This window comes from Zingiber officinale, chromosome 2B (genome assembly GCF_018446385.1).
Source record: "Zingiber officinale cultivar Zhangliang chromosome 2B, Zo_v1.1, whole genome shotgun sequence".
Classification (NCBI taxonomy): Eukaryota; Viridiplantae; Streptophyta; class Magnoliopsida; order Zingiberales; family Zingiberaceae; genus Zingiber; species Zingiber officinale.
Window position 1 is genome coordinate 13,737,165 of NC_055989.1, and position 72,089 is coordinate 13,809,253.

General features: G+C 36.4%; 2 protein-coding genes across 2 annotated transcripts; one reads left to right on the forward strand and one right to left on the reverse strand.

Moving 5' to 3' along the window:
• Positions 1–28,556: 28,556 nt before the first annotated feature.
• Positions 28,557–39,665, forward strand: LOC122045347 (ABC transporter C family member 10-like). The gene is made up of 13 exons (XM_042605535.1): positions 28,557–29,144; positions 29,235–29,938; positions 30,030–32,080; positions 32,605–32,925; positions 33,009–33,095; positions 33,375–33,971; positions 34,064–34,228; positions 34,316–34,610; positions 36,655–36,869; positions 36,958–37,263; positions 38,642–38,705; positions 38,846–39,085; positions 39,171–39,665. The coding sequence occupies exons 2-13, from the start codon at positions 29,923–29,925 to the stop codon at positions 39,278–39,280; spliced, it is 4,467 nt and encodes a 1,488-aa protein (XP_042461469.1). The 5' UTR covers positions 28,557–29,144; positions 29,235–29,922; the 3' UTR covers positions 39,281–39,665.
• A 369-nt stretch (positions 39,666–40,034) lies between these two features.
• LOC122045348 (F-box/kelch-repeat protein At3g61590-like) lies at positions 40,035–42,001 on the reverse strand. Its single transcript, XM_042605536.1, has one exon. The coding sequence runs from the start codon at positions 41,398–41,400 to the stop codon at positions 40,225–40,227; it is 1,176 nt and encodes a 391-aa protein (XP_042461470.1). The 5' UTR covers positions 41,401–42,001; the 3' UTR covers positions 40,035–40,224.
• Between the last annotated feature and the right edge of the window lie 30,088 nt (positions 42,002–72,089).

Genomic DNA, 72,089 nt, shown 5'->3' on the forward strand with positions numbered 1-72,089 from the left:
ACCACACACCATGTTATCTACAATATAAATTAAATGGACAACTGCATTGACATATATAGAAATATAAAATGCAGACATTTGACCAGAGTGATTCTCATTTCAAAATATTTCAAAACAAATATTCATATAAAAGTGAGGCTTATAGTATACATCCCAACAGTTCTCACACTGGAAACGCCGAATGGAGGTATTCCTAAAAATTGACTTTGAAATTCTTTTAATAATTAAGTATGATTTTGTAGTTCCAAAAGACCAACAAGGCATAGAGAAAGAAGAGTACCTCTGGACGAAAAAGGAGCAAAGTGATTTCGTAGCCAACAGCAGAGCGAAATATCACCTTTTAAGTGTATTGACACCTTAAGAAGTAAATCGCATCGGAAGCTACACATTGGCAAAAGACCTTTGGGAGAAATTCCTAGAACTCCATGAAGGAACATCTGAAGCAAAACTCACATGATGGGACATTCTTTGGAACAAACTAACGAACATCCGTCTAGAAAAAGGTGAGAAGGTAGCCGAACTGCACATGAAGATCAAAGAGCTGATCACCGGACTGGGCAACCTCGATGAAATGGTAACCAACCAAGACATGGTATGCTACACACTAAATGTCTTTCCTAGAACCCCTGAATGGACTTCAATCGTAGACACCTACTACATCTCGAAGGACCTGGAGGTAAGTACCCTAGAGGAATTATTTTTTCAACTTTAGAATTACATGAAACTTGATATGCAGGTACAACAGTAGAGTCAAGCCAGAATATGGTACTAAGAGCCACCAAGAAGGATGAACCCGAGTCAAACTCAGATCTAGAAGGAGACCAAGAAGCGTACATGGTAAGAAAGTTTTAAAAAAAATTAAGTCTAATAAATTTAAAGAATTGCATAACAGAACAAATCAAAGATATAGAAGGAAGGTTCGATGCTACTAGTGTCAAAAAGAATGACACATAAAGGAGGATTACCCAGAGCTCAAAAAGGAAAAAGACAAAGGCCCCAAGTAAAACAAGCACAAGAATCTCAAGGTCACTTGGGATGAAAGCTCGTCATCTGAGTTAGAAATAGAAGCATACACTGGACTAGCATTGATGGTTAGTCACAAAGAACAAAGCTCCTCAGAAGCCAGCATCGATGAAAGGAGAGCGACATCAGACGAATGCAACAAAGCAGGGGGAGAATCAAGCTTCAGATCTGACATGGTAAGTGAGGTATACCTCTTATCTCCTGATCAACTTTACTTTAGCATTAAATCTATGACTAAATTAATGTGCAAATTAAAAACCAGAAAGGAAAATTTGAAAAAAAAAAAAAACTTAGAAATAAAAAGAATCTCAGCAAAATCTTGCTTAATAGAGGAGCTTGATAAATTAAAAACTGAAAATGCTAATTTAAAGGAACAAATATAAAAATTTAAAAAAAAATCTGCATGCTCATATTCTAGATATTATCAAGGACTCAATTAGTATTTTAGATTCTATAAGGGTCAAATTAGAAAGTTATCACCAAAATATATTCCTAAAAGATACTTAATCAAGCTAGTAGGAAGAAACCTATATTGGATTCTCAAATCTTGCTTAGAATAAATTAATTTTTTTTAAAGTTACAATTTATAGAAAGAAAATTAAATGTTTAATTTCTTTAAAAGACTTTGTCTAGAAGTGGTTGTTGTTCAATATCCAATAAGGCCTAGTGCCTCACCACAAAGTGGAAGTTAATTATTGAAATGAATATTTAATAGACTAACTGTTAAATAGTTAACTGTTATAAAAAAAATTTCCAATCTAAAATTATTTGTTAATTACTCAAAAAAAGTAGTTTTTAAAATTTATTTTCTTCTTAAGTTAACTCCTTTGTGCAAAAATTCTATATTTGCTTTATATATGTCTATTCAACCCCTATTAAAAATTTTATAATTTTTTAATACTTAAAAATATTTTTCAAATTATTTTTTTTTAAAATTCGTTTATACCTTATTACTGTTGGAACCCCAAGGTTGTTTTGGTGTGATCAACAAGTTAAGTTAGGTCTTGTGTTGTTTTAACCTTGTGTCTAAGTGTGCAGGAGCTTAGGAGCACAGGTACTCGAGTGGAAGATGCAGCTAGCGAGAAGGACGGCACACGGTGCGTCTGAGGGACGAGGTATTGCGGAAGAGTACCCCGGTGGACGAGAAGGAAGCATGCGGTGGTTCCGAAAGACGAAAGCCGGAGCGAAAGATTGCTCGGGGAGCAAGAGACGCAGCTAGCGAGAAGGTCGGCACGGGGTGCGACCGAGGGATGAAGACTGCGGATGAGTACGCTGGTGGATGAGAAGAAAACACGCAGCGATTCTGAGGGACGAGAAGCCAGAGCGGAAGGCTGCTCGAGAAGACCGGAAGTTGGGTTCGGGTGAGCTCTATTCCGGATGGCAGAGATCACCCAAGCGAGCGGATCCGGAGTACAAGACCCGGACCGAGCTGAACCGAACCAGAGCAGTGGTCCCGGATGAAAAAGTCAACACAAGTTGACTTTACTGGTCCGGGGCGCCCGGAACAGTTCGGGGCGCCCGGAACAGTCTGGGGCGCCCGGAACAGTCCGGGGCGCCCGGACCAGCCTAGGGCGCCCGGAACCCTTCCAGGCACCCGGACCAGCCTTTTGACCAGGATCGAGTTTTAACTCGATCTGATCATTGGGGGATAAAATTTATCCCCCCCAAGGCGCCCGGAACCCTTCAGGGCGCCCCGACCAAAGCTATAAATATAGCCTTGGTCCAGAAGCTTTCTAACGAACTCATTACTTGTAATTCCAACGCTTGTGTGTTGTAGAGTTGTAGTTAAACTTCTGTTTCTACGCTTCAACGTTGTAAGAGGCTTCTCCGCCTAAAGGAGTATTCTAGTGCACTTAAGCTTCCTTGGATTAATAACCACATCGGTTGTAACCAAGTAAATACTTGTGCCTCGTCTTTTTAATGTTTTATTTATCTGCTTTGTTTATTTTACAAGTGTTAGCTTAAAGAGTTCGAGGGAGGGTTGTTCGTTTGTTTTGATTTTACAGGATATCCAACAACCCCCCTTCCAGCCGGCCGCAACGATCCTACAAGTGGTATCATAGCCAAGACGCCTCAGAAGGACTAACCGCCGTCTGAAGCAACAAAACAATGGTCGGAGCTAGCGAATATCCACCAGCATTCAAGGGGGAGTTTTCTTTATGGAAGAAACAAATGGAGGTATATCTTAATTCTGATTTTGGTATTTCTTTAATATTAAAATTTGGCTATGAAGCACCAAAGACAACGAATGGAGAAGAACTCGATCTATGCCTCTGGAACAAGAAGCAATGTGACGAGTCAATGGCAAACGGTCGGGCAGAGTTTCACATTCTAACCATAATACCAAATGAAGATCTCAACAGAGTCGGCAAATACAAAAGTGCAAAAGAACTTTGGGAAAAGTTCTTGAAGCTCTACGAAGAACCTTTGGAAGCCGACGACTCAATAGACACCGAGCCATCGACAGAACAGCCCGAGACTGAAGAAATTGTCGAGATAGCAATCATAGCGAAAGACTCACCTACAGATGAAGAAAGTTCATCCGAGATGAGCATCGATCAAGGGGAAGAGTTTCCAGAAGAAAGTAATTCAACAGGGAGAGAACCAACGACCGACGAGGTAAGTAAGGTATGGCCTCAACCCTCTGAACAACCGGTTCAATCAATCGAAAAATTACCTGAAGATTTTTATGAATTAAAAATAGAATCATCAAAAGAGTTTTTCGGATTAGAAAATCAACTGTCGAACACTTCTTTCAAATTAAAAATATTATCGAAAGAGTTTCTCGAATTGCAAAAAGTTTTAACGAAAAATTCTTGTGAATTACAAAATATTTTATCGACAGATTTTTGCAAATTAGAATTTATGACAAAATACTTCTGTAAATTATAAAATATTCTTCTGAAAGAATTTTGCAAAGTAAAGACATTGCCGAAAGAATTTTTATAAATTATTTTGTCGAAAAATTCTATTAAATTAGAATTTATACTATCAAAATATTTTTACGAGTTAGGAATTCAAAAAACAATAGAAAATGACATGTTACAATTTGTACAAATTTTTACATGTTCGAATTTCCTTGCTTTAAATTTAAGAAATTATGATAAATTAAAATGAAAATGTAAAATCTTCTGATAAAAGAATTAGAATAAATAAATAAATAAATGCATAGAGTTGTTTTAATGTTATCAAATTTTCTTGCATAAAGTTTTGGGCTTAGAAAAAAAAATTTTATGGTGAAAACAAAGAAACTTCTCAGAAATTTCTTAATGGCTTAGAAATTTTTCTTGACTTAAAAATATTTTCCAGAAAATCATTGAGATAGATTTTTATACGTTTCTAAGTGTCAACCTTTAGACTTTTCTTGCAACCCCAATTTTTTATGTGATCAAAAGGGGGAGAAGAAAAAGTATAAGTCTAGGGGGAGGTACAAAATTGAAAATTAGAAATTTTTTAAATTTATTGTTTCTATCTTGTTGCACATTATTGAAAAATTAAAAATTGTTTAATTTTCATATCTATTTTTGACCCTAGCTTAACTTGGGTTGATCACATCAAAAAGGGGGAGATTGTTGGAACCCCAAAGTTATTTTGGTGTGATCAACAAGTTAAGTTAGGTCCTGTGTTGTTTTAACCTTGTGTCTAAGTGTGCAGGAGCTTAGGAGCACAGGTACTTGAGCAAAAGACGCATCTAGCGAGAAGGACGGCATGCGGTGCGTCTGAGGGACGAGGTGCTGCGGAAGAGTACCCCGGTGGACGAGAAGGAAGCGTGAGGTGGTTCCGAGGGATGAAAGCCGGAGCGGAAGATTATTCGGGGAGCGAGAGACGCAGCTAGAGAGAAGGTCGGCACGGGGTGTGACCGAGGGACGAAGACTGCGGATGAGTACGCTGGTGGATGAGAAGGAAACACGCAGCGATTCCGAGGGACGAGAAGCCGGAGCGGAAGGCTGCTCGAGAAGACCAGAAGTTGGGTTCGGGTGAGCTCTATTCCGGATGGCAGAGATCACTCAAGCGAGCGGATCCGGAGTAGAAGACCCGTACCGAGCTGAACCGAACCAGAGTAGTGGTCCCGGATGAAAAAGTCAACATGGGTTGACTTTACTGGTTCGGGGCGCCCGGACCAGCCCGGGGCACCCGAAACCCTTCCGAGCGCTCGGACCAGCATTTTGACCAAGATCGAGTTTTGACTCGATCTGATCATTGGGGGATAAAGTTTATTCCCCCCCCCCCAAGGCGCCTGGAACCCTTCAGGGCGCCCCGACCAAGGCTATAAATATAGTCTTGATCCAGAAGCTTTCCAACGAACTCATTACTTGTAATTCCAACGCTTGTATGTTGTAGAGTTGTAGTTAAGCTTCTGTTTTTGCGCTTCAACATTGTAAGAGGCTTCTCCGCCTGAAGGAGTATTCTAATGCGCTTAACCTTTCTTGGATTAACAACCACATCGGTTGTAAGCAAGTAAATACTTGTGCCTCGTCTTTTTAATGTTTTATTTATCTGCTTTGTTTATTTTACAAGTGTTAGCTTAAAGAGTTCGAGGAAGGGTTGTTCGTTTGTTTTGATTTTACAGGATATCCAACAACCCCCCTTCCAGCCGGTCGCAACGGTCCTACAATTACAGTCCAGATTTTGTCATAATTTAAACTTATATGATTTCTTGGATAATCATTATTATAGTATTTTCCCTTAGATTTTGTTTTGGACTGATTTCCAAGTCATTTTAAAGTACCCTATTTTTTAGTATGATCAAAGGGGAAGAAGTAAGATTAAGTCTAGGAGGAGGGTAAATTTATTTAATTTTTTTTTACATAGTTTGTACTTGCAAAAATTATTACCTTACTATTATTTATGCTTGATGTATCCTAACTTAACTTGGGTTGCTCATATCAAAAAGGAGGAGATTGTAAGTACCCCGTGGTAGTTTTGATGTGATCAACCAAGTTAGGTTAGGTCCTGTTATGTTTTGATGCCTTATATCTAAGTGTGCAGGAACTTAGGAGAATAGGAAGTCAAGCGAAAGATGCAGCTAGCGAGAAGGACAGCATGAGAGAGAGTCGGCAAGCTCGGTGCATTCGAGGGACGAGGTACTGCGGAAGAGTACGCTGGCAGACGAGAAGGGAGCGCACGGTGTTTTTGAGGGATGAGAAGCCAGAGCAAAAGCTTACTCGAGGAGAAGGTCGAAAGATGGGTCTGGGTGAGTCCAATTCCGGATGGATGAAATCACCCAGGCAATCGGCGCGGCGAAAGAGCAAACGGGGAGCTCGAAGCTGCTGGAGGCGCCTTCAATTTGGTTGGAGGCACCTCCATACCTTTTTATGGGAAGGCGCCTTCAACCCTGTTGAAGGCGCCTTCAACCACCCATGGAAGGCACGTTCAACCCTTTGAAGGCGCCTTAGACTAGGCAAAATTAACCGTTAGCGAATATAAAACATTACCTTCGCTTGCCTCGCTAGAGGCGCCTTCCACCTTGTTAGAGGCTCCTTCTATCCTTGGATAAGATTTTTCAGGGGCATGCTTCAACTGTTGTAAGAGTCTTCTCCGTCTGAATAAGTGAGCTTTACTTGCCTTTGATTAACAACCACTTAGGTTGTAACCAAGTAAACAATCTTCCTCTTCCTTTCTTTAATTAAGTTTCTTTTATGCAAGTGTTTCTTAATTTAGCTTGAAAAGACGATAAATGTTTTATTTTATTTTAGGTTATTCACCCCACCCCCCCCCCTCCCCTCTAGCCGGCCAACAAGGGACCAACAATGAGCTTTTCCGTAGGAAGGCCTAAATATACCTACAAAAATAAACTTCTGTCGGAAATCACCGACGGACCTTTTCTCCCTCGGTAATACTATTTTTTCTTGTAGTGCATGTTGGTTGCTACTCGAAAAACCTAACGGTTCCACTATATAAAAATTTTGTACAAAGGTCTGAACCTTTTCCTAGCTATCATGTGTTCTTTTAAATTAAACTTGGATCGCCTGCGGAACTTAACACGTTTGATCCTAAGTTTAATTTATTTGTTCTTTTAGGTTTAGACTTGGATCTCCTGCGGAACTTAACACGTTCGATCCAAATCACCTAGGTCACGAAGACAATTAAGTATCTATTTCCAAAATCGGCTTCCAGTACTGCATGGCGAGGCACATGACCTTCTTGGATATGGGAGCAACCACCACTGACTAGACAAAACTTTTTAAGGAAATTAAATATTTAACCTTCCCATAGTAACCCTAGGTTAACCACTAAGAACAATCAAATCACAAGGAAAAGAAAAAACAAAAGAACACAACTTCGAAAACTAATTCGAAAAACTAGAATCGCATGCCTCTTGTATTTGGTATTTTTACAAAGAAACAAAACTAACATGATGCGGAAAACAATTATTAGTTATACCTTTCTTTGTGAATAATGACCTCTTGATCTTCTACCGTATTCCTCTTCTAATCTCGGACGTTGTATGGGCAACGATCTTCCGAGACGAGAACCACCTAGCACCTTCTTCTCCTTCCTTCAAGTTTCAGCCAAGCACAAAAACTTCCAAAAGATGAAGAACTTTTTCCACCAACCAAGCTCCAAGGGATGCAAGCTTTCTCTCCTTCTTCTCCAAGCTAAGATCCGGCCACCACTTGATCTCCAAGAAAGATGAGAGGTTCGGCCACACCAAGGAGAGGAGAGACTTTGAAGAAGCCGACCACACCAAGGAAGAAAAGAGGGAGAAAATAGAATAGAGGTTGTGTCCATGAAGGCACCCAAACCCCCTCTTTTATATTCCTTAGCCTTGGCAAATAAGGAAAATTTAATAAAACCCTCCTTAATTCTTTTGCCATTGAAAAAGAAAATTTTAATTAATTAAAATTAAAATTATTTTCTTAGTGTATATGGCCGACCACATCAAACAAGCAAACAAGGAAATTTTTCGCTAGAAAAATTAAAGCTTCCTAATTTGCTTCCGAAAAAATTTAAAAAAAAAATTCTCTTTAATAATCCCTTCATGGTTGATGTTAAAAAGGAAATTTCTATAATTTTAAAATTTATCTTTTCAACATGTGGATGATTTATGAATAAGGAAAGTTTTTACCAAAATTAAAATCAACATTTTAATCTACAAATAAGGAAAGAGATTTAACTCTTCTCTTAATCTTTTGTAGAATCTTATAAAAGAAAATATTTTAATTTTTAAACTCTCTTTTAAATCATGTATTCCACATAAGAAAAAATTTAAATTTAAAATTATTTTTCTATTTTTAATGGTCGGCCACACATAGGTTGAACCCATGCTTGGGTCGGCCACAATCAATCCCATCTAAACATGGTTTGGCCGGCCCTTGCTTGAGCTCCAAGCAAAGCTTGGCCGGCCCCCTTTAGATGGGTGTGAAGGTGGGTATAGGTGGGTATAGTACTCTATAATTAAGATGCTACAATAGGGACTGAGAGGAGGAATTGGTTTTGGTCTCCTGATAAAATTAAGCATCCCGTGTTCGCCCTGAACACACAACTTAATTTTATCAATAATAATTTATTCCACTAGAGAATTATTATTGAACTACCGCACCAATCCCAAATTATAAATTTGGGCTCCTTCTTATTATGAGTGTGTTAGTCTCCCTGTGTTTAAGATGTCGAATGTCCACTAATTAAGTGAGTTACTGACAACTCATTTAATTAATATCTTAGTCCAAGAGTAGTACCACTCAACCTTATCGTCATGTCGGACTAAGTCCACCTGCAGGGTTTAACATGACAATCCTTATGAGCTCCTCTTGGGGATATTATCAACCTAGATCACTAGGACACGGTTTCCTTCTATAATCAACAACACACACTACAAGTGATATGATTTTCCAACTTATCGGGCTTATTGATTTATCGAACTAAATCTCACCCATTGATAAATTAAAGAAATAAATATCAAATATATGTGCTTGTTATTATATTAGGATTAAGAGCACACACTTCTATAATAACTGAGGTCTTTGTTCTTTTATAAAGTCAGTATAAAAGAAACGACCTCTAATGGTCCTACTCAATATACTCTAAGTGTACTAGTATAATTATATAGTTAAGATAAACTAATACCTAATTACACTACGACCTTCCAATGGTTTGTTCCTTTCCATCTTGGTCGTGAGCTACTATTTATAATTTATAAGGTACTGATAACATTATCTTCTGTATGTGACACCACATACTATGTTATCTACAATATAAATTAATTGAACAACTACAAACAAATATAGATAATTTGACCAAATGTGATTCTTTATTCAAAATAAATGTCTACAAAAGCTTACGCTTTCAGTATACACTCTAACAATCTCCCACTTATACTAATGGCTAAGCTGCCATATCTGCTGCCATACATCTGATTCTCATCCCCTGCACATGCCGATCGAAAGCTTTTGCTGGAAGGGCCTTAGTGAAAGGATCTACCAGGTTATCTGCTAATGCAATCTTGGCGATGACAACTTCTCCTCGCTTCACGATATCTCGTATCAGGTGGTACTTGCGCTCTATATGTTTACTTGCCTTATGGGCTCGTGGTTCCTTCGAGTTTGCAACTGCACCGCTATTATCACAATAAATTGTGATGATTTTGGACAAACCAGGAATCACATCTAAGTCCATTAGAAAGTTCCTGAGCCATACTGCTTCTTTAGCTGCCTCAGAGGCTGCCACATACTCAGCTTCCATGTTGAGTCTGAAACGTATTTCTGCTTAACACTCCTCCATGCAATGGCTCCACCTCCTAAAGTAAACACATATCCTGATGTAGACTTACTGTTGTCCCTATCCGATTGGAAATCTGAATCCGTGTAACCCGTAGGGAGCAAATCGTCTGCTTAGTAAACTAGCATATAATCTCTAGTCCTTCTCAGGTACTTTAATATATACTTTACTGCAGTCCAATATCCTTGTCCAGGGTTACTCTGATATCTGCTAACCATGTCCACGGCAAAATAGATATCAGGTCTCGTATACAGCATTGCATACATAAGGCTTCCTACAATCGAAGCATAAAGAACTGTTTTCATGTTCTCTATCTCCTTTGATGTCTTCGGAGACATCTCTTTAGATAGAGTTACTCCATGCCTAAAAGGTAAGAAACCTTTCTTGGAATTCTGCATGCTAAAACGAGCAAGGATTGTATCTATATATGAAGCTTGAGACAGATACAATATTCTTTTCTTGCGATCCCTTATAACTTTGATCCCAAGAATGTGTGCACAATCACCTAAGTCCTTCATATCAAATTGTTTGGACAACCATACCCTTACGTCCGATAATACCTTGACATTGTTGCCAATTAACAAAATATCATCTACGTATAGTACAAGAAATACCACCACGTTTCCACTACACTTCTTGTATACACAAGACTCATCCGGACACTGAATAAATCCATATGACTGGATTACTTCATTAAACCGGATGTTCCAAGACCTTGAAGCTTGCTTCAGTCCATAAATGGACCGATTGAGCTTGCACACCAGATGCTCTTTGCCTTTTTCAATGAACCCTTCTGGTTGCTTCATATAGATGTTTTCTTCAAGACTTCCATTAAGGAAAGCTGTCTTGACATCCATTTGCCAAATCTCATAATCCATATGAGCGGCAATGGATAAGAGTATCCAGATAGACTTAAGCATGACTACCGGTGAAAAGGTCTTCTCATAATCGATTCCCTCTTTCTGAGTGTACCCTTTCGCAACAAGTCTTGCTTTGAAGGTTTCTACCTTCCAGTCTGTCCCTCTTTTCCTTTTATAAATCCACTTGCATCCAACGGCTTTTACACCATCAAGTTGTTCTATAAGCTCCCAGACCTTATTAGAGTACATAGACTCTATTTCAGAATTCATTGCCTTTTGCCAAGATACTGCATCTATATCTTGGAGTGCTTCATCATATGTTCGGGGATCAGGTTCATGTTTACCCGGGATCAAGTCCGAAGACTCTCCCAAAAACATGAATCTCTCATGTTCCCTCACAACTCTCCCACTACGACGAGGCACCGTCTGTGGTTGTGTATCATGTGTGACACGTGTTGCAGTCTCTTGTGGTACTTCATCTTATACTGTTGGTACTAAAGTAGACGTGTCCTCTCTAAGTTCTTCTAAAACAATTTTGCTACTGGGCTTGTGATCCATTATATAGTCTTCTTCTAAAAACTGGGCATTGGTGCTAACAATGACCTTCTGGTCTTTAGGACTATAAAATAAACCACCTTTCGTTCCTCTGGGATAACCCATAAACACGTGAACTTATGTACGAGATTCTAACTTATCAGCATCTGGTTTCAGCACATGTGCTGGACTACCCCAAATCTGAATATGTCTTAGACTGGACTTTCGCCCATTCCACAATTCTGTGGGAGTAGAAGATACTGATTTAGAAGGTACTAAGTTCAGAATGTGCGCTGTCATTTCCAGAGCATATCCCCAAAACGAATTTGGTAATTCTGAATAACTCATCATCGATCTAACCATTTTCATAAGAGTCCTATTCCTTCGTTCTGCCACACCATTCTGTTGGGGTGTACCAGGTGCGGACAATTGGGATTGAATCCCGGCCTCTGATAAGTAATTCCTAAACTCTCCTAAGAGGTATTCGCCACCACGATCAGACCGTAGTGTCTTGATACTTTTACCTAGTCGTTTCTCCACATCAACCTTGTACTCTTTGAACTTATCAAAGCACTCAGACTTGCGGCGCATTAGGTAAATGTATCCGTATCTTGAATAATCGTCTATGAAAGAGACAAAATATTCAAAACCACCTCTTGCCTGGATAGACATAGGACCACACAAATCAGAATGAACCAATTCTAACGCTTCTTTGGCTCTATACCCCTTGGCCTTAAAAGGCCTCTTGGTCATTTTACCTTCCAAGCAAGATTCACAAGTTGAAAAATTTTCCATCTCTAATGAACCCAAGAGTCCATCAGCTATAAGCTTTTGAATCCTACTTAAGTTAATATGACCAAGCCTTAGATGCCAAAGATACGCTTGGTTCATTTCCGAAGGTTGTTTTCTCTTATTAGTGTTAGAAGATGTGTTATAAATTTCCATATTTTGATTTGTGGGAGAAATTGGATTTAAAGTATATAAATTGTCAACTAATGCACCAGAACAGATAATCACTTTATTTCTCTTTATAACTACATTGTTATTAAAGGAAACAGAATATCCATCCAAATACATATTAGAAACTGAAATTAAATTCTTTCTAAAACTGGGTACATAAAGATAATTGCTTAAAACCAATTTTCTATTCCTATCAAAAGATAAGTAGACATCTCCCACTGCAATAGCCGCCACCTTAGTAGCATTACCCATGTAGACAGTTATCTCTCCTTCAGATAGTCGTCGGGTTTCCTGGAACCCCTGCAAAGAATTGCAGACATGATCAGTGGCTCCCGTATCTACACACCAGGTGCTAGTAGATAACACCGCTAAACATGTTTCAACAACTAGAGCATGAGATATACCTTTGTTGTTTTGATTCCTACGAGGGCAGTCCACCTTCCAATGCCCTGACTGCTTACAGATGAAGCACTTGCCCTTCGACTTCTTCACTCCAGCTTTAGGTCCTGCACTCTGAGATTTATTCACCTTCTTTGCTGAACTAACTTGTTTCTTCTTCTTCTTTCCTTTCGGTTTAGAAGTAGAACCATTTTCAGCATAGTGAATCTGAGAATTGTGACGAAACAAACCTTCTGCTGCCTGAAGTTCTGTCAGTAGTTCCGCCAATGAATATACCCTTTTATTCATATTATAATTCAGGCGGAATTGCTCAAAACTTCTAGGTAGCATTTGGAGGATCATATCGATCTGAGTTTCCCCATCAATTTCTCCTCCAAGGATTTGTATTTCATTTAGATAAGCCATCATCTTTAGGATATGATCCCTCATAGGAGTACCCTCTTGCATGGTGGCCGTCATTATCTTTCTCATGGCTTCTTGCCTAGAGGCCCGATCCTGGTGACCAAAGAGTTCCTTGAGATTGTTCATAATATCATAAGCTGTTGGTAAATCTTGATGCTGATGTTCTAATACATTTAACATTGAAGCCAAAATATAACACCGCGCCATCTCATCTTCTTTTACCCATTTCTTATGATACTCTCCTCTTGGGTAGATTCACCATTAGGTGCATCAGGGCAAGGCTCAGTCAGTACAAACTTATAGCTTTCAGCAGTAAGAACAATGTCCAGGTTCCTTTTCCAATCTATGTAGTTAGGACCAGTAAGTCTATTCTCTTTTAGTATGATGGCCAGTGGGTTGAAAGTCATCCTAAGAATCACAAATAACTTTTGGTCAGAACTCTAAATTTAGAATAATATTGATTCCTCAAACAATACTATTTTAAATTAACCAACACCTCAAAACACCGTGAATTTTGTATGTCACGATAGTGTGGACGTATACAAATTCAACATTTATAAAAGGAGGGTGTAACCCATTAATTTTATTATCTTGTCAACCTTACTTTTTGACAAATAAAATTAATAGTTGGTTTCCTTTGGTCACACGAATAATAGCAGTGACTCCGATGGGGAGGATACTATTAGACATGCCTAAGTGTATACCATTACTTGACACTAAGTCGATTAATAAGATTGTGCACCTTCCGATGGGGAAGATCACACACTCTTTATTAATTTCCTATAGTCATCCAAAATGGAAGTTTGATCTAGTGATCCACAAACAAACTCATCCGATATGGAGGAAGGCACTCAGAGCCAACTCGCAAGTTTGTTTGCATCACTTACAAACCAGTAATGGAGACCGTAGAATTTATTTAAAATCCCTCTCCCACTTAGTTATTTAAAATGAGGAATTTTGACTATGCTAGCATACTTAACATGCATACTAACAAGCACACACAGCACAGCATAAAAGCAATAAATAGAAAAACTAATTTTCAACTATTATGACTTTTATCTATTGTTGTCCTCCGTGTGTTGTCATCCCTAGCTGCTGCCATTTTTGGCCACCGCCACCGGATCTAGTTGTCGCATCCATCTTGCTCCTTGTTCCGCTGCGCCTCTGGTCCTCAAAAGGTTCCACGCCTTGCAAGATTCGATTCGTGACATAAATAGAATTTTACATTTTTCGATCCTATATTCCTCGAAGGAATGTACATGTATCTAGATCAAAAATAAAATCCTAATAAAACTAAATACAGCTCCTGCTGTATTTTATAATACAATTATGCACACACAATAAAATGCCCTTGACATGTCCAAGGGTCCAATCACACACATAATAACTATAAGTCATAATAGTTGGATCCTGCATCCACAAAGTTAGCACATCCTACTATTATCCAGCCTAAATTATGTATGACATGTGTATAATTAAACTAATACCAAATACACAAAGGCAAAACCCTATCTCTGATACCAATTGTTGGTTGCTACTCGGAAAATCTAACGGTTCCACTGTACAAAAATTTTGTACAAAGGTCTGAACCTTTTCCAAACTACCATGTGTTCTTTTAAATTAAACTTGGATCGCCTGCGGAACTTAACACGTTTGATCCTAAGTTTAATTTATTTGTTCTTTTAAGTTTAGACTTGGATCTCCTGCGGAACTTAACACGTTCGATCCAAATTACCTAGGTCACGAAGACAATTAAATATCTATTTCCAAAATTGGCTTCCACTACTGCATGGCGAGGCACATGACCTTCTTGGATATGGGAGCAACCACCACCGACTAGACAAAACCTTTTAAGGAAATTAAATATTTAACCTTCCCATAGTAACCCTAGGTTAACCACTAAGAACAATCAAATCACAAGGAAAAGAAAAAAACAAAAGAACACAACTTTGAAAACTAATTCGAAAAACTAGAATCGCATGCCTCTTGTATTTGGTATTTTTACAAAGAAACAAAACTAACATGATGCGGAAAACAATTATTAGTTATACCTTTCTTTGTGAATAATGACCTCTTGATCTTCTACCGTATTCCTCTTCTAATCTCGAACGTTGTGTGGGCAACGATCTTCCAAGACGAGAACCACCTAGCACCTTTTTCTCTTTCCTTCAAGTTTCGGCCAAGCACAAAACTTCCAAAGGATGAAGAACTTTTTCCACCAACTAAGCTCCAAGGGATGCAAGCTTTCTCTCCTTCTTCTCCAAGCTAAGATCCGGCCACCACTTGATCTCCAAGAAAGATGAGAGGTTCGGCCACACCAAGGAGAGGAGAGACTTTGAAGAAGCCGGCCACACCAAGGAAGAAAAGAGGGAGAAAATAGAATAGAGGTTGTGTCCATGAAGGCACCCAAACCCCCTCTTTTATATTCCTTAGCCTTGGCAAATAAGGAAAATTTAATAAAACCTTCCTTAATTCTTTTGTCATTGAAAAATAAAATTTTAATTAATTAAAATTAAAAGTCTTTTCTTAGTGTATATGGCCGGCCACATCAAACAAGCAAACAAGGAAATTTTTCGCTAGAAAAATTAAAGGTTCCTAATTTACTTCCGGAAAAATTTAAAAAAAATTCTCTTTAATAATCCCTTCATGGTTGATGTTAAAAAGGAAATTTCTATAATTTTAAAATTTATCTTTTCAACATGTGGATGATTTATGAATAAGGAAAGTTTTTTACCAAAATTAAAATCAACCTTTTAATCTACAAATAAGGAAAGAGATTTAACTCTTCTCTTAATCTTTTGTAGAATCTTATAAAAGAAAATATTTTAATTTTTAAACTTTCTTTTAAATCATGTATTCCACATAAGAAAAAATTTAAAATTAAAATTATTTTTCTATTTTTAATGGCCGGCCACACATAGGTTGAACCCATGCTTAGGCCGGCCACAATCAATCCCATCTAAACATGGTTTGGTCGGCCCTTGCTTGAGCTCCAAGCAAAGCTTGGCCGACCCCCTTTAGATGGGTGTGAAGGTGGGTATAGGTGGGTATAGTACTCTATAATTAAGAGGCTACGATAGGGACCGAGAGGAGGAATTGGTTTGGTCTCCTGATAAAATTAAGCATCCCGTGTTCGCCCCAAACACACAACTTAATTTTATCAATAATAATTCATTCCACTAGAGAACTATTATTGAACTACCGCACCAATCCCAAATTACATTTTTGGGCTTCTTCTTATTATGAGTGTGTTAGTCTCCCTGTGTTTAAGATGTCGAATATCCACTAATTAAGTGAGTTACTGACAACTCATTTAATTAATATCTTAGTCCAAGAGTAGTACCACTCAACCTTATCGTCATGTCGGACTAAGTCCACCTGCAGGGTTTAACATGACAATCCTTATGAGCTTCTCTTGGGGACATTATCAACCTAGATCACTAGGACACAATTTCCTTCTATAATCAACAACACACACTACAAGTGATATCATTTCCCAACTTATCGGGCTTATTGATTTATCGAACTAAATCTCACCCATTGATAAATTAAAGAAATAAATATCAAATATATGTGCTTGTTATTATATTAGGATTAAGAGCACACACTTCCATAATAACTGAGGTCTTTGTTCCTTTATAAAGTCAGTATAAAAGAAACGACCTCTAATGGTTCTACTCAATACACTCTAAGTGTACTAGTATAATTATATAGTTAAGATAAACTAATACCTAATTACACTACGACCTTCCAATGGTTTGTTCATTTCCATCTTGGTCGTGAGCTACTGTTTATAATTTATAAGGTACTGATAACATTATCTTCTGTATGTGACACCACATACTATGTTATCTACAATATAAATTAATTGAACAACTACAAACAAATGTAGATAATTTGACCAAATGTTATTCTTTATTCAAAATAAATGTCTACAAAAGCTTAGGCTTTCAGTATACACTCTAACAGTGCATAACTCGGTCTCACAAAAATTTTCTATCGACAATTAAATAAAAATTATAGATGGATCTTAATAGACGGTTTAATATCACAAGGAGTTCAAACACCACGAATGTATAAGATGTCCTAAGTGAATTTTAAACCCTCATTATATGAGAGTCTATCTCCTACCTCTTATATGTCATTCACTTCTGATAAAAAAAAAAGTGTATTTCATATGGTTGATTTAATAAGTGATCATTACCAGAAATCTATGCATAATGAAGAGCAATTGAGAAGGATTCTCGAGTTTATGTCATAAGAGCAACAATGACTTAATTGTATTGAACAACACTTGAGTTTATTTTATTAAAGTATACACTAGATGGAGTTTGATTTAGGATTTTGGGAACAAGTGAATAAATTCATTTTCAAACCTTTTATTGGTTGATGGGAATGGAATTAAAATTTTACAATGAAATCCAGAAACTTAAATTTTGATTAAACCCACCTCCTCCCTTAGATTTTGATGGGAATGAGAATTAAAATTAAGTTTTAGACAAAAATATCCTTAATATATTTGTTCAATTTTTCTTTCATATTACTTTTTCTCTTCTTGTTCTCTCTCATCATACTTTCTCTCTCCTCATTCTATCATCACATTTTCTCTCTCATCATGCTTTCGCTCTTCTCAATTTCTCCCATCATACACTCTCTTTCCTTATTTTTTTTCATCACACTTTCTCTCTCTTCATTCTCTCCCGTGATACTTTCTCTCTTCTCATACTCTCTCGTCATGCTCTTTCTCTCCCATCACACTCTCTTTTATCATTTTTTTCTTATCACACTTTCTCTCTCATCATGCTTCCTCTCTCATCATATATTCTCTCTCTTTAATCTCGCCCATTACACACTCTCTCTCTTCATCCTCTCTCATGTTGCCACCATGTTTTCTCTCCTATCACACTCTCTTTTATCTTTCTCTTTATCACACTTTCTCTCTCATCATACTTTCTCTCTCCTTAATTTCTCCCGTCACACATTCACTCTCCTTATTTTCTCTCATCACACTTTCTCTCTTTATTCTCTCTCATCATATTTTCTCTCCTCATCCTCTCTCATCATGCTCTCTCCCATTACACTTTCTTTCCTCATTTTCTCTCATTACACTTTCTTTCTCTTCATATTTTCCTATCACATTTTCTCTCTCATCATACATTCTCTTTCATCATTCTCTCTCATCATATTTTTCTCTCACATCTATTTTTTTCTCTTATTTTACTGCAAGGGTAAAAAAAATTATGTTCATTCCGATAGAAAATATTAAACTAACCAGACATTATTTTTATGGCTTTTTACTGAACCCAGTAGGTAAGTTTGTGAAATTACTAAATCATGTAGGTTAGTTTGAAAATGATGAAATTACATATGCTGTATTGATTTTACCCCTGTTACTGTTCCTAGTCGAATCAATTTTATTTATCAGTCGAACCATTTTTTTATTAGTCGATTTCAATCAAAATCGGTTGATCAGTTGATTTCAATCAAAATCAGCTAATCAGTCGATTTCGGGACCTAGAAATCTTTGAATTATATGAAACTAGTTCTTATGTGTTTATCTAGTTATCCTGATTATATTCATACCTCAAACATCAATTTGACTCGATATTTTGAGAGCAATGATTTTTTAAACATGAAAATGGGTTCAAAAAACTATTTCGTGTTCAAAAAATCATTGCTCTCAATATATTGAGTTAAATTGATTTTTGAGGACATGAATATAATCAAGAGAACTAGACAAACACATAAGAATTGATTTCATGTCATTCCAAAGTCTCTAGGTCCATCAACCCGTCCATCAGTCGATTTTAGTCAAAATCGACTAATGGATGGATTTTTTGAAAATTGATTCGACTGGAAAAAAAACTCAGTTGAATCGATTTCTGATGGATTTTTCAAATAGTTTGGAAATCGATTCGAATGAATATTTTCCAATCAAATGGATTTTTGAAAAATCTATCTATCAGCCAATTTTTGACAAAATCGGTTGATGGACAAGCTGATGGACCTAAAGACTTCGGAATGACATAAAATCAATTCCTATATGTTTGTCTAGTTCTCCTGATTGTAAAATACCTTCAAACGTCAAGTTGACCCGATATATTGAGAGTAATAATTTTTTTATCATGAATATGTTCGAAAAACTAATTCGTATTTAAAAAATCACTACTTTCAATATATTAGGTTAAATTGATATTTGAGGGTATAAATATAATTATAAGAATTAGAAGAACTTATAAGACATGATTCCACTTCATTTCGAGCTTTCTATGTCCATCAATTAATTTTAGGTTCATGCAGTCAAAATCGGTTGATGGACATAGAGAACTTAGAATGAAGTGAAATCAGGTTTATTGTGTTCATCTAGTTCTCTTGATTATATTTATACCCTCAAATATTAATTTAACCCAATATATTGAGAGAAATGATTTTTTGAATACCAAATAGTTTTTAGAATATATTTTCAGGTTCAAAAAATTTATTACACTCAATATATCTAGTCAAATTGATATTTGAGGACATTGATATAATCAGAAAAACTAGACAAACACATACGAATTAATTTCATATTATTCCGAGGTCTCTAGGTTCATCAGTCTGTCCATTAGCCGTTTTCGGTCAAAATTATCCAAAATCGACTGATGAACTTAGAGACCTCGGAATAATATGATATTAGGTCTCTATGTGTTCGTCTAGTTCTCCTAATTATATAAATGCTCTCAAACATCAATTTGACATAATATGTTGAGCGCAGTGTTCATTTCAACATGAATCAATTTTTTTAAAAATATTACTATTCATTATGGATTTTTCGAATTCGATTCGACCGAGTTTTTTTTCCAGTCGAATCGATTTACGAAAAATCTATTTTGAGAAAAATTATTTGATGGACATACGATCTCTGATTGGCATGAAATCAGTTTCTATGTGTTCGTCTAGTTCTCATGATTATATCCATGCCCTAAAACATCAATTTGACCTAATATATTAAGAGCAATGATTTTTTGAATACGAATTAGTTTTCGGAACCTATTTTTATGTTCAAAAACTCATTGCTCTCAATATATCGGGTCAAATTGATGTTTGAGGGTATGAATATAATCAAGATGACTAGATAAACACATAGAAACTAATTTCATATAATTCCAAAATCTCTAGGTTCCGAAATTGGTTGATCAGCCAATTTTGATTGAAATCGGTTTATCAATCGATTTTGATTGAAATCGGCTGATGGAAAAAATAGTTCGATTGATAAAAAAAATCGATTCGGTTGGGAATAGTAACAAGGGTAAAATCGGTATAGCATACATAATTTTTTCATTTTTAAGAATGATTCTCATATTTATATTTATATTCATTCCATAATATTCTTATTCTGATTAAAAAAAAAAAATCAAATGCCACTTAATTCATACAACTACGGAAATGATTATTGATCAATTTTTTCCGTTCAAAATAAATTTAACCAGTAAACCTTTAAAATCGAGTCAAATGAATTTTAGCCAATAAATAAATTAAAATTAAATTAATTAGTTGATAGTTTTTAATTATTTTACTGGTTAAAAGTTAGATTTATGAATAAATTTTAATTTTTTTATTAATCAAAATTAGGTTTAACATATATCATGACATAAGTTGATAAGAAAATTGAATTAACTTACCGTGGAAGGGGTCGCCACTTGGAAACCAGTGATTAGTTATAAGTATTTAGCTCATTTGATTAATTTAGAAGGTGATTAATTCGATTCTATAAAACAAAATTTATCGGTTACAAGTTAAATAAGAAGACAGATAAAATTTCCCTGATGTAATATGTCCTAACTGAGATGTAAACTCTTATTGCATAAGGTATTCGTCTAACACATATTTATCTCTTCTAATTAAAATAACAATATAAAATATATGGGCACTAAGATTTGGACGGCTTAGTGTCGCCAACATGACTGCACGTGATCAACTTAAATGCACTTGACTTCGTAAACTTATTTAAATTCAATTTACTTGAACCTCACAACTATTTTTTTAAAAAAAATATATTTAAAGTATAAGCTTTACTTTTTAAAAATACTAACACACCAATTTTTTTAAACTCCCACTGCCCACTCAGCTTTTACTACCAAATTTATAATTAGGATCAAATAAATTATTAATTTGGAAATAAAAGTTCTCGTTGTTAATAATAAAATATAAATTTATCTTTGAAATGTTTTTTAAATAATTAAATGCTCGTAAAGTCTATTTAATTTCTCGTACAAGTTGCTAACCCACAAATAAATATAAAATCAATTACATTAACTATACAAAGGAGTTATAATAATTTTTTTATTTTTTAAATTTGAAATTTGAAATTCAATTCAGAATTAATAGTTTAAAATTTAATATCTCATTATATAATCCCTGCACATTTATTGTATTTGTATCTATGCGATTACTTTTTTTATTTTATAAAATTAAATTATGATGTTATTAGTTAATATAAAATTATATATTATTAATTTTAAAATATGAATTGGAGTTGAATTGCTGGACCCCACCTTAGGACATCCTATTATATAAAAAATATTTAAAAAGTATTTCACATTTTAAAAATATTCTTATCTTTTACACTTTTAATTGATATATAATTTTAATTTTAACGTTTTAATTAAAATTATTTCAATAATATTTAATTAATTCCAATTACGTTAGATCAATTAGTATTAACTTGAAGTAGTTTTGATTAATAAAATAATTTTGACTACGATTAATTAATAATATTAAAATATTACATTTTAATTACATTTTTCTCCGTTTGAATGAAAATTTAGGATGCATTAAAAATATTGGTCGAGCTTCCTAATTTATCAAAGATTAATCCATTTGAAAAAAAAAAAATCTAAATTATTAAATACAAAAGAAATTAATAGTATTATTGTGTGTATTTCCTCTAGTCGTATTTAATGGATCAGGGTCTAGTCCACTATAATGATAGATAAAATTTAATAAACTCATAGCTACTAAACAAATAGAGATAATTAAAGAAAAATGATATGTTCAATGAAAAACTCAAGGATAGACATATAAATTCAAGGGATCCACAAAAAATAAAATGGTGGACCATGAATTTATGTGTCTATCAACTTTTCCTTGAGATTTTTTCTTTGAGCATATCATTGCTCATAATTAAATTCATTTAGCATTCTCCTTAATCTAGGAATGAATCAGGGACTAGAGGATTCTATCTGACGGGAGCAAAAATCCTCTGATTCATATTTAACCGATCAGAACAGGTTGCCCAATCTATATTTTTTACAAAACAAAATTAGGGGTGTGCACAGCAAGCGGATCATCTGACAATAGAGATCCTCTGATCCGTAAATTATGGATCAAGGGATGATCCACTACATGAAAATCCTTGATTTAGATGGATCCCATCTTTAAATAGATGGGGTCCATTCAAATCAAGGATCTAAAAAATAGATCATTCTTTAATCCGTAATTTAACCAAAGGATCTGTCCTCATCATCTGGACCCGTGTGCCTTGATCAAAACAGTGATAAGTTTAATGGTCTGCAGGGAGGACGGGGTATCCCTACTCCCGTAGACGCACCTTGTTGGGCGCGCCTTCTATCCTTGGATAAGATTTTTCAAAGGGTATAAAAAGACCTCTGGACCTAGAAAATACACAACAACACTTGTAATCAATTCTCTTTCTGTTTAGGTTTGTAATTGAGTGTTTCAACTACTGTAAGAGGCTTCTCCACTTGAAGGAGACTTTTACTGAACTTTAATTGTCTTTGATTAACAACCACCTAGGTTGTAACCAAGTAAACAATCTGCCTCTTTCTCTTTTTAATTAAATTTCTTTTATGCAAGTGTTTCTTAATTTAGCTTAAAAAGATGAGAAATATTTTATTTTTATTTCAAGCTATTCACCCTCCCCCCTCTAGCCGCCCGACAAGGGACCAACAATGAGCTTTCCCGTTAGAAGGCCTAAATATACCTACGGAAATAAACTTCCATTGGAAATCACTAACGAACCTTTTCTCCCTCAGTAATACTATTTTTTCTTCTAGTGCATAACTCGGACTCATGAAAATTTTCTATCGACAATTAAATAAAAAGTGTAGATGGATCTTAATAGACGGTTTAACATCACAAGGAGTTCGAACACCATGAACGTATAAGATGTCCTAAGTGAATTTTAAACTCTCATTATATGAGAGTCTATCTCCTACCTTTTATATGTCATTCACTTCTAATAAAAAAAAAAGTGTATATCATATGGTTGATTTAATAAGTGATCATTACCATAAATCTATGCATAATGAAGAGCAATTGAGAAGGATTTTCGAGTTTATGTCACAAGAGCAACGACGACTTAATTGTATTGAACAACACTAGAGTATATTTTATTAAAGTATACACTAGATGGAGTTTGATTTAGAATTTTGGGAACGATGGAATAGATTCATTTTCAAACCTTTTATTTGGTTGATGAGAATGGAATTAAAATTTTACAATAAAATTCAAAAACTTAAGTTTTGATGAAACTCACCTCCTCCCTTAGATTTTGATGGGAATGAGAATTATAATTAAGTTTTAGACAAAAATATCTTTAATATATTTATTCAAATTTTCTTTCATATTACTTTTTCTCTTCTTGTTCTCTCTCATCATACTTTCTCTCTCCTCATTCCATCATCATATTATCTCTCTCATCATACTTTCACTCTCCTCAATCTCTCCCATCATACACTCTCTCTCCTCATTTTCTCTCATCATACTTTCTCTCTCTTCATTCTCTCCCGTCATACTTTCTCTCTCCTCATATTCTCTCGTGATGCTCTTTCTCTTCTATCACACTCTCTTTCATCATTTTTTCTTATTATATTTTCTCTCTCATCATACTTTCTCTCTCATCATATGTTTTCTCTTCTCAATCTCTCCCATCAGACATACTCTCTCTATTTTCTCTCTCTTCATCCTCTCTCATATTGCCACCATGTTTTCTCTCCTATCACACTTTCTTTCATCTTTCTCTTTCATCACACTTTCTCTCTCATTGTACTTTTTCTCTCCTTAATTTCTCTCATCACATATTCGCTCTCCTCATTTTCTCTCATCACACTTTCTCTTTTCATTCTCTACCATCATACTTTATCTCTCATCATATTTTCTCTCCTCATCCTTTCTTATCATGCTCTCTCCCATTACACCTTCTTTCCTTATTTTATCTCATCACACTTTCTCTCTCTTTATTTTTTCCTATCATATTTTCTCTCTCATCACACTTTATCTTTCATCATTTTCTCTCATTATATTTTTCTCTCATATCTAATTTGTTCTCTTATTTTCCTCTAAGAATAAAAAAGAAAATTTAGGTTCATTTGATAGAAAATATTAAACTAACTAAACATTATCTTTATGACTTTTTACTGAACCTAGTAGGTAAGTTTGTGAAATTACCAAATCACGTAGGTTAGTTTGAAAATGATGAAATCACATATGCTGAACCGATTTTACCCCGGCTACCGTTCCCAGTCAAATCAATTTTATTTATCAGCCGAACCATTTTTTTTATTAGCCGATTTCAATCAAAATCGATTGATCAGCCGATTTCAATTAAAATTGGTTGATCAACCAATTTCAATCAAAATCAGCTGATCAACCGATTTTAGGACCTAGAGATCTTTGAATTATATAAAACCGGTTCCTATGTGTTTATCTAGTTATCCTGATTATATTCATGCTCTCAAATATTAATTTGACCCAATATATTATGAGCAATGATTTTTTTAAACATGAAAATTGGTTCAAAAAACTAATTCGTGTTTAAAAAATCATTGCTCTAAATATATTGAGTCAAATTGAATTTTGAGGACATGGATATAATCAAGAGAACTAGACGAACACATAAGAATTGATTTCATGTCATTCCAAGGTCTCTAGATCCATCAACCCGTCCATCTGCTGGTTTAGTCAAAATCGACTGATGGATGGATTTTTTGAAAATCGATTCGATTGGAAAAAAAACTCAGTCAAATCGATTTTCGATGGATTTTTCAAATAGTTTGGAAATCAATTTGAATGAATATTTTCCAATCGAATTGATTTTCGAAAAATCTATCTATTAGTCAATTTTGGACAAAATCGGTTGATAGACGAACTGATGAACCTAAAGACTTCGGAATGATATAAAATTAACTCCTATGTGTTTATCTAGTTCTCTTGATTGTAAAATACCTTCAAACATCAATTTGATCCGATATATTGAGAGCAATAATTTTTTTTATCATGAATATATTCGAAAAACTAATTCATGTTTAAAAATCACTACTTTCAATATATTAGATTAAATTGATGTTTGAGGGTATGGATATAATCATAGAATTAGAAGAACTCATAAGACATGATTTCACTTCATTCCGAACTTTCTATGTCCATCAATTGATTTTAGGTTCATTTAGTCAAAATCGGTTGATGGACATAGAGAACTCAGAATAAAGTGAAATCAGATTCATTTTATTCATCTAGTTCTTTTGATTATATTCATGCCCTCAAATATCAATTTAACCCAATATATTGAGAGAAAGAAATAATTTTTTGAACACCAAATAGTTTTTAGAATATATTTTCAGGTTCAAAAAATTATTACTCTCAATATATCTAGTCAAATTGATGTTTGAGGGCATGACTATAATCAGGAAAACTAGACAAACACATAGAAATTGATTTCATATTATTCCGAGATCTCTATGTCCATCAGCCCGTCCATCAGCCGTTTTTGGCCCAAATTGAACTTAAAGACCTTGGAATAATATAAAATTAGGTCTGTATGTGTTCGTCTAGTTCTACTGATTATATAAATGCTCTCAAATATCAATTTGACATACTATGTTGAGCGCAGTGTTCATTTCAACATGAATCAATTTTTTTAAAAAATATTATTGTTCGTGATAGATTTTTCGAAATTGATTCGACCGAGTTTTTTTCCAATCGAATTGATTTACGAAAAATCTATTTTGGGAAAAATTGTTTGATGGACATACGATCTCTGATTGGCATGAAATTAGTTTCTATGTGTTCATCTAGTTCTCATGATTATATACATGCCCTCAAATATCAATTTGACCTAATATATTAAGAGCAATTGAACACGAATTAGTTTTCGGAACCTATTTTTATGTTCAAAAACTCATTGCTCTTAATATATCGGGTCAAATTGATGTTTGAGGGTATGAATATAATTAAGATAACTAGATAAATATATAAGAACTAGTTTCATATAATTCCGATATCTCTAGGTTCTGAAATCGATTTATCAGTAGATTTTGATTAAAATCGGCTGATGAAAAAAAATGATTCGAATGATAAAAAAAATCGATTCGATTGGTAACAATAACAAGGGTAAAATCGGTACAATATACATGATTTTATCATTTTCAAACTAACCTACGTGATTTGGTAATTCCATAAACTTACCTACTAGGTTCCGTAAAAAACTATTATTTGTAAGAGTGATTCTTATACTTATATCTACACTTATTTTATAATATTATGATTCTCATTATGATCCTTAGAAAAAAAAACCAAATGCCACCTAATTCATACAACTACGGAAAAGATTATTGATCAATTTTTTCCATTCAAAGTAAATTTAACCAGTAAACATTTAAAATTACAGAGTCAAATGAATTTCAGCCAATAAATAAATTAAAATTAAATTAATTAGTTGATAGTTTTTAATTATTTTATTATTTTATTGGTTAAAGTTAGATTTATCAATAAATTTTAATTTTTTTATTAATCAAAATTAGGTTTAACATGATAAGAAAATTGAATATTAACTTACCGTGGAAGAGGTCGCCACTTGGAAACCAGTGATTAGTTATAAGTATTTAGCTCATTTGATTAATTTAGAAGGTGATTAATTCGATTCTATAAAACAAAATTTATCGGTCACAAGTTAAATAAGAAGACATAGATAAAATTTCCCTGATGTAATATATATGTCCTAACTGAGATGTAAACTCTTGTGGCATAGGGTATTCGTCTAACACATATTTATCTCTTCTAATTAAAATAACAATATAAAATATACGGGCACTAAGATTTGGACGGCCTACTGTCGCCAACATGACTGCACGTGATCAACTTAAATGCACTTGACTTCGTAAACTTATTTAAATTCAATTTACTTAAACCTCACAATTATTTTTTAAAAAAAATATATATTTAAAGTATAAGCTTTACTTTTTAAAAGTACTAAGAATAATAACACACCAGTTTTTTTAAATTCCCACTGCCCACTCAGCTTTTACTACCAAATTTATAATTAGGATCAAATAAATTATTAATTTGGAAATAAAAGTTCTCGTTGTTAATAATAAAATATAAATTTATCTTTGAAATGTTTTTTAAATAATTAAATGCTCGTAAAGTCTATTTAATTTCTCGTACAAGTTGATAACCCACAAATAAATATAAAATCAATTACATTAACTATACAAAGAAATTATAATAATTTTTTTATTTTTTAAATAAAACACAATTTGAAATTTGAAATTCAATTCAGAATTAATTGTTTAAAATTTAATATTTAGAATAAATTAAATTGATCTGAAATATCTCATTATATAATCCCTGCACATTTATTGTATTTGTATCTATGCGATTACTTTTTTTTTTTTTTTATAAAATTAAATTATGATGTTATTAGTTAATATAAAATTATATATTATTAATTTTAAAATATGAATTGGAGTTGAATTGCTGGACCCCACCTTAGGACATCCTATTATATAAAAATATTAAAAAAGTATTTCACATTTTAAAAATATTCTTACCTTCTACACTTTTAATTGATAATTTTAATTTTAACGTTTTAATTAAAATTATTTCAATAATATTTAATTAATTCCAATTACGTTAGATCAATTAGTATTAACTTGAAGTAGTTTTGATTAATAAAATAATTTTGACTACGATTAATTAATAATATTAAAATATTACATTTTAATTATATTTTTCTCCGATTGAATGAAAATTTAGGGCGCATTACAAATATTGGTCGAGCTTCCTAATTTATCTAAGATTAATCCATTTGAAAAAAAAAAATATCTGAATTATTAAATACAAAAGAAATTAATAGAATTGTTGTGCATGTGTGTGCGTATTGAGCAGGATCATAATCCATTATAATGATAGATAAAATTTAATAGACTCATAGCTACTAGACAGATGGAGATAATTAAATTCATTTAGCATTTTCCTTAATCTAGGAATGAATCATGATAAACGGGACTAGAGGATTCTATCTAACGGGAACAAAAATCCTCTGATTCATATTTAATCGATCAGAGCGAGTTGACCAATCTATATTTTTTACAAAAAAAAATTAAAGGTGCACAGCAAGTGGATCTTCTGGTAATAGGGATTTTCTGATCCGTAAATTATAGATCAGAGGATAGTCCACTACATAAAGATTTTTGATTTAAATAAATCTCATCTTTAAATAGATATGGTCTATTCAAATTAAAAATTAATAAAATTAGATTATCTTTATCTGTAATGTATGGCCTAGAGAATATGTCCTCATCATCTGGTCCCGTGTGCCTCGATCAAAACACTGATAAGTTTAATGGTCTACAGGGAGCACCGGGTATCCCTGCTTCTGTAGCCGCACGGCCAGGATCTTCGATTCGTGCCTATGCGGGCAACTAGGACACGATGTCTATGTCATCCGACGCTGCGACGTGGACAGCGTGTCACCGACGCTCGGGCTGGCACGGATACGGAGATGGACGGAGATCATCGTGTGTATATAGATAGACAACATAGGGTCACCGACGCTCGGGCTGGCACGGATACGGAGATGGACGGAGATCATCGTGTGTATATAGATAGACAACATAGGGTCACCGACGCTCGGGCTGGCACGGATACGGAGATGGACGGAGATCATCGTGTGTATATAGATAGACAACATAGGGAAACTTGGTCGGCCACATCTCCTTTCTCCCTCTCGCCTTTCTCTCCTCTCGTACAAAACTACAAATAATCGCGTGCGATCTTCCGATTTGCTCGCAAAAAGCATCGGATCTTCGATTGATGTCGCCAAAGTGAATCGCTTTTTGAAAACTTCCCTCCAAGCTTATCGACGAGACGGATTCCCTTCTTCGCATTCGACTTGCTGTTCCTCGTTGCTCATTTTCCTGTTCGAAGTCCGTGCCGATTCTCAAGGCATCAGGAAGACGACATGAGTAGGTAGTGCTTTTGCATTTTTCTTGCAATTTTTGATCAGACTTCAACCAATAAAGCAAATGTGAATCATCCGTGATTTGGAATTATTTGCAGTCTTCAACTGGTCGAATCTTAGTCCGATTTACTCTTCGTGCCGTTCTCTGTTGACCGTCTGTCGAAGAGACGTCAGAGGTGACGAAAACCGCTAGCAAGAGGCGTCACAGGATTTCACTCCTTTATAAAAAAAATCAAAGTTTTCGCCTTTACCCCAGCCCGTGCCCGCCCGTCGATTTCCTCGAGGGACCTAATCCATGAGGTGATCGCTGCCGCCCCCGCGAGCACACGATCATCAGCTTCTGTCCAAAAATTCTTTATGATCGCCACGTGTTTGTTTTGTTATCAGTCAAGAAAAAGCATTTACTTTGAAGTTTTTCCTCGACGTTTTTAATCATCAGCGCATGCGAATTTGTATTTGGCATCTCTTACTATTATTCCTTTGTACATTTCCTTCAGACTCAGTTGCTGCTGGGAAAGGTAGAGCTTCTTCCTACTTGGTAGTGTTTCTTAGTATCCATGACAAGGACTGGGTAGTCTTTCTTTATGCTGGGATGAGCATTATATTTACTCCCTTGGCTGGTAGCCGCTTGCTATAGTTGCAGCATTCATTTGCTGTCAGTGTTTCTAGATGCTTCTTTTGAGTTATTTAAATGATTCCGATTTCACAAGACCCTCATTTGTACTCCGTAGAAACTCCCTGTAAGTGAGGGAGTTGATTCAAGGAGCAACAAGAGCAGCACGTACTATGGATGCTCTCGCAGGTAAAGCACCAAAGGAACGTTCTTGATTCAATCTTTATTTGTTTAATTATACTCCACTAACTGAGGGTCGTGTTTTATGTATGCAAAATAGGATCGGCCTTAGATGCTTGGATGAATTTCTGTGGAGATTCCTCCTGTGTCGATCAAGGGACTTTTGGTTCTTGTGGTTTTAGCCAACTATTTTACTCTTCTACATGCACCAACCATATCCTTGTCAGCTCCATAAATGTGGTCCTAATTATTGCATTCTTGCTCAAATTTGTTTGCAAGCTGTCAAGCAGATCTGTCAGTGTTCATCTGTATTTTAGTTTGCCTTCATTATTACGAAACATCTCTGCTGTGTTCAGTTCTTTGTTGGGAATGGTCTATTTATTACTTGGATTGTGGATGCTGGCCTCTAATCTGAGGATAGGCACGGGCATCCATCCTCCACATCAGTGGTTTGTCTTGTTAGCTCGAGGCTTTTGTTTGGTACTCATTACTCTTACCCTCAGCATCAGGCACATACAAGTTGGCTTTACATTCATTAGGATCTGGTTAGTGGGTGCAGCCTGCTCTATTGGATTTGTGTGCTTTTCTTCTATTTTAGAGGTCCTGGTAGATAACGAGGTGTCTTTTTTAGGTTACGTTGATCTTTCATCCTTGGTAGCAACTGTTCTGCTTCTGTTTTGTGTGTTCAAGGGGTCCAATCAGCCAGACAGTTACACATCATTTAACGGAACTCTTTATGAGCCCTTGAAAAATGAAACAAACGCAAATGTAGAAAATTCAACTGCAGAAGTGACTCCCTTTGCATATGCTGGGTTCTTTAGTAAAATGTCATTCTGGTGGTTGAACCCCTTGATGAAGAAGGGTTACCAGAAACCTCTTGAAGAAAATGATATTCCTAAGCTTGGACAGGTCGATCAAGCTGGCTATTGTTATTCATTATTCTTGGAGAAGCTAAATAGTCAAAAAGATAGATATGGTACAGTTTCACCTTCAATTTTATGGACTATAGTTTCTTGCTATAGGAAGGAAATCATATTATCTGGGCTTTTTGCATTGCTTAAGATCTTGACACTATCTTCTGGTCCAGTGCTCCTAAATGCCTTCATAAAGGTGTCATTAGGAAATAAGGCTTTTAAGCATGAAGATTATGTTCTAGCCTTTGGATTGTTCTGTGCAAAATGCTTAGAGTCATTGTCTCAAAGACAGTGGTACTTTCGCACTAGAAGGTTAGGACTACAAGTGCGATCTTTACTATCAGCAGCTATTTACCAGAAGCAACTGAAGCTCTCAAATGCAGCAAAGTTAGTTCATTCTTCAGGGGAGATAATGAACTATGTTACCGTGGATGCCTACAGGATAGGTGAATTTCCATATTGGTTTCATCAAACATGGACTACAACATTCCAACTTTTCATTGCTTTAATGATTCTCTATAATTCTGTGGGTCTTGCAACAATTTCAGCAATGATTGTGATAGTCCTTACTGTTGCTTGTAATGCACCCTTGGCAAAACTGCAGCACAAGTTTCAGACAAAGCTAATGGAATCTCAGGATATCAGGCTCAAGGCTGTATCAGAGGCCTTGGTGAATGTGAAGGTGCTGAAGCTGTATGCTTGGGAAACCCATTTCAAGAAAATAATTGAAGGTTTGAGAGAAACTGAATTGAAGTGGCTGTCAGCATTTCAATTTCGCAGAGCATACAATAGCTTCCTGTTTTGGTCATCCCCTGTTCTAGTGTCAGCTGCTACTTTCTCTACATGCTATTTCCTTCACATTCCTCTCAATCCTAGCAATGTTTTCACCTTCGTAGCAACATTGCGTCTAGTCCAAGACCCAGTGAGACTAATACCAGAAGTCATTGGTACTGTAATTCAAGCAAATGTTGCCTTTGCACGGATAGTCAACTTTTTGCATGCACCTGAGATAAATATCAAACATATTAGAAAACATACTCACTTGAATGTCGACTGCCCAGTTGTGATTCAGGGTGGCAGCTTTTCTTGGGAAGAGAGCACATTGAAGCCAACACTGAGAAATTTAAACCTGGTTGTTAAAGCTAAAGAGAAAGTAGCAATCTGTGGTGAAGTTGGTTCGGGAAAATCAAGTCTCTTAGCTGCTATCTTGGGAGAGATTCCTAAGACAGAAGGAAAGGTATGCTATTCAACAGTTTCTCAACCAACTAATAAGAACAAATTTGGTAGTTTTGTTTACAGATAAAGGTTGCTCTTTGCTAGAAATATAACCCTTGTTTTGTCTCATCATTGATGTCTCCTTTCTCCATTCTAATTCTATCCAAGAAATGTTAGAAGAAATATCATGTTGTCTAAGCTGGGTATTGTTACTGTATATTGTGAATATGGATATGTCTGTTGTCTATAAAGTTGTGACTGCAGCTGGCTTAACATTTAACTTACCTTATCCTGATGGAAAGATTTTGGCATATTGTTCATCTTATCCTATTCTTGTACATACAATTGCGTACACCTTTAGTATATAGTTTGAGAACATCAGAACCTCAAAAACCTAATAGTTTTATTTCATGAGATCCTAGAAATTACCGGGCTTCATCATTGCTGTTTATCCTTCAAAATCCAATACTAATTTTGGTTCTTTTTGGGTGTTCATGTTCCATTACTCGTTCTACAATGTTCTCTTTTTTCATCTTGGGACAACAGATACAAGTTTCTGGAAAAGTTGCCTATGTTGCTCAAACTGCATGGATACAAACAGGGAGTATACAAGATAACATTCTGTTTGGCTTAAACATGGATAAGCAAAGATATCAGGAGACACTAGAAAAGTGTTCTTTGATGAAGGATATCAATATGTTACCATTAGGCGATCTTACTGAAATAGGAGAAAGAGGAGTAAATCTCAGTGGTGGCCAGAAACAACGCATTCAACTTGCTCGTGCACTTTATCAAGATGCTGACATATATCTGCTGGATGATCCTTTTAGTGCTGTTGATGCTCATACTGCTAGTAGCCTATTTAATGTAATATCTTATTTAGCTTTTTGTTAATTTCTTTTCCTTTTATTTCGCTTACTGATTTTAGAGGTTTTTTTTTTCTTTTGAAGGAATACGTTATGGTTGGTCTAGCAGAGAAGACAGTCATTTTAGTGACTCATCAAGTTGATTTCCTTCTGGTTTTTGATTCAATTATGGTTAGTCTCGAATCCCATCCATAAAGTTCTTCAATCATGTTAGATTTTGTATTTTACGACATCTTGAAACAATTTTTTTGAACATTTTGAACAACGTGGGTAGATATGAATATCCACAACATTATAGGCTTTTTAGTCCTGACACATTATTGTAACAATTTGTTTGGACTTTCAGTTTAAGTGATCGAAATTTTACGGTTTTAAGCAAGTTAAACCATTTGATATGTTTGCTAAATTGTGAAAAGAATGCCTCTTAGCTGACTATTATTCATGTCACAGTTAATGTCAGATGGTGAAGTTCTTAGTTCTGCATCTTACGATGAGCTACTGACTTCTTGCAAAGAATTTGAAGACCTTGTTATTGCACACAGAGACACAATTGGCCCTAGAAAGCTTGAGAGAGTTGTGTTCCAGACACAAAGCAAGACATCTGTGAGAGAGATTAACAGTTCACATAATGAAAAGAAAAATGAAATGGAAAAACCTTCTGAAGTACATCAACTAATAAAGAGAGAAGAGAAAGAAAGAGGTGACACTGGTCTGAAGCCTTACATACAGTATCTCAACCAGAACAAGGGATACCTGTATGTCTCACTAGCAGGTCTTTGCCACTTGATATTTATAGTTGGACAGGTTTCACAGAATTCATGGATGGCTGCTAGTGTTCAGAACTCTCAGATCAGCACGTTGCATTTGATTACTGTGTACTTGGCAATTGGGTTTGGTACTGTTGTCTTCTTGCTCGGCAGATCTGTGTTTGTGGTGACTCTTGGTCTCCAGTCTTCAAGGTCTTTGTTCTTGCTGTTATTAAACTCTCTTTTCCGTGCACCCATGTCTTTTTTTGATTCCACCCCGCTCGGAAGGATACTAAGCCGGGTAAGAGTGCTTAAATCTACCAGAGTTTCCAGTTAATAATAGATTTTTCAATATGAAAACCTTGTGCCTTATCCATTTTATCTCTCTCTCAGGTCTCCTCTGACTTAAGTATTGTTGACCTTGATGTTCCGTTTGCCTTTTTCTTTAGCATGAGTGCTACAATGAATTGTTTCAGCAATCTTGGGGTTCTTGCTGCTGTTACATGGCCAGTTCTTTTTATCTCCCTACCAATGATCTACCTTACAATTCGGTTGCAGGTAATTTTTAGAATATTGCACAAGTTCTTTGATTCAGTTTTCTATTAGACTAGATAACCGTGAATACATTGTATGTTGGATTTGTAGAGATACTACTTAGCTTCTGCAAAGGAGTTGATGCGCATAAATGGCACTACAAAATCTCTTGTGGCAAATCATCTCTCTGAGTCCTTAACTGGATCCACAACAATCAGGGCTTTTGGTGAGGAAGATCGGTTCTTTTCCAAAAGCTTGGAACTTATCGACAAAAATGCTAGTCCTTTCTTCCATAATTTTGCAGCAAGTGAGTGGTTAATTCAACGTTTAGAAACAATGAGTGCTGTTGTTGTTTCTTCATCAGCACTCATCATGGCTTTGCTTCCTCCAGGAACTTTTAGCCCTGGTAAGCAGTTAAAGGCAAAATAATTTCTTATGATGGCTTCTTTGACTGATTATATTATGTGTTTTGGAATCATGTAAAATTTACTTATCAATGAAATAAAACTACACATTGATTTTTAAGTGAAGCTTTTAGGTTTGAGTAAAGAATGAAGGGCACATCCACCAATAAGGCCCCTATTATTAAGGAACACCTAAATAAGTTCTCACAATTTGTCCTGAATTAGAGAACTTGCCTATTATCTTGATAGGCTTTAATCATAATCACCTGGCTCAAAATGCTAAGGCAAATTTGTAGTAGTAAACTCATATAGGTCTTATAAATCCTCCTAGTTAGCTAACAACTTCTAATGTCAGAGGACTAAATTGGGATGTTTCAATCTCCCACTCAAGGCTTGACACTTTTTTTTTTCTAAGCCCAATCTTTCCTTTCCTGTTAGTGACATGTGAGATCTAGTGACAACTACCCCCTCACATAAACAACAATCTTTCTAGTGGGATAATCTCGCCATGCCTAGGAGTAGGTTGTTTTGACATCATTTGTAACAACTTAATTTAAATGATCACCTTTCAATTTGATTACCCCCAAGACATTGACCAAAAATACTTGAGCCAAGTTAATATAGTATACTCATCTAAGCCTTATAGACTTTATAATTAGTTCACAACTTGTGATGTGAAAATGTGTTTTGTCACGCTTTGGGGCTTTGGTGAGATGATAAGTGGTGGGGCGGGCTCCCTAGGCAACAAGGTCTCGAAACTCACCCAGAGCACATTACACCTGAGGAGTTCGAATTACTTGTGACGCTGGGTCACCCGCTATGACCCAGCTGTACTTCTCGATTTACCCTAGTGGCCGGTGAAAAATTTCCGTAAGGCTAGACTAGTCACCTCCAGGATTAGTCAGATCGTAAGAGGTGGATACATGGATTCCCCAAAAAAAGAGTTTTGTCATAGTTTTCTCAAATTGAAAGCTCTGATCTTGATTAAGTTCAATATCTTTTTAGCTGTTGGAATTTGAGAGCAAATGGCAACTTCACATCATTAAAAAAAAAACAGCCTGGTGCACGAAGCTCCCGCTAATACAGGATCTCAAGAAGGGTCTATTGTACGCAACCTTACCCTGCTTTGCAAGTGTTTATTTTCGATATTCGAACCTGTGACCTCCATGTCACACAGTAACAACTTTACCATTGCTTCATAGATAACCTAAAATTATTAAGATAGATCATTTGAGGACCTCTATTAGTGTTGTTTTGACTTTTACACACAATTTTTGTTTTTGGTGTCTCTTCACTAGCACCCTACAGATAGTATATGAGAGTATTGAGCACCATTAGGTGAAATCATCCTTGGGTATGCTAACATCTGAAATGCACAACAAACACTATGATGGAAGTTATAGCTACTTAGTTTCGTATCATCATGACCAAGAGATCAAATGAGCCAACACCACGTGATTTGTACGGTTCTATTTTCTTCGAAAGATGACTTTGGAGGTTGAAATATTCAGTAATTAGTAAGAAGTATGCTAGCCCAACTATGAAGGGACTGTTATCACTGTATGAATGGCAAGGGTTGCACGATGTTTAAGTTTAGTGTCTAGCTTTTCCAATTTCTAGATATTCATGCATCTACATCAATAAATATTTAAGGTACTCAAGAAAGATGCATATTTTCGAATGCTTCATCATAGCTCTCGTCGTGAATTTGTTTTGAAATGCGGAGGTAGAAGTGTGTTTTGAGTATGTGGTTAAACTATCTATCCACACTGTTAGACAAACTTGAAGTTTTTCAAATATAACTATGTTGTTGCTACACTTTAGTTTGGAGTTCCCAATTTTTTTTTTTTTTTATCTTACATAATTAAGCAATATAGACGTAAAAGCATGTTTGGGAGTATAAAGTTGAAATACTTTGATCCACACTGCTAAAGTGCTAAGAAAAACTTTCAACAATAAATGTGGTAACATGCTTCAATTTGTCTAAAACTTGGACATGTCTCATTTAACTATATTGTTGTGTTTAATTCAGCATTTTCCTCACAGGATTTATTGGAATGGCTCTGTCTTATGGCCTCTCTTTGAATGTTTCACTGGTTTTCTCTATTCAAAATCAGTGCATTCTTGCAAATAATATCATCTCTGTAGAAAGGCTGGATCAATACATGCATATAACTAGTGAGGCCCCTGAAACTGTTGAAGATAATAAGCCACCAGCTGATTGGCCTGTTATTGGTAGAGTGGAAATTTACGATTTGAAGGTAAATATGCAAATTTCATATTTTTCTCAATTACTTTCCCGTTGGCATGAACTCGATAAGAGTATTTGCTACAAATTTTCTATAACAGATAAGGTACAGGAAGGAGGCACCACTTGTATTATGTGGAATTAGTTGTACATTTGAAGGGGGAAAGAAGATAGGGATTGTTGGAAGGACTGGAAGTGGGAAGACAACTCTCATAGGTGCATTGTTTCGTCTGGTTGAGCCTGAAGGAGGAAAAATCACCATTGACGATATTGATATTACCACAATTGGGTTGCATGATCTGAGGTCTTGCCTTGGAATCATCCCTCAGGATCCAACCCTTTTTCATGGTTCTGTCCGTTATAATTTGGATCCTTTAGGACAATACACAGATCAACATATCTGGGAGGTAAAGTTGTTGATATTGTCATCTAGATATTAGCTAAATTACATTTTAACTCCTTGAACTACACACTCGTGGCACTTTTAGATTTAAGCAATTATCAATTATATTATGTGGAATTTATTGTGAACTTAAACAAGTATCTACGATGAAGATCCTAAGTTAAAGTACATTTCAATATTCAAGGTTTGTACTAGTTGAACATTTCAACCATTATCCATATTATTAACTGTATCTCAGCATGAGAATTCCTGTTGATAGATTAGAAATAATATCATTACTTAAAATATGTTGAATAAGACCACCTTCATTAAACAAGCAACAAGCAAGAACCTTTTTCGAATTCTCTTATGGTTAGTTTAGTGAATTTAAAAGTTTCACTGAGAAAGGAGACTATTACATTTCATGGGCCGTGCAAAGATAATATCTTCTATGGAAGCCTCTGTCTTACTGTGTATATGTTTATACCATGAACCTTTTTCAAACACCATTTAGTTTGGTTGCAATTATAAATAAAATAATCTGTTAGAGAATTTTTTTGTTGGTTAGTAATTGTTCGTACCATACTAGGCCTAGCTTGTGAAATCTCACTATCTAACATTCATTATTGATATAAGAAAAGCTTTATAGCTAGTTTTGGTGAATTTCAGTGCTTGTAAGTTTCAGCATAATCTGTCTTGGTGTTGTTTAGTGATTGGTCATACAATTCTGGGAATAGCTTATGAAGTCTCACCATCAACCATTCCATATCGATATAATAAAGGTCTTGTTTATAAGTTACAGCTAGTTTTGGTGGATTTCAGTGCTTGTGACTCGTTTCATTGCAACATGAACCATCCATATTGAGAAAGACTTTGCAAAGGCAATATCCTCTATAGAACCCTTGATCTCGTTGCATATATGTTAATTTCAACACTATTTTACTTTGTTGCAATCATAAATCGAATCAGTATCATAGATCGAAAGATCTGGGAGATAAAGTTTTTGATATATATCGCTAATATATAATGACTAAATTACATTGTAACTCAAACCGCACATTCATGGCATGTTTATATTACATTAATTATCTACTATCATGTGCAAGTTACTGAGAACTGCTAATGATAGGTAACCGGAGATAACACTTAAGGACATCACATTTATCAAACAATCCACCAATCAACCAAGAACCCATGTTAAATAGTCTTTTAGTTATTTTGATGAACATCAGTACGTTTCATTGCAAAAGATACTATTGTATTGACAAAGACTATCATTGTTGTCGTCATCGTCGTCATCGTCATCATCAACCTATGTTAGTTATTGATAATGCATCTTAATCCTCGATATTGCTGTTCCACAAGCAAGTTTACTCATCCAGTCCATCTTTGCAATTTTAAAGGTCCTCGACAAATGCCAGCTACGAGAAGTTGTTCAAGAGAAAGAAGGCGGCTTGGATTCACTAGGCAAGATTGTGCGACATTGTTTTTGTTCGATGATTGTGCGACATCCAGTCCATCTTTACTATCATGATGTTTCTGTTTTTTGTATCATTGTGTGACATTGTTTTTGTTCGATGATTTTACTTGCACGAAACTTTTTGCAGTTGTTGAAGATGGATTGAACTGGAGCATGGGGCAAAGACAATTATTTTGCTTGGGACGTGCACTTTTGAGGAGAAGTCGGATTCTAGTGCTTGATGAAGCAACAGCGTCAATCGACAATGCAACCGATGCCATTCTCCAAAAGACCATAAGGACTGAGTTTGCAGATTGCACAGTTATAACAGTTGCTCATCGGATCCCGACTGTCATGGACTGCGACATGGTACTTGCTATTAGTGATGGTGAGTTATTTTTGCTGAAAATGTTCAAGTCCATTGACACATTTGAAAGTTCTCCACTAATCAACCTTCTATTTCTCCCTCTCAGGAAATTTGGTAGAGTTTGATGAGCCAATGAAGTTGATGAAGACCGAGGCATCTTTGTTCGGGAAGCTTGTCAAGGAGTATTGGACGCAAGCCTCGGATGCAAGTATCTAGCCGCCGGATTATACCACTGAATCTGTTCATACCACAACTTTGTTTGCCATGCTGGCTCAGTTCGACAGGGCATATCAAGGGAGATGAAGATGGAAATCAAACAATTGCTTTTGCTTGCGATCAGTTTACCAATCTACTTGGAGTTCCAAAACGTACGCTTCATAAAATCCATATTATTGCGTGTTCAATCTTATGTGGCAATTTAGTACCAATTCGGTTAATGCCCGTGGTGTATGCTCTTTGGTGTGCAAATACTCTTTGTCACAAGGGTAAAATTCCTAAGCTTTGTGATTTTCGAGTTACAAAAAGTGTTTCTTGTAATGTAAGATAAAATTATGTATAATAGATTTGATTCGAACTTATTATTAATGGTGTATTGAAGTGTCTTTTTTTCAATAATTGACCAAAGGATACACTTAAAGTAGTGAACTTTTAACAAGACACACTTAACTTTTAAATTTTTCAAAGGACACATTTGTTTTTTATTTTACTGCTCTTGCTAACCATTGTGGTGTTACATTTTAAAAAATATCATTGTGATATTGGATTTCAAAGAATATCACTATGATAATACATTTTAAAAATTAATACTATAATGTCAATTTTTATAATACGCATTGATTTTTAAAATACAATACCGTATAGTACTAATTTTAAGATTTATATAATATTAAAATGGTATTATTCTTTAAAAATCAACGCCATAATCATATATGTTTGTTTAAAATTTAACACCGCAGGACCATAGTGATTATCAAAAGAAATTTAATGCCTCTTTACGACAATTATCAATGCTCTTAGTTGGAAGAACATTAGAATGCTTTTTCTATATATAATAAATATGGCAAGTATAATTTCATCTTGGAAGATAATTTTTATTTTTCTTGTCAAAATAGTTTTTTTTTTTTTTTGGCTGAATTGTAAATGAAGCAGCGGAGTAGAGATCAAGAAGTGACGTCGAGCCTGGGTTCGAAGCAGAAACCGGTGAAGAACTGGAGCGTGAAGCGCTTGGTGAAAGGGCACCTTGTCGACCACTTCCACACCTTCAGCCTCATGTCGAACATGAGCAGAGCCGGCGACCCGAAGCACTGGACGAAGACGAGGTCGCCGGCGCCGCAGCTGGTGAAGAGCTCGTCGAATTCGCCGAACCCTTGGAAGAACCTGCGCGGCATTCGACCCACTTCTCGCCATTCTTTCTCCTCGAGCTCCCAAATCGCGACGCCCCTGATGATCCCCGACCGGTCGCGCCTCCCGATCCCGCCTACCATGACCAATTTCTCGGAGAGGTTCATCAATCGAGCGCAGGTGAGAGGGCACGGCGCGGGTATCGTCTCTTGCATTAGAGACGACGGAGGATGGGGCGGCGCGGCGAGGTCGAACATCACTAAGTGGGGGCGCTGCTCCGCGTCGGGGTGGATCAAGTAGTAGAGGACGCCGTCGCAGATGACGGCCTCGTCGCCGCCCCTCCACCCGACGAGGCTTCGGGCAAAGGAGGTGCCCCACGACTGCGTCTCTGATTCGTAGACGTGGATCGAGATGTTCCGTCGGTGGGAGTCTCCTGGCGCCTGCGTGCACTTGGCGACGGTCACCGTGTAGCCGCGCGTGCCCCGGTCGAATGACACGGCGAGCGCGTTGTAGTCGGGGGAACGCCCGCCCGGCAGTCGAGGAAGCCGCTTCCAGACGCGCGTGACGGGGTTGCCGACCAGCAAGCGGCTCCCGTCGTCGCGGTCCATGGCGCAGACCAAACCGCGGGAGGAGGAGATGTGCCAGTTGCTCTTCTCGAAGCAGGAGAAGCCGAAGCCGCACCACTGGCGGAGGCAGGGGTCGTAGACATGGCCCGATAAGGCGGCGGCGGCGTCGTCGTCGCAGAGGAACATGAAGTACCAGGGCTTCTGCAGCGGCATCGTCGCCCACGACGGCCGCGGGGAGTGCGCCACCTTGTACCACCGCTTGCAAACGAAGCCCGATTCGACGATGCTGGCGATGGGCAACAAGGATAGCACCTTCTCCAGGAGCTCGTCGGGGAGAATGGCGTCCAGCGACACCAATGTGCCCTCCTCCTCCTCCTCCTTGTCGCCACCGTCGTCGTCGACGTAGGCGACGGAACAACTCTCCTCCATCAAGAAGATAAGCTCGTAAACAAATAACCGAAAGAGAAAAAAAAAAAACCCCTAAAATTCAGATGCCGGGACGAATTGACAAAAGAAAAGGGAAGATTGCCGGGCCAATCAACCAACCAAAGAAGAAGGAAGAAACAAGTACAGAAAAAGCAGAAAAATCCCAAATTTCTGCTACAAATCTCCGACTTTCTCATTCAAAGATGAGACAAAGCTGCGAAAGGCATTCGCATCATCACACCGTCGGAATACCAACAACGAGCCTTCGGGTTCACCAAACCCTCGCAGAAAACCAATCCCACGTCATCGTAGAAACAGCCTAACAGAAGCCAACAAGAACAAAACCTAAAAGCCGCGAGGATCTTCCCGATAAAGGAGGCGGCGACCAAATGAACATTCTCCGATCGATCGAGGCCAAGCCTTGCGCGAGCGAGGAAACGTACGAAGAACAGCGGCTATGCTGGCTCCTAGAGGGCCACAGGCGAGGGGTGGACCGGATTAAGGAGAGGTGAGGTGATATATAGACGCAGAAATGATCGTGAAAGACCGGTCTACCTTCCTTAGCTCACTGCAACTTCCCTCGGATCTCATGTGCCAAATTATCAGTTTAATGCGGAAACGGTTATCACAAAAATAAATAATTTTTTTTTCTAAAATTCTTAGGATTTTTTTTTTAAAAAAAATCCTTTTATATTTTTCTAAATTTTGTATTTTTTTTTAAATAGTACTCAGCTCTGGCCCTTAATAACCTTTGAAAGCAACTCTAAAATCTGGAATTATAAACTCTGAATGTTTATTATATCAAAATATTTTTTTATCAGCTTATTAAAATCATTTTAAAATAATTATATAAACTATTAAATAATTACTATAATACTACAACAAAACAATAATATATTAAGTATTACAGGTATAGCACTAGTTTTAACTACTATAATAATGTTGAAAATAAAAAAAAATAGTATTATAGTAGCTATTAGTAGCCACTATACTAACTTTAGAATAAAGAGTATTTTAAAATAAAACATATGTGGATGTCCAATTTTTTTTTTTTTAAACAAAATCTTCCTTTTGATTATTTATATAATTTAGAAAGTCTTTTTATAATTAACTCTAGAGAAAATAATAAAGATTTTAACTCATACTAGTTACTGAGGTCTCTAAATATTTTCAACCTTAAATATTCTCATTGGAAAGAAATATTACGAAGGAGATTTAAGGGGGTGTTTGGTTAAATGATGAGAATTATTATGGGTATAGATTTGATAGTAGGGTGAAATGGGAATAGGAATGGAAATGAAATCCATCAAATTATATAGATTTGGTTGATTCCCATAAATTTAGTAATTATTTCCAAAATATCATTCCCAAATCCACAATCCAAATACTATATTTTACTATCATTCAATTCCCTCATTCCCAAATCCATCAACCAAATACCCCTTTAAAATAATTGGACATAGAAGTATGTCTCTATGATTTCTTTCTCTTTAATTTTTTAAATAAAAAACATATTTAAGGGTGAAATTTAAGATATTTTAGAGTGGAATATTTGATAGGTGATCCTGTTCGAGAGTAGAGGCAATGATTGCTGGGGACGTGGTATCATCATTGTTTGACTTGAGTGTCGGAAGGCTATCACCGAGGAACCCCTCCTCGGCTCGGTACTGATGTTGTTGTGATTGCAGACTTCATTGACGAGGAGTCCACCACCGGTCATTAGGAGCGTCACATCCTCAACATTCATTGTCTCGACTCTCGGACAGGATCAATAGATATATTTAATTTGTAAGATATTTGATTGTGGAATATTTGATTGTAGAATATTTGATTGTGAAATTTAAAATATTGAAAGAGTAAGATATTTGATTGTAGAATTTAAAATATTTAAGGAGCAAAATATTTGATTGATGAAATAGATATAATAATTATAAATATTTGAGAAAAATATTCAATTCGAAGGCCCTACCATCACATCTCGTGCCTATCTCGTGCCTTTCTCTAATTATGTTCAGTGAGTTCATAGATTAGATTTAGGTCATTGCATTATATCTCATGACTTAGCCACTTTATTGCTCTTCTTTTCTGGGCTATGTATTCTCATTGCATCAGGTTGGAAATTAGGTTAAGAACAAAATTGAAGGTTCATAAAGCAGCATGTGCACATGGCACGCAAAATCAAGACTACGTGCATCAGGTAGGAAATTGTTGCTTGTCCATGAACCTGAGCCACGAGACTACGGCTGTTGCTGCTGTTGTTAATATATATAATGGTAAAAAAAGTAGAACTGTCATCCTAGCGGTCTTTTGGTTCCCGATCTCATAAGATTTCAGAGGAAATAAATCATGGTTAATACTGGACAGGATAGATGACTGGGGGTCGAAGGAATTTTTGACGTAGTAGATCAGGATTTTATCCCTGAGTGCAACTGGCGACCTTTGACCCCACGACTTCAGTGGCAAACTGCAGGCACCTAATCAGTTGCTAATATATATAGTGATAGGATATCTGGTGGATCATTCCTTACGGAACGATTCACAATAAGTGGCTCGTTCCTTACGAAATGGTATGTAACAAGTGGCTCGAGGTACTTACAAATAATTTAGTCATCTTGATTCTTTTTTATTTTTAAAGTTTTTAGTCGATGTGTCTCAATTCTTTTTTTATATTATTTTTTTTATTTTTTAAAAATAAAAAATTATTTAAATTTTAAACTGAACTCTTTTCAACGTGTATATATATATATATACTTAAAATTTTTTATCTTGAATATTATAATTCAAAAAATAAACATGAACCTTATAAAGATAAAATCTTAAATTTTAAAATTTTAAAATTTTAAAATCTGAAACCCTAAATATATATAATACACTCTATCAACATTTAAAATTTTTAATTTTAAATACTATAATACAAAAAGAAAACATGAATAATAAAGAAAAAATTATATTGAATTCAAATTCATTATAACACACCTCTTAAATTTTAAAATTTTAAATATTTAACACATAATATACCTGAACATAAAAAAAAAACACATAGAAAAATTCAAGAGTCTGGATTCATTTCAAGTGCCTAAACGAGTTCACACATAGGAGCCTGATCAGTCCACATGCCCCGAATTCAGTTCAGACAAATCCGCAAAATAAAATCTCAACCTATAAAAAAAAACTATATATATAATTTAGATTCCGAAGTCTTCTGTCCAATTAGCTCTGGAATGTACGGTTTGACTGTGCATATAAGCCAAGGATAAATCTAAAAATACAATTGACTCCTCGTTTAACAGCCAACGTCTAAACTCATGGTTTGTTGTAGTTGCATATCTTCACAATTTCATCATTAAAAAAAACAATATATATATAATAATTTCTATAAAATATCATAGGTTAAACTCGAACGTCCCATAGGATGGATCTCATATCGAGAGATAAATTAAAAAATCGGAAATTTACCAAATCACGCACCTAGATATTTTAATTGACCAAAAGACATATGTTACTTTGGTATTTACCAAAGGACGCACTTTTTCAAGTGCACTTCTCTTTTTATCCTTCTGACCAATCAAACTTTTTTTTATCGTTTTTCTTTTCTCCCTCTTCTCTTTCCTATCTCCTCTTTCATCAACGACTTTTAAAATTTAGTTAATTTTTTGATAACATTTTAATTCATTTAGATAAGCTAAAATAAACTATGAATAGGAAATTTAAACTCCTTGCAACATCAGGAATCTACAGGAACTGAAATGGGTGCAATCTGAGGTCTCTAGGTCCATCAGTGGGTTTCGGTCAAAACTCATTGATGGACTTAGAGAGCTCCGATTGCACCCATTTCAGTTTCTATGGATTCCTGGTGTTGCAAGGAGTTCAAATTTTCTATCCATTATTTATTTTGACTTTTAGAATGTGTTAAAATACAAGAAGAAATAATCAGCAAAAAAAATTCATATCAGACCTAACGTGGAGCCTTTTTACTAATTCTTTCTTCTTATATTTTAACACCTTATAAAAGTTAAAATAAATAATAGATAGCAAATTTGAACTCCTTGCAACACCAGGAATCCATAGAAACTGAAATGGGTGCAATCGAAGCTCTCTAGGCCCATCAGTGGGTTTTGGTCCATAGAAACTGAAATGGGTGCAATCGAAGCTCTCTAGGTCCATCAGTGGGTTTTACCAAAACCCACTGATGGACCTAGAGAGCTCCGATTGTACCCATTTCAGTTTCTATGGATTCCTGGTGTTGCAAGGAGTTCAAATTTTCTATCCATTATTTATTTTGACTTTTAGAAGGTGTTAAAATATAAGAAGAAAGAATCAGCAAAAAGGCTCCACGTTAGGCGTGATATGAATCATATCAGGCCCACATTGGGCCTGATATGATTCCATATCATGCCCAATGTGGATCTCACTCTATTAGGAATGCTCAACTATTTTAGGAACTCTTCATTTCATAATGGATGTGTTTATGATTGCTTTAAGTAGAAAAATAGATAAGGGCATCAATGCATATCCTCCTACATAAATGTTTCAGCTAGTGATGAAATCAAGTGGAAAAAGGCAGTAGCAAAACGTTGAGAGTTCTCTGACAAATTAGAGAATGTATAATGTTTCATTACCTATAAGAAATACATATGCAAACACTTAGAACAAATAGTCATAGTATAGTTATTGAAAAAAGAGAAGATACGTATAATTCTAATAAATAGAATTGACACAATACCAGATAGACCTAATTATTCTGTTAACATGTAACTGCAAATAAGTCATGACTCACTTATTTCTTCTTTCTTTGTAAAAGAAAATTAATCTAGAAAATGAGATCACTTACGAGAAATAAGGGAAAAGGACAAAGAGACACCACTCCAAATTCTGAAGGCTGAAAGAAAAGTGTGTCAATTATTTAAATAGGAAAAAGATACCGAGCAAAAGGTAGAGGAATTGCAAAAATCGTTACTTTTCAATATCCAATCCAGCATATTTGAAGAAGTATTCAGCAGTTAAGGTTTTTCCGCATAATTTTTCAAACCCCCAACAAAGACATACATCATGAACTGAGATTTAAGTCAAAATAAAATGATACATTGGAAATGAAGAGTTCCTAAAATAATTGAGCATTCCTAATAAAGTGAGATCCACATTGGGCCTGATATGGAATCATATCAAGCCCAACGTGGGCCTGATATGATTCATATCAGGCCTAACGTGGAGCCTTTTTGCTGATTATTTCTTCTTATATTTTAACACATTCTAAAAGTCAAAATAAACAATGGTTAGCAAATTTGAACTCCTTGCAACACCAGGAATCCATAGAAACTGAAATGGGTGCAATCGGAGCTCTCTAGGTCCATCAGTGGATTTCGGTCAAAACCCACTGGCACCCATTTCAGTTTCTATGGATTCCTGGTGTTGCAAGGAGTTCAAATTTGCTATCCATTATTTATTTTGATTTTTAAAAGGTGTTAAAATATAAGAAGAAAGAATCAGCAAAAACAATTCATATCAGGCCCACGTTGGGCCTGATATGAATCATATCAGGCCTAACGTGGAGCCTTTTTGCTGATTCCTTTTTCTTATATTTTAACACATTATAAAAGTCAAAATAAATAATGGATAACAAATTTGAACTCCTTGCAACACCAGAAATCCATAGAAACTGAAATGGGTCCAATCGGAGCTCTCTAGGTCCATCAGTGAGTTTTGATCGAAACCCACTGATGGACCTAGAGACCTCAGATTACACCCATTTCATTCCTGTAGATTCCTGATGTTGCAAGGAGTTCAAATTTGCTATCCATTGTTTATTTTGACTTTTAGAATGTGTTAAAATATAAGAAGAAAGAATCAGCAAAAAGGCTCCACGTTAGACCTGATATGATTCCATATCAGGCCCAATGTGGATCTCACTCTATTAGGAATGTTAAATTATTTTAGGAAATCTTCATTTCCAATGTAGCATTTTATTTTGACTTAAATCTCAATTCATAATGTATGTCTTTGTTGGGGGTTTGAAAAATTATGCGGAAAAACCTTAACTGCTGAATACCTCTTCAAATATGCTGGATTGGATATTGAAAAGTAACGATTTTTGCAATTCCTCTACCTTTTGCTCGGTATCTTTTTCCCATTTAAATAATTGACACACTTTTCTTCCAGCCTTCAGAATTTAGAGTGGTGTCTCTTTGTCATTTTCCCTTATTTCTCGTACGTGATCTCATTTTCTGGATTAATTTTCTTTTACAAAGAAAGAAGAAATAAGTGAGTCATGACTTATTTGCAGTTACATGCTAACAGAAGAATTATGTCTATATGGTATTGTGTCAATTCTATTTATTGGAATTATACGTATCTTCTCTTTTTTCAATAACTATACTATGACTATTTGTTCTAAGTGTTTGCATATGTATTTCTTATAGGTAATGAAACATTATACATTCTCTAATTTGTCAGAGAACTCTCAACGTTTTGCTACTGTTCGTTGCTACTCAGAAAACCTATAGGTTCCACTGTACAAAAATTTTGTACAAAGGTCTGAACCTTTTCCTAGCTACCATGTGTTCTTTTAAATTAAATTTTGGATCGCCTGCGGAACTTAACACGTTTGATCCAAAACTTAATCTATTTGTTCTTTTAGGTTTTGACTTGGATCTCCTGCGGAACTTAACACGTTTGATCCAAGTCTCCTTAAGTTATTAATTCCATTAAATATTAATTTCCATAAAAGGTTCCCAGTACTGACGTGGCGAGGCACATGACCTTCTTGGATATGGGAGCAACCACCACCGACTAGACAAAACCTTTAATAGAAAGCTAATATTTAATTTCCTAAAATAACTTTAGGTTAACCAAAGAGAACAATCAAATCACAAGGAAAAGAAAGAAATAAAAGAACACAACATCGAAAAACATATTCGAAATACTAGAACGTAAGCCTCTTGTATTTGGTATTATTTCCATAAATAACTAGCATGATGCGGAAAAGGAAAAACTACTAGTTATACCTTCTAGAAAGACCTCTTGATCTTCTACCGTATTCCTCTTCTAACCTCGGACGTTGTGTGGGCAACGATCTACCAAGATGAGAAAACACCAACCACCTTTTTCTCCTCCAAGCAAGGTTCGGCCACAAAGGAAAAACTTCACCAAGGAGGAAAACCAAAATACTAACCAAGCTCCAAGAGATGCTAGCTTTCTCTCCTTCTTCTTCTTCTTCTCCGAGTAGTATCCGGCCACCACAAGAGCTCCAATGAAAAAGGGAGATTCGGCCACCACAAGAGGAAGAGAGGGAGAGGTTGGCCGGCCACACCAAGGAACAAAAGAGGGAGAGAAATAATAGATGTTGTGTCTCATGAAGGCACCCTCACCCCTTCTTTTATATTCCTTGGCTTAGGCAAATTAGGAAATTTAATTACAATAAAATTTCCTTAATTTCCTTGATATGATTTAATTGAGAAAAATAAAATAAAATTTCCCCAATTACAATCACATGGCCGGCCACATCATTGGAGAACAAATTGGACAAGTTTTAATCAACAATTAAAACTTCCTAATTTGTTTCCGGAAATTTTAAAAAATAAAATTTCTCTTTAAAATCTCTTCATGGTTGATAAAAGGAAATTTCTATAATTTTAATTTTATCAACATGTGAATAATTTTAAAGAAAATAAAACATCTCTCAATCTACAAATAAGGAAAGAGATCTAATCTCTTTCTTTAATCTTTGTAGATCTTTTATAAGAGAGATATTTTAATTTTAATTCTCTTTAAATTATATCTTCCATAATAATAAAAATTAAAATTAAATTTCTTTTTAATTTAATTTGGCGACCCTACTAGCTTGGGTTCAAGCTAGGGCAGGCCACCATACCTAGGTCGGCCTAGCTTGTTCCCAAGCTAGCTTGGCCCCTAGTGGGTATAGAAGGTGGGTATAGGTGGGTATAGAACTCTATAAATAAGAGGCTACGATAGGGACCGAGAGGAGGAATTGGTTTTGGTCTCCCGATAAAATTAAGCATCCCGTGTTCGCCCCGAACACACAACTTAATTTTATCAATGATAATTCATTCCACTAGAGAACTATCATTGAACTACCGCACCAATCCCAAATTACTTTTTTGGGCTCCTTCTTATTATGAGTGTGTTAGTCTCCCTGTGTTTAAGATATCGAATGTCCACTAATTAAGTGAGTTACTGACAACTCATTTAATTAATATCTAAATCCAAGAGTAGTACCACTCAACCTTATTATCATGTCGGACTAAGTCCACCTGCAGGGTTTAACATGACAATCTTTATGAGCTCCTCTTGAGGACATTATCAACCTAGTATCTCTAGGACACAGTTTCCTTCTATAATTAACAACACACACTATAAGTGATACAATTTCCCAACTTATCGAGTTTATTGATTCATCGAACTAAATCTCACCCATTGATAAATTAAAGAAATAAATATCAAACATATGTGATTGTTATTATATAAGGATTAAGAGCACACACTTCCATAATAACTGAGGTCTTTGTTCCTTTATAAAGTCAGTATAAAAGAAACGACCTCTAATGGTCCTACTCAATACACTCTGAGTGTACTAATGTAATTATATAGTCAAGATAAACTAATACCTAATTACACTACGACCTTCTAATAGTTTGTTCCTTTCCATTTTAGTCGTGAGCTACTGTTTATAATTTATAAGATACTGATAACATCATCTTCTGTATGTGACACCACATACTATGTTATCTACAATATAAATTAAATGAACAACTACAAACAAATGTAGACAATTTGACCAAATGTGATTCTTTATTCATAATGAATGTTTGCAAAGCTTAGGCTTTCAGTATACACTCCAACAATCTCCCACTTATACTAATGACTAAGCTGACATATCTTCTACCATACATCTGATTCTCATTCCCTCCACATGCCGATCTAAAGCTTTCGCCGGAAGGGCCTTAGTGAAAGGATCTGCCAGGTTATCCGCTGATGCAATCTTGGCGATGACAACTTCTCCTCGCTTCACGATATCTTGTATCAGGTGGTACTTGCGCTCTATATGTTTACTTGCCTTATGAGCTCGTGGTTCCTTCGAGTTTGCAACTGCACCACTATTATCACAATAAATTGTGATGATTTTGGGCAAACCAGGAATCACATCTAAGTCCATTAGAAAGTTCCTGAGCCATACTGCTTCTTTAGCTGCCTCAGAGGCTGCTACATACTCAGCTTCCATGGTTGAGTCCGAAACGCATTTCTGCTTAACACTCCTCCATGAAATGGCTCCACCTCCTAAAGTAAACACATAGCTTGATGTAGACTTACTGTTATCCCTATCTGATTGGAAATCTGAATCCGTGTAACCCACAGGGAGCAAATCGTCTGCTTGATAAACTAGCATATAATCTCTAGTCCTTCTCAGGTACTTTAATATATGCTTTACCGCAGTCCAATGTCCTTGTCCAGGGTTACTTTGATATCTGCTGACCATGCCCACGGCAAAACAGATATCCAGTCTATAACATTGCATACATTAGGCTTCCTACACCAAGCATCGGGAATCGCTTCATGTCCTCTATCTCTTCGACGTCTTTGGAGACATCTCTTTAGATAGAGCTACTCCATGTCTAAAAGGTAAGAAACCTTTCTTGGAATCCTGCATGCTAAAACGAGCAAGGATTGTATCTATATATGAAGCTTGGGATAGACATAACATTCTTTTCTTACGATCCCTTATAACTTTGATCCCAAGAATGTGTGCACAATCTCCTAAGTCCTTCATATCAAATTGTTTGGACAACTATACCCTTACGTCTGATAATACCTTGACATTGTTGCCAATTAACAAAATATCATCTACGTATAGTACAAGAAATACCACCACGTTTCCGTTACACTTCTTATATACACAAGACTCATCCGGACTTTGAATAAATCCATATGACTGGATTACTTCATTAAACCGGATGTTCCAAGATCTTGAAGCTTGCTTTAATCCATAAATGGACCGATTGAGCTTGCACACTAGATGCTCTTTGCCTTTTTCAATAAATCCTTCTGGTTGCTTCATATGGATGTTCTCTTCAAGACTTCCATTAAGGAAAGCTGTCTTGACATCCATTTGCCAAATCTCATAATCCATATGAGCAGCAATGGATAAGAGTATCCGGATAGACTTAAGCATGACTACCGGTGAAAAGGTTTCCTCATAATCGATTCCCTCTTTCTGAGTGTACCCTTTCGCAACAAGCCTAGCTTTGAAGGTTTCTACCTTCCCGTCTGTCCCTCTTTTCCTTTTGTAGATCCACTTGCATCCAACGGCTTTTACACCATCAGGTGGTTCTACAAGCTCCCAGACCTTATTAGAGTACATAGACTCTATTTCAGAATTCATTGCTTCATTGTCTTGCATCTATATCTTGGAGTGCTTGTCATATGTTCGTGGATCGGGTTCATGTTTACAGGGATCAAGTCCGAAGACTCTCCCAAAAACATGAATCTTCGTTCCTTACAACCCTCCCACTCTGACGAGGCACCGTCCGTGGTTGTGTATCATGTGTGACACGTGTTGCGGTCTCTTGTGGTACTTCATCTTGTCTTGTTGATACTGAAGTAGACATGTCCTCTCTAAGTTCTTCTAAAACAACTTTACTCTCGGGCTTGTGATCCATTATATAGTCTTCTTCTAAAAGCGGGCATTGGTGCTAACAATGACCTTCCGGTCTTTAGGACTATAAAATAAATCACCTTTCGTTCCTTTGGGATATCCTACAAACACGCGAACTTATGACGAGATTCTAACTTATCGACATCTGGTTTCAGACATGTGTTGGACTACCCAAATCCGAATATGTCTTAGACGGGTTTCGCCCATTCCACAATTCTATGGGAGTAGAAGAAACGATTTAGAAGGTACTAAGTTCGGAATCTTCTGTTTCCAGAGCATATCCCAAAATGAATTTGTAATTTCAATAACTCATCATCGATCTAACCATCTCCATAAGAGTCCTATTCCTTCGCTCGCTACACCATTATTGGGGTGTTCCAGTGCGACAATTGGGATTGAATCCTCCGATAAGTAATTCCTAAACTCTCCTAAGAGGTATTCACCACCACGATCGGATCGTAGTGTCTTGATACTTTACCTAATCGTTTTTCCACATCAGCCTTGTATTCTTTGAACTTATCAAATCACTCGGACTTGCGGCGCATTAGGTAAATATATCCGTATCTTGAATAATCGTCTATGAAAGAGACAAAATATTCAAAACCTCCTCTTGCCTGGACAGACATAGGACCACACAAATCAGAGTGAACCAATTCTAACACTTCTTTGGCTCTATACCCCTTGGCCTTAAAAGGCCTCTTGGTCATTTTACCTTCCAAGCAAGATTCACAAGTTGGAAAATTTTCCAACTCTAATGAACCCAAAAGTCCATCGGCTATAAGCCTCTGAATCCTACTTAAGTTAATATGACCAAGCCTTAGATGCCAAAGATATGCTTGGTTCATTTCTGAAGGTTCTTTTCTCTTATTTGAGTTAGAAGATAAATTATAAATTTCCATGTTTTGCTTTGTGGAAGAAATTGGATTTAAAGTATACAAATTGCCGACTAATGCACCAGAACAAATAATCACTTTATTTCTTTTAATAACTACATCGTTACTGAAAGAAACTGAATATCCATCTAAAAACAGTTTAGAAACTGAAATTAAATTCTTTCTAAAACTGGGTACATAAAGACAATTTCTTAAAACCAAATTTTTATTTATACTAAAAGATAAGTAGACGTCTCCCACTGCAACAGCTGCCACCTTAGTAGCATTGCCCATGTATACGGTAATCTCCCCTTCAAATAGTCGTCGGGGTTCCTGGAACCCCTGCAAGGAATTGCAGACATGATCAGTGGCTCCCGTATCTACACACCAGGTGCTGGTAGATAACACCGCTAAACATGTTTCAACAACTAGAGTATGAGATATACCTTTGTTTTGGTTCTTACGAGGACAGTCCGCCTTCCCTGACTGCTTGCAGATGAAGCACTTGCCCTTCGACTTCTTCACTCCGACTTTAAATCCGTACTCTGAGATTTATTCACTTTCTTTCTTGAACCAACTTGTTTCTTCTTCTTCTTTCCTCTCGGTTTAGAAGTAGAACCATTTCGAGATAGTGAATTTGAGAATTGTGACGAAATAATCCTTCTGCGAAGTTCTGTCAGTGTTCCCTAATGAATAAATCCTCTTATTCATATTATAGTTGGGAACCGCTCAAAACTTCTAGGTAGCGTTTGGAGGATCATATCGATCCGGGGTTCCCCATCAATTTCTCCTCAAGGATGTATCTCGCTCGGATAAGCCATCATCTTTAGGATATGATCCCTTACGGAGTACCCTCTGCATGGTGGCTGTCATTATCTTTCTCATAGCTTCTTGTCTAGAAGCCCTATCACGATGACCAAAGAGTTCCTTGAGATTGTTCATAATATCATAATTGTTGGTAAATCTTGATGTTGCAATACATTTGACATTGAAGCTAAAATGTAACACCGCGCCATCTCATCTGCCTTTACCCATCTCTTATGATATTCAATCTCCTCTTGGGTAGATTCACCAGTGGGTGCATCAGGACAAGGTTCAGTCAGTACAAATTTATAGCTTTCAGCAGTCAGAACAATGTCCAGGTTCCTTTTCCAATCTATGTAATTAGGTCCAGTAAGTCTATTTTGTTGAAGTATGATGGATAGTGGGTTGAAAGTCATCCTAAGAATCACAAATAACTTTTGGTCAGAACTCTAAATTTAGAATAATATTGATTCCTCAAACAATACTATTTTAAATTAACCAACACCTCATATCACCGTGAATTTTGTATGTCACGTTAGTGTGGACGTATACAAATTCAACATTTGTAAAGGAGGGTTTTAACCCATTAATTTTATTATCTTGTCAACCTAACTTTTTGACAAATAAAATTAATAGTTGGTATTATTTGGTCACACAAATAATAGTAGTGACTCTGTTGGGGAGGATACTATTAGATGTGTCTAAGTGTATACCATTACTTGACACTAAGTCCATTAATAAGATTATGCCCCTTCCGTTGGGGAAGATCACACGCTCTTAATTAATTTCCTATAGTCATCCAAAAATGGAAGTCTGGTCTAGTGATCCACAAACAAGTTCATCCGTTATGGAGGAAGGCACTCAGAGCCAACGCGCAAACTTGTTTGTATCACTTACAAACCAGTAATGGAGACCATGGGATTTATTTAAAATCCTTCTCCCACTTAGTTATTTATAAACGAGGAATTTTAACTATGCTAGCCTACTAACATGCACACACAGCACAATATAAAAGCAATAAATAGAAAATTTAATTTTCAACTATTATGGCTTTTATCTCTAGTTGTTCTCCGTGTGTTGTCATCCCAAGCTGCTGCCATATTTGGCCACCGCCACCGGGTCTAGCTGTCGCATCCATCTTGCCCTTAGTTCCGCTGCGCCTCTGGTTCCTAGAAGGTTCCACGCTTTGCAAGATTCGATCCGCGACATAAATAGAATTTTACATTTTTGATCCTATATTCCATAAAAGGAATGTACATGTATCTAGATCAAAAATAAAATCCTAATAAAACTAAATACAGCTCCTGCTGTATTTTAATACAATCATGCACACACATATAAATGCCCTTGACATGTCCAAGGTCCAATCACACACATAATAACTAAAAGTCATAATAGTTGGATGATGCAGATAGAGCAATACTTTGCTCTAATGTAAGGCTTAAAGGCTACAAGAAATACAAAGGAAAAAATTCTCAAGAGTACCAAGTGGATGTTCGTTGCTACTCGGAAAACCTATAGGTTCCACTATACAAAAATTTTGTACAAAGGTCTGAACCTTTTCCTAGCTACCATGTGTTCTTTTAAATTAAATTTTGGATCGCCTGCGGAACTTAACACGTTTGATCCAAAACTTAATCTATTTGTTCTTTTAGGTTTTGACTTGGATCTCCTGCGGAACTTAACACGTTTGATCCAAGTCTCCTTAAGTTATTAATTCCATTAAATATTAATTTCCATAAAAGGTTCCCAGTACTGACGTGGCGAGGCACATGGCCTTCTTGGATATGGGAGCAACCACCACCGACTAGACAAAACCTTTAATAGAAAGCTAATATTTAATTTCCTAAAATAACTTTAGGTTAACCAAAGAGAACAATCAAATCACAAGGAAAAGAAAGAAATAAAAGAACACAACATCGAAAAACATATTCAAAATACTAGAACGTAAGCCTCTTGTATTTGATATTATTTCCATAAATAACTAGCATGATGCGGAAAAGGAAAAACTACTAGTTATACCTTCTAGAAAGACCTCTTGATCTGTTATTCCTCTTCTAACCTGGACGTTCCACTGTACAAAGATGAGAAAACACCAAACCTTTTCTCCTCCAAGCAAGGTTCGGCCACAAAGGAAAAACTTCACCAAGGAGGAAAACCAAAATACTAACCAAGCTCCAAGAGATGCTAGCTTTCTCTCCTTCTTCTTCTTCTTCTCCGAGTAGTATCCGGCCACCACAAGAGCTCCAAGTGAAAGGGAGAGGTTCGGCCACCACAAGAGGAAGAGAGGGAGAGGTTGGCGGCCACACCAAGGAACAAAAGAGGGAGAGAAATAATAAGAGTTGTCTCTCATGAAGGCACCCTCACCCCTTCTTTTATATTCCTTGGCCTAGGCAAATTAGGAAATTTAATTACAATAAAATTTCCTCAATTTCCTTGACATGATTTAATTGAGAAAAATAAAATAAAATTTCCCCAATTACAATCACATGGTCGGCCATCATTGGAGAACAAATTGGACAAGTTTTAATCAACAATTAAAACTTCCTAATTTGTTTCCGGAAATTTTAAAAAATAAAATTTCTCTTTAAAATCTCTTCATGGTTGATAAAAGGAAATTTCTATAATTTTAATTTTATCAAGATGTGAATAATTTTTAAAGAGAAAATAAAATATCTCTCCAATCTACAAATAAGGAAAGAGATCTAATCTCTTTCTTTAATCTTTTGTAGATCTTTTACAAGAGAGATATTTTAATTTTAATTCTCTTTAAATTATATCTTCCACATAATAATAAAATTAAAATTAAATTTCTTTTTTATTTAATTTGCCGGCCCTACTAGCTTGGGTTCAAGCTACGGCCACCCAATTTTATACCTAGGCCGGCCCTAGCTTGTTCCCAAGCTAGCTCTATTGTGTGGGTATAGAAGGTGGGTATAGGTGGGTATAGAACTCTATAAATAAGAGGCTACGATAGGGACCGAGAGGGAATTGGTTTTGGTCTCCGATAAAATTAGAGTACTATCCTTGAACACACAACTTAATTTTATCAATGATAATTCATTCCACTAGAGAACTATCATTGAACTACAGCACCAATCCCAAATTATATTTTTGGGCTCCTTCTTATTATGAGTGTGTTAGTCTCCCTGTGTTTAAGATATCGAATGTCCACTAATTAAGTGAGTTACTGACAACTCATTTAATTAATATCTAAATCCAAGAGTAGTACCACTCAACCTTATTATCATGTCGGACTAAGTCCACCTGCAGGGTTTAACATGACAATCTTTATGAGCTCCTCTTGAGGACATTATCAACCTAGTATCTCTAGGACATAATTTCCTTCTATAATCAACAACACACACTATAAGTGTTACCATTTCCCAACTTATCGAGTTTATTGATTCATCGAACTAAATCTCACCCATTGATAAATTAAAGAAATAAATATCAAACATATGTGCTTGTTATTATATAAGGATTAAGAGCACACACTTCCATAATAACTGAGGTCTTTGTTCCTTTATAAAGTCAGTATAAAAGAAACGACCTCTAATGGTCCTACTCAATACACTCTGAGTGTACTAGTGTAATTATATAGTCAAGATAAACTAATACCTAATTACACTACGACCTTCTAATGGTTTATTCCTTTCCATTTTAGTCGTGAGCTACTGTTTATAATTTATAAGGTACTGATAACATCATCTTCTGTATGTGACAGCACATACTATGTTATTTACAATATAAATTAAATGAACAACTACAAACAAATGTAGACAATTTGACCAAATGTGATTCTTTATTCATAATGAATGTTTGCAAAGCTTAGGCTTTCAGTATACACTCCAACAGCTACTGCCTTTTTCCACTTGATTTCATCACTAGCTGAAACATTTATGTAGGAGGATATGTATTGATGCCCTTATCTATTTTTCTACTTAGAGCAATCATAAACACATCCATTATGAAATGAAGAGTTCCTAAAACAATTGAGCATTCCTAATAGAGTGAGATCCACATTGGGCCTGATATAGAATTATATCAGGCCCAACGTGGGCCTGATATGACCAAAACTCACTGATGGACATAGAGAGCTCCGATTGTACCCATTTTAGTTTCTATGGATTCCTGGTGTTGCAAGGAGTTCAAATTTGCTATCCATTATTTATTTTGACTTTTAGAAGGTGTTAAAATATAAGAAGAAAGAATCAGCAAAAAGGTTCCACGTTAGGTCTGATATGAATTTTTTTTACTGATTCTTTCTTCTTGTATTTTAACACCTTCTAAAAGTCAAAATAAATAATGGATAACAAATTTGAACTCCTTGCAACACCAGGAATCCATAGAAACTGAAATGGGTGCAATCGGAGCTCTTTAGGTCCATCAGTGGATTTTGACCGAAAGAGACCTTAGATTACACCCATTTCAGTTCCTGTAGATTCCTGATGTTGCAAGGAGTTTAAATTTGCTATTCATAGTTTATTTTAGCTTATCTAAATGTATTAAAATGTTATCAAAAAATTAACTAAATTTTAAATGTCGTTGATGAAAAAGGAGATAGGAAAGAGAAGAGGGAGAAAAGAAAAATGACAAAAAAAAATTTGATTGGTCATAAGGATAAAAAGGGAAGTGCACTTCAAAAAGTGCGTCATTTGGTAAATACCAAAGTAGCATACACCTTTTGGTCAATTAAGATATCTAGGTACATGATTTAGTAAATTGCCAATTAAAAAATTAAACATACCATCACATAGAAAATTAAAATATTTTCTTAGTCCTTATTCATTTCTACATAGGAACAATTTCTATTATAATAATAATAATGAATGCACGCAAGATGTTGGTAACTTTTCTTGTTGCACAATTCTATCATCATTTGCATTTCTGTGTTGCAGTTTCGCGTGCTCAGAGTTGAGCATGTGGAGATTGCTTTTTGTACGATTTGGATAATGAAAACTCGTGGGCAAGAAAGTAGAATTTGTCGGACTTTTTAAAAAGGTTGTTTTACTATCAGATTTTTTTTTTAAAAAAAAAAATTGGAACAAATTATAGGAATTTATTGATATTAGGGAAACGCTTTTTTTTTCCGACAAATTACTGAACACATAGTAAAATTTCTAAAATACTTAAATCATATATTCTAGTATTAAAATTGTTAAATCACATACCTAATTTTTTTTTTATCCCTTCGAGTTAATTGCCATAGTATAATAATCGACATTGCTCGTCAGAATAATAATATCCTAAATGGATTATTATACTTTAGCAATGGATTAAAAAAATTAATTTATCTTCAAAAAATCATTATTTTCAATATAATATGTCAAATAGATGTTTAAGGGCATGAATATAATCAAGAGAACGAGACGAACACATATGATCTAATTTTACATCATTCTCTCTAGATCCAAAAGTCATTTTTAATTGAAATTGACTGATGGACCTAGAAAGCTCAAAATGACATGAAATCATATTTAATATATTCGTATCATTCTTTTGATTATATTTATGCCCTCAACCATCAATTAGGTAGGTCGTATTGAGAGTAACAAATTTTTCATCATAGAAGATTTTTTAATATATATATATATATATTAAAAAATTAATCAAATATAGCAATCGATAAGTTAGTATTCATGATCACATGGTCCTTTCGAATCAATTACTATGACAATAGATAAAAAAAAAAAAAAAATCTGATTTTGTGTTTAAAAAATTGATAATCTCAATATAGTATATCGAATTAATATTGGAGGTTAGAAATATAATCAGGAGAATTAGATAAACATGTAGGACTTTATTTCATGTCATGTTGAGCCTCTAGATCCATCAATCAATTTCGGTCAAAACTGGCTGATTGACCTATAAAGAGATAAGAATGACATAGAACTATATCCTATGTGTTCGTCTATTTCTCATGATTATACTCATGTCCTCAAATATCATTTCCATATGTTATATTGAGAGTAATAATTTTTTAATACAAATGTGTCCCAAAAATCTTATTCATGTTCAAAAATTCACTGCTCTTAATATAGTGTATCGAATTGATGTTCAAGTATATATATAATCAAAAGAACTAGACGAGCATATATAATCTTGTTACATGTCATTCCGAGTTCTCTAGTCCATTAGTCAATTTGGATCAAAACCGACTTATGGACCCAGAGAACTTAAAATGACATGGAACTAGGTCATATATGTTCGTCTCATCCTTTTGATTATATTTATATTCTCAAATATCAATTCGATATATTATATTGAGAGCAACGAATTTTTTATCATAAAAAACTTTTTAATTATCTTTTTTTAAAAAAACTTTAATCGATTGCTACAGTGTATCAACCGATTAAAATTACTATTCACTATCACATAACATTCCAAATCAATTGCTACATTGCAGCAATAGATTCAGAGGGTAAAAAAGAAATTGAATATATAATTTGATAATTTTAAAACTAAACTACATGGATATTTCAAAAACTTTCCTACATCATTAAGTAATTTGTCATTTTTTTAAAGTCAAAAGAGCATCTTATGTATATTTTGTATAAAGATATTCATTATTTTAATATTATGGTAGCAACTACGGATAGCTACTATATATATATATATATATATATATATATATATATATATATATATATATATATATATATATATATATATATATATATATATATATATATATGTTAAATTATGAAAAATTAATTATTTTACTTTAATCAAAATTACTATATAGTAATATTATATCAAAATATTTTTTAAATCAATTTAATCGAAATCATTTAAACTTTATATGTATTAATTGATACAACGTTTAAAGATTAACTCTTTATCTATCTATCTATCTATCTATAGTTCTATAGTTGCTACGATAATACTAAAAGTAAAAGTATATTCGAGGTAAATAATATAATAATTTGTCCACTATTATAATTATAGAATATGATAGTAAAAGGTAAAATCCACCACCCCAACGACCCCACACTATTATAGTTATAGAATAACTACTATACATAGTTGCTATAATAACACTGAAAGTAGTCCCCAGGGCGTAGCACAGATGGGGAGTGCATGGTTCTGTGGCTGAAAGGTCCAGGGGTCGATCCCCGGGGTGTCACTGCCTGGGGTTAACGTCTCTGCCATGCACTTTCCACATGTGTACCTATATTTACCTCCCTCCATATCCGTGGGACCGACTCTAGGGGGGCCACTGATGTGGCGATTCCACATTTTTTATAATAACACTGAAAGTAGCATCTATAGGTTGGTGAAGTTGGTACATGTATGGGTGTTTGTTGTAATAGGTCTTTAGATCAATTCTTAGTGGATGCCAAAATACTTGGTGCATGACCTCCCTCATGCAAAGGACTACTATACTAGGGCAAATATAGTTGGTGCAATCATGCCCTAAGGAAGAAATTTCAATGGTTGATAATTATTTATGTTTAGATTAATATATTGGATCTAATATGAGTTCAAGTTTGCAAAACCAAGAAAGTTGAGAACTGGATTCTTAGCAAGAGAAGCCCTTGTAGGTCGAAAGACCGGATGTAAGGCAAGAGAAGTTCAAGGAGATCAATGGATCAAATCTTTAGCATAGGAGAAGCTCTTGTAGGTTAGAAGACCGGATGCAAGGCCAGGGAAGTTGAGAACCAGAATCATGGTGAGGCAATTGATAATCAGCGCAAGCAAGTGTGCTAATTGTTGGTCCAAGTTGGCTGGTAAGAAGGGGTTGAATTGTTTGTTAAAAAAAAAAAACCTTTTCTGACTTTCAACTTAGATTAGTAACAACAGTATAATTATAACAAGTAAACTATGTTGGAGCAATCCCAATGGTCCGTGTGACCATGTGTTTTAGTGTTTGGGCAAAGGATTTAAGTTAGGTTTACCCTTGTTATTTGATATGTATATGTGAGTGTGCAGGTTTGCAGGATACACATATGACTCAGCTTGATGGCTTCGGGTCCGGTGAAGGATGGAGCATCCGAGGGACCGTAGACAAGGCAGCAAGGACAAGGGCCGAGGGAAGTGACTTTGAGACATACGTGAAGGATGACATCAAGGGACGAGCCACGGGCTTAGATGCATCCGAGGGACGAGAGCCAAAGGAAGTATGCTTGAAGGCAAGAGGTCAAGGCTGCAAAGAAGAGTCAAGTGAGTCATGAGGGTACGAGTGCATGAGAGATTGTACTCGGGGAAAAATCTCGATGGGTATTGTAGCAGTCAACAGGCACTGTAGCAGCCAACGATACTGTAGCAGTCACTGTAGCAGTCGACTGATGCACTGTAGCAGTCGACTGGTAGAGAGCCGTTGTGCTGGCACCAATCGACTGGTGCAAGGACCAGTCGACTGGTAACGGGCAAATCAGCTTGCTGATTTCTTCCAAGCTCTATAAGAAGGAGCTTGGGATGGCCGGCCAAGGTGACAAAATTAGACTTGGTTAAAGCTTAATTAGTAGTCACCAAAGTGCTCAAGGTCTCTTGTGTCCAAGTGTTCTTGGTTGGTGTTGTGGTGAGGTTTCTCCACCCACAAGGAGTTGCTTGAGTAGCCGGAGTTTGCCGGGGGCTAATCCACCGAAGGATCGGGATCGTCCACCTTACGGACAGCCGTGGAGTAGGAGCATCATCTCCGAACCATGTTACATCGATGTGCATTGGTTTGCTTGTTCTTTTCTTTGTCATTAGCTTTTGTAGTCGTAATTAGTATTTGTATTTCAGCTTACGCACTAACGAATACGTAGGAAGCGAGTAATTTGGGGCGTCGTCCATTCAACCCCCCTTCTAGCCGGCCGCAAAATCCCTTACAAGTGGTATCAGAGCGAGGACACTCTCCATTGGACTAATCACCAAGGAAGCAAAGATGACCGGCTTGATAGATCCGCCAAAGTTCTAAGGAGGAAGCTTATGGGAGATCACGTTTTGGATGGTGAAGATGAGAACTTCTTTGAGACGGATTGGGACACAATGATGGTGATGGAAGAGCCATTTGAAGTCCCGAAGGACAAGAAAGGGAAGAAGCTCCGACCACGACATTGGACGGAGGAGCAAACCACACGGGCAAAGGCAAATTCAAAGGTAATATCAATTTTAATTGATATCTTGCCTAATGATGTGATGAGTCGTGTAGGTGAATATGAGAATGCTCACGATTTATGGAGCAAAGTGAAGAAAGTTCTAGGGAAAAAACTCATGCCTACACAAGAAGAAAGAAAATCCGAAGTAAAAGAAGATGTGGCTCAAGTAGAGGAGGAGCAACCGGGAGTCGATTCATGCTCAACTTCCGAGGAGGAGAAGGATGAAGAAAGGCCATCCACAAGTGTGGATGAGGAAGATGAGGCATCATCTACATCCTCAAGGATTGAAGAAGAATCCAAGACAAGCGAAGAAGAAGTCTTGGAGGTCAACCTAGTGAGCACCTCCACCGAAGCAAAGTCAAAGGACCATATTGTGTGCTTTGGGTGCAATGAGAAGGGACACTACAAGAGTAGGTGTCAAATGGGTAAGAAGAAGGTAAATTCTAAACTCGTTCAAGTTAATTTAAACACTAACAATGGTTGTAGGAATGAAGAAATCCAAAAAAGAAGAATGCGCATCGTATGCTTCACATGTGGGGAGAAGTGACATTACCACACAAAATGCCCAAAGAAGAGGGAGATCAAGAAGCTTGCGCATTTAAAGAAGTGGGAGAAGAAGAAGAGGAGCTTAAATCAAGGGGGAGCTTCAAGGGTAAGGGAGGTATATCCTAACTTGAAGTTTAATTCAAATTTAAACTCCTCCATGCATGTTAGAAATAATTCTTATTATTTACCCATCCATAACTTTGGATTTAAATATCAAGATAGGAATAGGGTAATTGTAGATCAAAATCCTAACGTACCTTTTCATGAAAAATCTAGAAATAATGGACCTAAGGAGAACCAAGGCATTAATCCCAAGAAGGTGAGACACATGCCTAGAAAAATGGGTAGGTCTAGGAATGTCCATGGTGGACATGTTGACTCTAGGTTTAAGAACCTAGAAAGGGAAAAATCAAGTTTTGAAGGCAAAACTTGATAAGTTGGAGAAAATCCTAGAAAGATTCAATGTTGGATCTAAGGGTTTGGGCATGGTGTTCGGTAGTCAAAGACCCAACAATGATAGATTGGGTTTGGGATACCGATCTAGTGTCTCCAATGCTAAGGGAAAGTCTTATGCTAGGGTTGCATATGACTATAGCAAGGAGTCAATAAATGGCAAGGGAAAGTCATTTAATGGTAAGAAGAAATTAACCAAGGACAAGGTGTCCAAGGTTAAGAAGCTTAGGTTTGTAGGACAAGTGTCACCGGAGGTGCACCGATGTGGTCTAGCCATTGTGGATAAGTCACCTAGGGAGGTAGCTAAGGCTAAGGGCTCTAGGGGGAGCTCAAAGAGTCAATTTGGGACCCATGTCAAATGGATCTTAGGTGGGTACTACTTGGGAGTCTAGAGGAGCCATTGAGTATGTCAAATGGTTTGGAGACGGACTTGAATCTCAAACCTAGGGATTTGGCACACATGATTTATGTTTCATGCAAGAAATATGACATTTGGGGTCATATAGCATGATAATTGGTTTTGGATGTATAGATGTCATATAAACCAATGCTAGGGATGCATTATGGGTTGGTATGGGCAAATACATCAAGAGGAAGCCAAAACTAGGACTTTAGGTCAAGGTTCAATTGAACCATTTAGCTAGTTTTGGATTTTGTGTCAATCTTGTGATTGGTGATAGATACATTTTGTAATGTATTTTTCCCAAGTATACAAGGGTACAATAGATCTCTCCACAAAATTTGGGGATTTTTGGAGGTCTAGGGAATTTCTGGTGCATTTCTTAAGTTGGCCTGAAAAGGTTGATTTTTTCAGAAATAGGGTACCAGTCGACTGGTGATAGTTTTTTTTAGTACAGAATGTCTCTATAAGCTCATTTTGTCGATACCAGTCGACTGGTGCCGATACCAGTCGACTGGTAATAGTAGATTTCCACCACAGAATGATTTTGTAAGGTTGTGTCGAGGGGAGCAGTCGACTGGCACCAAGGGGCAGTCGACTGATACCAGCCTGAGCTTATTTTTCAGCACTGTTTTTGACCGTGTCAACTCGTTTAGATGTATGGGGGATAAATACATGAGTTTAGGGTCAGCTTGGATGACAAGTGTTCAACAATTGAGATATTGTTGGAGAGGTTTTTGAATATTAGGCAAAGGGGGAGAAGTAAGGTTTAGCTGGGAAAACCTTAGTGTCTTTGCGTAGGGGCCTTTGCATAGGGGGAGCCTTGTGATAGGTTCTTAAAAATCCCTGTGGGAAAATCCTAGCTCATTGGGGAGCTTAGGTATAGGGTGAGCCTTGGGATATGTTCCAATGCATGTTGCATTTTGTTTCGGCAGTGTAAGTCCAAGTGTATAGCCTTGGCAACGTAAGTCCATTCGGTGGTGTAAGTCCAAGTGTGCAGCCTTGGCAACGTAAGTCCATTCAGCAGTGTAAGTCCAAGTGTGTAGCATTGGCAACGTAAGCGCATTCGGCGGTGTAAGTCCAAGTGTGTAGCCTTGGCAATGTAAGTCCATTGTTTATTTTAGCATGTTTATTTGCTATATGTTTTCCCTAACTTAAACGCATTACCAAACATCAAAATGGGGGAGATTGTTGGAGCAATCCCAATGGTCCGTGTGACCATATGTTTTGGTGTTTGGGCAAAGGGTTTAAGTTAGATTTACCCTTGTTATTTGATATGTGTATGTGAGTGTGCAGGTTTGCAGGATACATATATAACTCAGCTTGATGGCTTCGGGTCCGGTGAAGGATGGAGCATCCGAGGGACCGTAGACAAGGCAGCAAGGACAAGGGCCGAGGGAAGTGACTTCGAGGCATACGCGAAGGATGACATCAAGGGACGAGCCGCGGGCTTAGATGCATCCGAGGGACGAGAGATAAAGGAAGTATGCTTGAAGGCAAGAGGTCAAGGCTGCAAATAAGAGTAAAGTGAGTCGTGAGGGTACGAGTGCATGCGAGATTGTACTGGGGGAAAAATTCCGATGGGTATTGTAGCAGTCAACGGGGGTACTGTAGCAGTCAATGAGCAATGTAGCAGCCAACGACACTATAGCAGTCGACTAGTGCACTGTAGCAGTCGATTGATGTACTGTAGCAGTCACTGGTGCACTGTAGCAATCGACTGGTAGAGAGCCGTTGTGCTGGCACCAGTCGACTGGTGCAAGGACCAGTCGACTGGTAACGGGCAAATCAGCTTGCTGATTTCTTCCAAGCTCTATAAGAAGGAGCTTGGGATGGTCAGCCAAAGTGACGAAATTAGACTTGGTTAAAGCCTAATTAGTAGTCGCCAAAGTGCTCAAGGTCTCTTGTGTCCAAGTGTTCTTGGTTGGTGTTGTGGTGAGGTTTCTCCACCCACAAGGAGTTGCTTGAGTAGCTGAAGTTTGTCGGGGGCTAATCCACCGAAGGATCGGGATCGTCCACCTTACGGGCAGCCGTGGAGTAGGAGCATTATCTCCAAACCATGTTACATCGACGTGCATTGGTTTGCTTGTTCTTTTCTTTGTCATTAGCTTTTGTATTCGTAATTAGTATTTAATTTGTATTCCGCTTGCGCACTAACGAATACGTAGGAAGCGAGTAATTGGGGGCGCCGTCCATTCAACCCCCCTTCTAGCCGGCCGCAATATCCCTTACAAACTAAACAACTAAAAAAAATGAAAGAAGAGGCAAAGAAATTTACTTGGTTACAATCTACGTGGTAATTAATATAAGACAAATGAAAATCATTAAAAGTCTCATTCAATGAAGGTGGAGAAGCCTCTTACGCTCGTTGAATACTCAGATAGTTACTAGGAAATGAATACAAGAGTTGATATCTATTTCCTATATTTAGGGTTCTTTTTATAACCCTTGGAAAATTTTATTCGGGCTGGAAGGTACCTTCAACAAGCTGGAGGGCACCTCCAACAAGCTAGAAGGCTCTTCCAGCGAGGCAGGCGAGGATAAAACTTTATCGTCGCCAATGACCAATTTTTGCCCAGTCTAAGGTGCCTTCAAGTGATTAAAGGCACCTTCCATGAAGGCTTAAAGGAGCCTTCAATAGCTTGAAGGCGCCTTCCACCAGAAAGGCGCGAGGGCACCTCCAACAGCATTGGAGGCGCCTCCAGCAGCTCCATTTTGCTCTTCCGCTACTCTGTTTGCTTGGGTGATTTCGGCCAACCAGAATAGGTCTTACCCGAACTCATTTTCCAGCCTTCTCCTCGAGCAGACTTCTCTCCTACTTCTCGTCCCTTAGACTGCACTGCGAGCCCTCATCTCCGGTGTACTCTTCCATAGCACCTCATCCCTGTTGGACCCCCAGGTTGTTTTAATGTGATCAAATAAGTTAAGTTAGGTCCTGTGGTGCTTTAACCCTGTGTCTAAGTGTGCAGGAACTTAGGAGCACAGGAAGCCGAGCGGAAGATGCAGCTAGCGAGAAGGATGACACGGGAGAGAGAGCCAACAGGCTCGGTGCGTCTGAGGAACGAGGTGCTGCGGAAGAGTACACCGGCGGACGAGAAGGGAGCGTGCGGTCTTTCTGAGAGTCGAGAAGCCGGAGCAGAAGATTGCTCGAGGAGCAAGAGACGCAACCAGCGAGAAGGTCGGCACGGGAGAGAGCCGATGGGCTCAGTGCGTCCGAGGGACAAAGAGCTGTGGATGAGTACGCTTGCGAATGAGAAGGAAGCACGCGACGATTCTGAGGGACAAGAAGTCGGAGCGGAAGCCTGCTCGAGAAGGCCGAAATTGGGTTCAGGTGAACCTTATTTCGGTTGGCCGAAATCACCCAAGCGAGCGAAGCGGAAGATCTGGATCGAGATGAACAGAACTGGAGCAGAGAGCCCGGACTGTAAAAAGTCAACAATGTTGACTTTAGTGGTCCGGGCGCTCGGACCCAATCCGGGCACCCGGAACCCGACTTTGACCAGATCACGTTTGACCGTGATCCGTTGCAAAGGGGATAAATTTTTATCCCCTTCCAGGCGCCTGGAACCCTCCAAGCACCTCGACCAAGGCTATAAATATAGCCTTGGTCCAGAAGCTTTTCAACACAACAAGCAATTAGCATTACAACACTTGTGCGCTCTTCTTTTAGTTTAGCTTCTCATTTTCTATGCTTGAATGCTATCAGAGGCTTCTCCGCCTGAAGGAGATCTTTATTGCGCTTCAACTTCCTTGGATTAACAACCTTCCTGGTTGTAACCAAGTAAATCCTATGAGCCTCGTCTTTCTATTTATTTAATTATTTATGCAAGTGTTTGTTTAAGTTATAAGTTTGAGAAGGGTATTTATTTTTTGTGCAAGGCTATTCAACCCCCCTTCTAGCCGGCCACCAACGGTCCCAACAAGTGGTATTAGAGCCAGGATGCCTCAGAAGAACTAACCGCCAACTGAAGCAATGAGATGGCCGGAGCTAACATCTATCCAACAACGTTAGAGGGAGAGTTCCTATTTTGGAAGCGACAAATGGAGGTATTTCTTAAAACAAATTTCAGTATTTTACTAATAATGAAATATGGTTATGAAGCACCAAAGAATGCGAACAGAGAAGAAATTGAAAAACGCCTCTGGACCAAAAAGCAGCGCGATGATTTCATGTCAAATGGTAAGACAGAATATCATCTCATAAGTGTACTACTGGTGGAGGATCTCAACAGAATTGGCAACTACCAAAGTGCAAAAGAACTCTGGGAAAAGTTCTTGAAGCTCCACGAAGAACCAATTGAAGCCGAATCTGACTCCTCGATGGACACTGAGTCGTTGTTAGAAGAATCTGAGATCGAAGAAATTGCCGGGACAACCCTTATAGCCAAATTCCTTCCCGAGAACACAGAAAGCTCATCCCAGATGAGGATTGATGAAGGGGGAGAGTCTTCGGAAGAAAGCAGCTCAACAGGGGGAGCATCAGAAGGCGACAAGGTAAGTCAGGTACGATCTCTATCACCTGACCAAATGTTCAAATTTGTAAAGTTATTAACTAAAGACTATTATATGATAGAGAAAGAAAATAAAAAGATGAAATTAACTTTAGATAAATATTGTCTGTCAGAAGATCTTAAAAGATTAGAAATAAAAAAATGATAAATTAAAATTAGAAAATGATAATTTGAAAATACAAGTAGATATTTTAAAAAATCATGCATGTTCAAATAATCAACATATTAGAAACTTTTATGGATTAAATTGGTACCTTAGATACCATAAGGGACAAATTAGAAATATTTCAAAGAAATATGTCCCTAAGAAATTTCTAATTAATCCAGTTGGCTGGAACCTATATTGGGTTCGTAAGTCTTGTCTTACTTGAACCTTAATTTAGACTTAGCGCTTTCAGCGAGAAAATTAAACATTTAATTTCCTTATGAGGCTTTGTCAAGAAGTGGTTGATGATCCAATAACCAAGAAGGTCTAGTGCCTCGCTATAGTCTGGAAGCCAAATATTGAAATAAAGTATTTAATTGACTAACTGATAAAGCATTAAATTGAAATTAGATAATGCTTTAAAGGATTACTCAATTTTTTTAAAATTCTCAAAAATATTTTTTCTTGCAAATTTCTTTTAATTAGAAAATTTTCATAATTTTTTTAAAATAAATTATTCAAACAATTTTTGAAAATTTCTCAAATTTTTTCCAAGTTGTCTAACTTAGAATTTTTTTTATGCTTAAATTTTAATTAGATTTTTTTTTTCAAAAATGATTGCAATTTTTTTTAGTGATATCAAAATAATTTTCAAAGTTTTCAAAATTATTACCCTTAGATTTTTTTTGAACCCCATTTTTATGTGATCAAAGGGGGAGAAGAAAAATATTAAGTCTAGGGGGAGGTAGATCAAATTTTTACACTTTCATGCAAAATTTATTACTCTTGATTTATGTTGGTTTACCCTAACTTAACTTGAGCTGCTCACATCAAAAAGGAGGAGATTGTTGGAACCCCAGGCTGTTTTAATGTGATCAAACAAGTTAAGTCAGGTCCTGTGGTGTTTTGACCCAGTGTCTAAATATGTAGGAACTTAGGAGCACAAAAAGTCGAGCAGAAGACACAGCTAGCGAGAAGGACGACATGGGAGAGAGAGCCGATGGGCTCGGTGCGTCTGAGGGACGAGGTGCTGCGGAAGAGTACACTGGCAGACGAGAAGGGAGCGTGCGGTGTTTTCGAGGGATGAGAAGCCGGAGCGGAAGATTGCTCGAGGAGTAAGAGACACAGCCAGCGAGAAGGTCGGCACGGGAGAGAGCCGATGGGCTCGGTGCGTCCGAGGGATGAAGAGCTGCGGATGAGTACACTGGTGGACGAGAAGGAAGCACACGATGATTTCGAGGGACGAGAAGTCGGAGTGGAAGCTTTCTCGAGAAGGCCGAAATTGGGTTCGGGTGAGCCTTATTTCGGTTGGCCGAAATCACCCAAGTGAGCGGAGCGGAAGATCTGGATCGAGGCGAACAGAATCGGAGCAGAGAGCGCGGACTGCATAAAGTCAACAATGTTGACTTTAGTGGTCCCGGAGTGATTCTAGGCGCTCGGAACTCGACTTTGACCAGATCACGTTTGACCGTGATCCGTTGCGAAGGGGATAAAGTTTTATCCCCTTTCAGGCGATTGGAACCCTCCAGCTGCCCCGACCAAGTCTATAAATACAGCCTTGGTCCATAAGCTTTTCAACACAACAAGCAATTAGCATTGCAACACTTGTGCACTCTTCTTTTAGTTTAACTTCTCATTTTCTGTGCTTGAATGCTGTAAGAGGCTTCTCCGCCTGAAGGAAATCTTTATTGCGCTTCAACTTCCTTAGATTAACAACCTCCCCGGTTGTAACCAAGTAAATCCTGTGAGCCTCGCCTTTCTGTTTATTTAATTATTTATGCAAGTGTTTATTTAAGTTATAAGTTCGAGAAGGGTATTTGTTTTTTTGTGCAAGGCTAATCAACCCCCCTTCTAGCCGGCCACCAACGGTTCCAACAGTCCCTCGGATGCACCGAGCCCGTCAGTTCCCTTGCCGCGTCATCCTTCTCGCTAGCTGCGTCTTCTGCTTGACTTCTTGTGTTCCTAAGCTCCTGCACACTTAGACACAAGGATCAAATACACAGGACCTAACATAACTTGGTTGACCAGATCAAAACTACCATGGGGTACTAACAATCTCCCCTTTTTTTGTTGAGCATCAACTCAAGTTAAAGTTAGGGTCTAAGAGAATAATAACAAGTTGCAAACAAATATTACAATATAGAGAATTAACCAAGTTAACAAAAATTGTAAAAATTTAAACAAAAATAGTAAAAATGTTTTTCTCCCCCTTAACTTATACTTATCTCCCCCTTTGACCATATCAAAAATTATGAAACACTTTTCTATGGGTATCTTAAACAAAATTTATAGCCATTAACCATCTTAACAGTTAGATAATTAAATATTAATTTTAATAATTAGCTTCTAGGCTGTGACGAGACACTAGGTCTTCTTGGATATTGGAACAACAACTACTTCTAGATAAATCCTTTTAAAGAAAATAAATATTTAATTTTCTTTCTTAGACTTATAAATTTTTCTTAAAAAAATTGAATGATAGCACTTTAATCTAAGTATGATATTGGAACCTAGTATATGTTCCTACCTATTGGATTTACTAAAAATTTGGAAGGTATGTAACTTCTGGGGATTTTTCTAATTTGTCCTTGGTGTTTTTTAATGTACTAGTTTAGCCTACCATACTTTCTAAATTTTGGTTTTTGAAAGTTATTCAGTTTCAAATATGCATGTTCATTTTTCAAACTTTCGATTTGTATTTTCAATTTATCATTTTCTAATTTTAAATTATCAAACAAATCTAAGGGGCATGCATTGGCTAATTATCTTTTCAAGGATATATTTTCTTTTTCTAATTTTACTAAATCCTTGGAATGACTTTTTAGGAGATAAGACATGTACCTGACTTACCTTCTATTCTGATGCTCCCTCTTCATCACAGCTTTCCTCTGATGATCCTTCTCCTTCATCAATGCTCATCTCTGAGTTGCTTTTATCTTCCTTTTGATGGTCTACTGTTATGTCTAGTCCGACATAAGCTTCAACTTTAGATTCTGATGACGATGTTTCGTCCCACGTCGCCTTCAGGGTTTTAATCTTAGATTTTGTTGATCTTCTGCCCTTGTCATTCTCCTTTTTCTTTAGTTCTGGGCAATCATCTTTAATGTGACCTTCTCCTTGACAGTTGTAACACCGAACCTTCCTTTTGCTCCGGGTTTATTTCTTTGCCTACGACTTATTAAATTTACTAGATTTAATAAATTTATAGA

What these genes read in the sequence shown, in the direction of transcription:
- LOC122045348 (XM_042605536.1), bottom strand. Translation starts at nt 41,400, where the DNA reads ATGGAGGAGAGTTGTTCCGTCGCCTACGTCGACGACGACGGTGGCGAC.
- LOC122045347 (XM_042605535.1), top strand. An exon ending in CAGATCAACATATCTGGGAG is followed by an intron (nt 37,264 to 38,641) that starts GTAAAGTTGTTG and finishes GCAATTTTAAAG; the next exon opens with GTCCTCGACAAATGCCAGCT. An exon ending in AGGCGGCTTGGATTCACTAG is followed by an intron (nt 38,706 to 38,845) that starts GCAAGATTGTGC and finishes AACTTTTTGCAG; the next exon opens with TTGTTGAAGATGGATTGAAC.